The sequence below is a fragment of the Mustela nigripes genome, chromosome 1 (assembly GCF_022355385.1).
Source record: "Mustela nigripes isolate SB6536 chromosome 1, MUSNIG.SB6536, whole genome shotgun sequence".
In the NCBI taxonomy this organism is placed as follows: Eukaryota; Metazoa; Chordata; class Mammalia; order Carnivora; family Mustelidae; genus Mustela; species Mustela nigripes.
In genome coordinates this window covers 6,777,725-6,838,672 of record NC_081557.1, presented here as the reverse complement: position 1 = coordinate 6,838,672, position 60,948 = coordinate 6,777,725, and the positions used below count along the sequence as shown (strand labels likewise).

Here is a 60,948-nt window from a genome sequence, read left to right as displayed (position 1 = left end):
CAGCTCAGGTTTTGATCTCAGGGTTGTGAGTTCAAGCCCCATGTTGGGCTCCATGCCCAGGATGGAGCCTACTTGGAGAAGGAGAATGAGAGTTCATTTAAGAACTTGATTTTGAGGAAGTTTGTCAAAAATATCAAAAGTTTTTGGGGAGCCTAGATGACTCAGCTGGTTACGTGTCTGACTCTTGATTTTGGCTCACGTCGTGATCTCCGCCTTGTGAGATCGAGCCCTGCGTCAGATCGGTGCTGAGCTCGGAGCATTCTGGAGTTTCTCTCCCTCCCTCTCCTTCTGCCCCGCCACCCCCCACTCACACAGGTACTCTCTCTCTCTCTCTCTCTCTCTCTCTCTCTCTCTCATACACACACACACACACACACACACACTCTATCTCTCTTTCTCTCTCAAAAAAAAAAAAACAAACATCGAAAGTTTTAAAAACCTTTCGTTAAATGGGATTATGGGTCACTAAAACATGACTAAGTTATCTATTTAACCAAAGTGACAAAGACTTCACAGGCAAATATAGACAGTTGCGTAATTCTGAGAAAAACTTAGTACTGTTAATATTGAAAGTATTAGCTAAGTAGTCAAAGATCAGATAAAGACAGCAAACACAGGAAATAGTTTTGATTAAAAAGATCAAAGATAGAGTGCCTGTGTGGCTCAAAGGCATCCAACTCTTGATTTAGCTTCAGGTTAGGATCTTGGGATCCTGGTATCAAGCCCAACATTGGGCTAAGTGCTCAGTGGGGTGTCTGTTTCTCTTTTGCCTCTCCCCCTGCTCCCGCTCTCACTCTTAAATAAATAAGTAAAACCTTTTTAAAAAAAATCAAAGGTCCACAATAGCCAAATGATGAAAGGAGCCCAGATGTCCATCAACAGATGAATGGATAAAGAAGATGTGGTGTATATATATATGGTGGAATATTATGCAGCTATCAAAAATGAAATCTTTCCATTTGCAACAATGTGGATGGAACAGAGGGTATTATGCTAAGCAAAATAAGTCAACCAGAGAAAGACAATTACCATATGATCTCCCTGATATGTGGAATTTGAGAAATAAGACGGAGGATCACAGGGGAAGGGAGGGAAAAATGAAACAAGATGAAACCAGAGAGGAAGAAAAACCATAAGAGACTCGCTTAATCTCTGGGAAAAAACCGGGGGGTGGGGGGGGGGGGGGGGGGGGTAGTGCGGCTGGGTGATGGACACTGACGACTGTATGTGCTATGGTGAGCGCTGCAAATTGTGTAAGACTGATGATTCACAGACCTGTACCCCTGAAACAAATAATACATTATATGTTAATAATAAAAAAAAATCAAAAGTTGGTGCACCTGGGTGCTCAGTTAGTTAAGTGTCTGCCTTCAGCTTAGGTCATGATCCCAGAGTTCTGAGATCCAGCCCTGAACTGGGCTCTCTGCTCAGCGGGGAGCCTGCTTCCCCCCCCCTCTCTCTGCCTGCCTCTGCCTACTTGTGATCTCTCTGTCTCTGTCAAATAAATAAATAAAATCTTTTAAAACACCCTTTTTTATTTTTATTCATTTTATTTAATTTTTTAATTTTTATTTATTCATAAACATAGAATGTATTTTTATCCCCAGGGGTACAGGTCTGTGAATCTCCAGGTTTACACACTTCACAGCACTCACCATAGCACATACCCTCCCCAATGTCCATAACCACACCCCCCTATCCTGACCCCCCTCCCCCCAGCAACCCTCGTTTGTTTTGTGAAATTAAGAGTCAGTTATGGTTTGTCTCCCTCCCAATCCCAGCTTGTTTCATTTATTCTTTTCCTACTCCCAAACCCCCCATGTTGCATCTCTACTTCCTCATATCAGGGAGAGCATATGACAGCTGTCTTTCTCTGATTGACTTATTTCACTAAGCATGATACCCTCTAGTTCCATCCACGTCATCGCAAATGGCAAGATTTCATTTCTTTTGATGGCTGCATAGTATTCCATTGTGTATATATACCACCTCTTCTTTATCCATTCATCTGTTGATGGACATCTAGGTTATTTCCATAGTTTGGCTATTGTAGACATTGCTACTATAAACATTCAGGTGCACGTGCCCCTTCGGATCACTACATTTGTATCTTTAGGGTAAATACCCAGTAGTGAAATTGCTGGGTCATAAGGTAGGTCTATTTTCAACTTTTTGAGGAACCTCTATGCTATTTTCCAGAGTGGTTGCACCAGCTTGCATTCCCACCAACAGTGTAGGAGGGTTCCCCTTTCTCCCCATCCTCGCCAGCATCTGTCATTTCCTCACTTGTTAATTTTAGCCATTCTGACTGGTGTGAGGTGATATCTCATTGTGGTTTTGATTTGTATTTCCCTGATGCCGAGTGATGTGGAGCACTTTTTCATGTGTCTGTTGGCCATCTGGATGTCTTCTTTGCAGAAATGTCTGTTCACGTCCTCTGCCCATTTCTTGATTGGATTATTTGTTCTTTGGGTGTTGAGTTTGCTAAGTTCTTTATAGGTTTTGGACGCTAGCCCTTTATCTGATATGTCATTTGCCAATATCTTCTCCCATTCTGTCAGTTGTCTTTTGGTTTTGTTGACTGTTTCCTTTGCTGTGCAAAAGCTTTTGATCTTGATGAAATCCCAATAGTTCATTTTTGCCCTCGCTTCCCTTGCCTTTGGCGATGTTCCTAGGAAGAAGTTGCTGCAGCTGAGGTCAAAGAGGTTGCTGCCTGTGTTCTCCTCAAGGATTTTGATGGATTCCTTTCTCACATTGAGGTCTTTCATCCATTTTGAGTCTATTTTCGTGTGTGGTGTAAGCAAATGGTCCGATTTCATTTTTCTGCATGTGGCTGTCCAATTTTCCCAAAACCATTTATTGAAGAGGCTGTCATTTTTCCATTGGACATTCTTTCCTCTTTTGTCGAAGATTAGTTGACCATAGAGTTGAGGGTCTATTTCTGGGCTCTCTATTCTGTTCCATTGATCTATGTGTCTGTTTTTGTGCCAGTACCATAGTGTCTTGATGATGATGATGGCTTTGTAATAGAGCTTGAAGTCCAGAATTGTGATGCCACCAACTTTGGCTTTCTTTTTCAATATTCCTTTGGCTATTTGAGGTCTTTTCTGGTTCCATTTAAATTTTAGGATTGTTTGTTCCATTTCTTTGAGAAAAAAATGGGTGGGATTTTGATAGGGATTGCATTAAGTGTGTAGATTGCTTTAGGTAGCATAGACATTTTCACAATATTTGGTCTCCCAATCCAGGATCATGGAACATTTTTCCATTTCTTTGTGTCTTCCTCAATTTCTTTCATGAGTACTTTATAGTTTCCTGAGTATAGATTCTTTGCCTCTTTGGTTAGGTTTATTCCTAGGTATCTAATAGTTTTGGGTGCAATTGTAAATGGAATTGACTCCTTAATTTCTCTTCCTTCTGTCTTGTTGTTGATGTAGAGAAATGCAACTGATTTCTGTGCATTGATTTTATATCCTGACACTTTACTAAATTCCTGTACAAGTTCTAGCCGTTTTGGAGTGAAGTCTTTTGGGTTTTCCACAAATAGTATCATATCATCTGTGAAGAGTGATAGTTTGACTTCTACTGTGCCGATCTGGATGTCTTTTTTTTTTTTTTTAAGATTTTTAATTTTATTTATTTGACAGAGAGACATCACAAGTAGGCAGAGAAGCAGGCAGAGAGAGAGAGAGAGAGGAGGAAGCAGGCTCCCTGCTGAGCAGAGAGCCGGATGCGGAACTTGATCCCAGGACCCTGAGATCATGACCTGAGCCGAAGGCAGCGGCTTAACCCACTGAGCCACCCAGGCGCCCGATCTGGATGTCTTTAATTTCTTTTTGTTGTCTGATTGCTGAGGCTAGGACTTCTAGTACTATGTTGAATAGAAGTGGTGATAATGGACGTCCCTGCCGTATTCCTGACCTTAGCGGAAAAGCTTTCAGTTTTTCTCCATTGAGAATGATATTTGAGGTGGGTTTTTCATAGATGGCTTTGATAATATTGAAGTATGTGCCCTCTATCCCTACACTTTGACGAGTTTTGATCAAGAAGGGATGCTGTACTTTGTCAAATGCTTTTTCAGCATCTATTGAGAGTATCATATAGTTCTTGTTCTTTCTTTTATTAATGTATTGTATCACATTGATTGATTTGCAGATGTTGAACCAAACTTGCAACTCTGGAATAAATCCCCCTTGGTCATGGTGAATAATCCTTTTAATGTACTGTTGAATCCTATTGGCTAGTATTTTGGTGAGAATTTTCGCATCTGTGTTCATCAAGGATATTGGTCTATAATTCTCTCTCTTTTTTTAAAGATTTTATTTATTTATTTGGCAGAGAGAGATCACAAGTAGGCAGAGAGGCAGGCAGAGAGAGAGAGGAGGAAGCAGGCTCCCTGCTGAGCAGAGAGCCCGACACGGGGCTCGATCCCAGGACCCTGGGATCATGACCCGAGCCGAAGGCAGTGGCTTAACCCACTGAGCCACCCAGGCACCCCAATAATTCTCTTTTTTGATGGGATCCTTGTCTGGTTTTGGGATCAAGGTGATGCTGGCCTCATAAAATGAGTTTGGAAGTTTTCCTTCCATTTCTATTTTTTGGAACCGTTTCAGGAGAATAGGAATTAATTCTTTTTTAAATGTTTGGTTGAATTCCCCTGGGAAGCTGTCTGGCCCTAGGCTTTTGTTTGTTTGGAGATTTTTGATGGCTGTTTCAATCTCCTTACTGGTTATGGGTCTGTTCAGGTTTTCTATTTCTTCCTGGTTCAGTTGTGGTAGTTTATATGTCTTTAGAAATGCATCCATTTTGGGGCGCCTGGGTGGCTCAGTTGGTTAAAGCCTCTGCCTTCGGCTCAGGTCATGATCCCAAGGTTCCGGGATCGAGCCCCACATCAGGCTCTCTGCTCAGCAAGGAGCCTGCTTCCTCCTCTCTCTCTCTCTCTCTCTGCCTGCTTCTCTGCCTACTTGTGATCTCTGTCTGCCAAATAAATAAATAAAATCTTTTAAAAAAAATGCATCCGGGATGCCTAGGTGGCTCAGTTGGTTAAGCAGCTGCCTTCAGCTCAGGTCATGATCCTGGCGTCCTGGGATCGAGTCCCACACCGGGGTCCTTGCTCGGCAGGGAGCCTGCTTCTCCCTCTGCCTCTGCCTGCCATTCTGTCTGCCTGTGCTTGCTCTCTCCCCTTCTCTCTCTCTGATAAATAAATAAAATCTTTAAAAAAAAATGCATCCATTTCTTCCAGATTGTCAAATTTGTTGGCGTAGAGTTGCTCATAGTATGTTTTTATAATTGTTTGTATTTCTTTGTTGTTGGTTGTGATCTCTCTTCTTTCATTCATTATTTTATTTATTTGGGTCCTTTCTCTTTTCATTTTGATAAGTCTGGCCAGGGGTTTATCAATCTTATTAATTCTTTCAAAGAACCAGCTCCAAGTTTTGTTGATTTGTTCTATTGGTTTTTTTGTTTCTATTTCATTGATTTCTGCTCTGATCTTTACGATTTCTCTTCTCCTGCTGGGTTTAGGCTTTCTTTCTTGTTCTTTCTCCAGCTCCTTCAGGTGTAGGGTTAGGTTGTGTATTTGAGACCTTTCTTGTTTCTTGAGAAAGTCCTGTACCACTATATATTTTCCTCTCAGGACTGCCTTTGCTGTGTCCCACAGATTTTGAACTGTTATGTTTTCATTATCATTTTAAAACACCCTTTTTTAGAAAAATAAAGAAAACATGTCCTTTCAGCAGATAAAAGAAAAACCTAAAGTTTAGTTTTGCATAAGTATACTATTGATGTTAAAGCTTCTTTTAACCTTTAAATTCATTTAGCCTGACCACACTAAAATTCCTTTTCCCAGACTCCTTTTCACAAAACCTGCTTACTTTCAGATTTGTCCTATGTTTTTCCTCTTTGGACAACCAGCCTCAGATTGGAACAAAATTACTTCTCCCTCAACACAAAAACATGCCTCCATTCCCCATACCTTCTCACACTCTTAACTTTCCTCGCATGTGGATAATTTACCTTATTATTTCTAGTAGCTGGTATATTGGAATTCTTAACCCTTAAAAGAAGAAAAGTAAAACAAAGAAAAAGGAGCAAACAGTTGTGAAATGTTACTCTAGCATTCTACAGATTGGCCTCTCAATGAATACACTTAGATTCTACACAAAGTTGGGTGGCCCAGTCCACCAAGTGTCTGACTCTTGGTTTTGGCCCTGGTCATGATCTCCGGGTGATGCGATCCGGCCAGGCTCCATGCTCACTGTGGAGTCTGCTGGAGATTCCCTCTCTCGCTCTGCCCTTCGTCCCCAACTCACATGCTTGCACAACCTCCTCCCTCTGAAAATAAATAAATAAAATATATATTTTTTTAAAAGACAGTCAGCCGTTGTCTCGAGGTATTTTTCCTGCTGACGAATTCTGTAAGCAATAATATGAACTTACCAGGCCTTTAGTAAGCCTAGGGGGACTAAAAAGATTATATTCAATGCTGCTAACTCTAAAGATATTCCTGCCTTAATTAAATCCACAAACTGGGCGCCTGGATGGCTCAGTGGGTTAAGCCTTTGCCTTCGGCTCAGGTCAGATCTCAGGGTCCTGGGATCGAGCCCTGCATCCAGCTCTCTGCTCGGCGGGGAGCCCGCTTCCCTCCCTGCCCTCTGCCTGCCTCTGCCTACTTGTGATCTCTCTCTGTGTGTCAAGTAAATAAATAAAAAATAAAATAAAAATAAAAATAAATTCACAAACTGAAACTAGCTTTAATATCAAATATTTCCCCACATCACATGTCCTGGAAATTGATCTGGATTAAAATTCTTTTTTTTTTTTTTAATATTGATCTATTTCCCGTAGTGTGTGTGTGTGTGTGTGTGTGTGTGTGTGCTTATATGCACACATGTGGTAGGGAAGGGCAGAGGGCGAGTGTATCAAGCTGACTCCTTGCTAAGCTCAGAGCCTGACACAGGGCTTGATCCCACCAGCCGGAGATCACAACCAGAACCAAAACCAAAAGTTAGACACCCAACCGACTGTACCACCCAGGCACCCTCATCTGGATTAAGTTTCTATTATATTTTTGAGAATTTAATTTATGTAAACACTAAGCACTTGATTTTGTATGTAAGCACTTGATTTTCTTTAAGCCAGTTAAGGGGAGATCTTTAACAAATTAATTTTGGCAATACCATCTGCAGTTAGAAAATGCTACGAATTTACACACACACAGACTCACACAGACACACGTGGACATAGGACAGACACAGAAAGGCTGTGTTCCACTCTCAGATTCCTACCACGTGATAGGCATTTGTGGAGGAGACACTTAAAGTTGTTATTGTTTCTTATTTGTTTAAATTTCAAATAAGCTTTCCTACTTTTGTTTTTCTTCTGGTAAGAATGACTTCCCTGAAGTTGATATTTTATTTTATTTTAAAATTTTTAATTTTATTAATTTTTAAGTAAGCCTTATATCCAACTTGGGGCTTGAACTCACGACCCCAAGATCAAGGGTCACACACCCCACCCACTGAGCCAGCCAGGTGTCCCTGACATTGGCATGTTAAAGACATGACCTAGATAAAAGTTCCTGGAGAAGACCAGGTAGCACACGTACATCTCAGAGGCACAAGGAGGGGCCTTTGGCGATCAGTAGGAGAGGTTGAGGGATTGGTAAAAGAGACATTGAATATTCTAGAGCCTTACCTGGATTCTGTAAAGACTCAAGTTGTAAAACGAGGAGAGCTGTTTTTAATTCCTCAGGGAATTGGATTGCTGCCTAAAAGATATCAAAAGACTAACATAACCATCCAACTATATTGGAAAGTTTTTCTGTCCTTTTGGATGCATTTAGCACAGCGGTGAAGGCCAAAAAAAAAAAAAAAAAAAAGTTCTTATCCAAGATGATATCTTGGAATATCATCCAACCACCTGTCCAACTTCCAACCATAGAGCTACTTAAACATTCTTTTAAATATTTTGTCACTTTCAGCTGGGACGAACAGCAACTCTTTCTGGTGTTATTAACCCTGTGGGTCTGGGAGCCATCCACAGGGAGGGTGTACAAGACGCTATTGTCACAAGATCTGGAGTCACTCCTGAAGGTCAATGATCGTTGGCTTGGATTTGGAAAGGATGATGCGGTGCTGGGTCTCAGATGGGCCTTTGATCGAGGAGGGTAGGAGACTGGAAGAGGACCATCGGCAGCCTTGAGTGGTCTTATTTCAAAAGGTACCTGCTTAGCAGTCTCTCCCTAGGGGACAGGCAATGTACACGGCATTGCAGATGCTCCAGGGAGGACTGAGGGGAGCAGAAGGCTTGCTTTTCTCAGCCTTACAGTCTTTTGTTCTAGGTACAATTTTATCTTTAATTTTTCATTAGCTTTTTACCATAAATCTTAGCCTTTTTGAAAAAAAAATCTTAGCCTTTTGGAGGTTTCTGCATGCCAGCCAAAATAAGTATCCTGTTCTGCTTGTTTAATTTGAAAACCCTTACTTTCACATGCACTTAAAAAAAAAAAAAGATTTATTTATTTATTTGACAGACAGAGATTACAAGTAGGTAGAGAGGCAGGCAGAGAGAGAGAGGAGGAAGCAGGCTCCCTGCTAAGCAGAGAGCCCGATGCAGGGCTCGATCCCAGGACCCTGGGATCATGACCTGAGCCAAAGGCAGAGGCTTTAACCCACTGAGCCACCCAGGCGCCCCTCATGTTCACTTTTTAAATGAACAAGCTTACCTATAGGAACATTCCCTGTAATGACCATTGTAATGTCTGGTTGTTTTTATTTAGTTACTTATTTTTAAATTTAAAAAAAATTTTTTTTTAAGATTTTTATTTATTTACTTGAGAGAGACACAGTGAGAGAGAGCATGAGCGAGGAGAAGGTCAGAGGGAGAAGCAGACTCCCCATGGAGCTGGGAGTCCGATGCGGGACTCGATCCCGGGACTCCAGGATCATGACCTGAGCCGAAGGCAGTCGTCCAACCAACTGAGCCACCCAGGCGTCCCTAAATTTTTAAAATTTTTAAAGGTTTTTATTTATTTGTTTGACACAGATAAAGAGAGAGACAGACAGAGAGAGAGGAGATACAAGCAAGAAGAGTGGAAGAGGGAGAAGCAGGCTCCCCACTGAGCACTTTCAGCTGTGACTTTGGGTATCTTGGAGCCAAACTATTACCCAAAAAGATGTGCCATTGTGGGTTGGGAACTGTGTGATGTTATACAGTGTACGTTGGTGCACGGAAATTTTCTTGAGGTTCGTAGGTGACCTCGTGTTAATCTCACCTCTTCCGTGACCAGCTTATCCTAACATGGAGTCTCTGGGTGCGGTGGCAGTGTCATAGCAACTTTTAAATGCTTGAAATGAAATGACATGACATGACATGAAACAAAACAAAAATAAATATAAATAAATGCTTTAAATGCCCACCAATTTTGGTGGACTTTTTTGACTCCTGGAGTTCTCATGGGCAACTAGCCTTTACCTGTACAAGACAAGATGAAGAAACATATATGCACCTTAATAGATCAGCAATAACCGAGACATGTCACTCTGTCCTGGCCCAGCAAATGGTCCATGCACAGCACCAACAATTCCCTTGGAAGCTTGGACTAGGGAGAGAATTGAAGCAGCAGTCCCCAACAGCTGGGGACTGGGGACTGCCACTAACAGTTCTCACATGGATCTTCAAAAGCAATTAAGGGCTAGGTGCTTTCCATTCAAGAATCTGGCAGTCTAATAGCCTAGAGGCTTGCCTCTGGGCAGATGAGCACAGTTGGGCCCTGGACAGAATCGTCTGCTAGCTCAGCCTGACCCGTCCTGCATCCAAAGGCCAGTTAGACCAGGAGCTCAGAACCGAGAGGAACTTACAGGTAAAGAAAAAGAACTCAAAAAAGAGGTTTTAGGGTACCACACCTATGCTTCTTGCTGTCCCCAAATGCCATCAGAAACTTGGCTTTGGGACATCAGGCTGCCTCAGTTGGTAGTGTCCTATGTTCAAGCCCCATGTTGTGCGTGGAGCCTACTTTAAAAAAAAAAGAAAAAGAAAGAAAAAGGAGTTTGGCTTTGGATTCTGTTACTCCTGCCAAATTAAATTTGAAGATCTAATTGGCTTTATTCAATGATTCATGACTTGGGCAGCATCCCTCCTAGCAAACAGAAAAGAGCTCCAAGGAGCTGTACAAAATGGAAAACTTCTTAAGGCAAAAGGAAAACAGCTTTTTTAAGGCAGCAACATCGAAGTCACAAATGGAAGAAAGGATTAATACAGTCCCCTTCCTTTGGGCAGAAGGACAGAGGTCTCTCTAGCAGACGACCTCACTAGTGCGGATCAGGAAATGCTACACTAATTGGTTTAAAATTCCACTCCTAGGAGACGCTAAAACTGCAATTAGGCAATTAGGTAATAAGTCTTGCTTGGCTGGAGTGGGATTTAGCACAAGTGACTCTATCTGGGGAAAGCTGTTTTTTTCCCTTTTTTTATAGTTTTAAAAACAAATCTGTTGTAAACATCTGTAATTTTTATTTTTAAAGAAAATGTAAAATCTTGATTCTCAATCCTGGAATCACTTTCATGCTTTAAAAAACAAAACAAAACAACAACAAAAAAAAAAACCAGTGCAGGGGCACTTGGGTGGCTCAGTGGGTTAAGCATCTGCCTTCAGCTCAGATCATGATCTCAGGGTCCTGGGATCAAGCCCTGTGTCCAGCTCTCTGCTCAGCGGGGAGCCTGCTTCCCACCGCCCTTTCTGCCTGCCTCTCTGCCTACTTTCGATCTCTCTCTCCATCAAGTAAATAAATAAAATCTTTAAAAAAATAAAAATAAAATAAAAATACCAGTGCAAAAAAGAATTACCAGTACTAGGTTAAACCCACTCCTAGGGCTGCTGATGTCATTATTTGGCAGGTAAGACATGGAGAAGACTGGAGAGGGCGAATTGATTGTTGACGGAGTAGCCATGGGGCCCACAGGACTATGGGAAGAAGGGATCACCTTACACCTGGGAGATCAGGGCACGGGCAGGGACACTAATCTCTTTCTCACCTGTTCATGGGACATCCGGGCAGTTTAACCCAGCCATTCGCTGCCACCCTCAACTTGACCACTGACTAATAAAGAGTCTTTTGGGGATGGGGGAGGGGCAGAGAGAGAGCGAGCAGGGGAGAATCTCAAGCAGGTCCCAGTATGGAGCCCAACGCAGGGCTTGATCTCACCACCCTGAGATCATGACCAGAGCCGACATCAAGCTTAGACGCTCAACCAACCGAGCCACCCAGGTGCCCGTAATAAGGTCTTAATTAGACACCTGCCAAAAGCTACTGAACCCAAGAGGGAGCAACCTCCACTCTAGAAGACAGAACAAGATGAACATTCTGGACACTGGCTCAGTCCCTTTGCTTTCCTCTTGTTATTGTTGGATGGGTTTTTATGTTTCTCACAGACTGGTCGTCACTCTAAACTCTCCAGCACAGGTGGCCACCGGCAATCTTTTTTTTTTTTTTTTTAAAGATTTTATTTATTTATTTGTCAGAGAGAGAGCAAGAGCAAGCACAGGCAGACAGAGTGGAAGGCAGAGTCAGAGGGAGAGGGAGAAGCAGGCTCCCTGCGGAGCAAGGAGCCCGATGTGGGACTCGATCCCAGGACGCTGGGATCATGACCTGAGCCAAAGGCAGCTGCTTAACCAACTGAGCCACCCAGGCATCCCAAGCCACCGGCAATCTTATCGCCCTGAACTTCCTGCAAGCTTGGCAAGGTGAAGTGCGTGGCCGGTGGCCACTCTTGCTGTGTTATTTGTTCAATGACCTATTTGCTGGCTGGCTGCAGAGGGGGGCTGGGCGGTACAGCCCTGGGCAGCCCACAGAGGGGCAGCTGTGCTCAGTAGTCTGATGGTTTCTAAGGCACAGAAAGTGGAGTGGGTCCACGGTAACCCACAGAATGGGAGAAAATATTTGCAGTTTATATATCTGAGGAGGGGTGGATATCCAGAAATACACAGAGGACACCCAAAGCTCTCCGACCAAGATGATTCAAAAAGAGGCAAAGGGCTTGAATAAACATTTTCCAAAGACAGACAAATGGCCAGTAAGTAAGCACGTGAAAAGATGCTCCATGCCACTGATCAGTAGGGGAATGCAGATAGAAATTACAAGGAGAGACCCTCCCAGACACGCATTAGATGGCTACTAATGACAGGTGCTGGCGAGGATGTGGAGAAATTGCCACATTTGGGCACTGTTGATGGGAACCCAAATGGCGCTGCCCCCTTGGAAAGCGGTATGATGGTTCCTCCAAGCATTAAACATGGGATTACATTAATGATCCAACAACCCCACTTTGGAGTATATACCCCCAAGAACTGAATGCAGGACTTCCAAGAGATATCTGTATGTCCACAGTGATTGGCGGTATTACTCACAAGAGCTGAAATGTGGAAGCAAACCACGGGTCCACTGATGGATGAGTGGATAAACAAAATGTGGTGTAGACAGACAATGGGATATTATTATTCTGCCTTAAAAGGAAGGCATTCTGAACACACTACAGAACGGATGAACCACAAGGACATTATGCTAAGTGAAATACGCCGGTCACAAAAAAAACCTAATCTGTGTTACTCCATTTATATGAGGTGCTTAGTTTGGTGAAAATCGTAGAGATGGAGTAGAGGCTGGGGACTAGGGGCTTGGAGAGTGGGGGATGGGGAGTTAGTGTTTCATGGGGACAGAGTTTCAGCTCAACAAGATGAGTTATAGAGGTAGACGGTGGTGATGTTTGCATAACATTGTGAGTGTACTTAATACCACTGAACTGTGCCTTTCAACATGGTTAAGCTGACAACTTTTATGGGGCACCTGGGTGGCTCAGTCGTGAAGCATCTGTGTTTGGCTCAGGTCATGATCTCGGGGTCCTGGAATCGAACCCCGCATCAGACACCCTGCTCAGCAGGGAGCGTGCTTCTCCCTCTCCCGCTCCCCCTGCTTGTGTTCCCTCTCTCGCTGTGCCGCTTTCTGTCAAATAAATAAATAAAATATTTTTTAAAAGATGGCAAATTTTATGTGTATTTTACCACAATTTTTTAAATCACAATTTTAAAAATTGGAAAAAATACTTGGTTCAAGCCCCTAAGAGTACAATTAACACCAGTGTCTGGGGGAGTGGCCTCAGCTGCCAGTAAAGGGTTGGGGGTAGAGTTTTAGGGGAACGTGTGGGCCATGGCGCCCTGGAGACCCCACCCAGGCCACGCAGGCAGAGGCTGGAACCATGGCTTGTCTACTTCTGGGTGAGAAGCTGCTGTCTTCTGGGACACCAGAGAGTGGGACCAATGTGGGAGCCACCACAACGCCTCTGCCCCTTGCCCACCTGTGTACCCCGGAGCATCGTGAGACTTTCTTGTCACCCCTGTGTTCTGATGGGGTCAGAGGCCTCTGAGCGCCCGCTCTGGGAGAGAGCTGCAGGCTCTTGGCTGCGGTCTGGAGCCGGCTTCTCAGCTGCGGGCATCCCACAACTCATCTTGCCATCCCCTAACCCCTTTGGTTTCAAGGTCGTCCTTTTTTGGATGTATTGGACCAGAGCCTCAGGGAGCTGACGCCTTTGACTTACTTGTCTTCTCACTGTCTGTGTAAGTAATAAACCTTAAAACAGAAAACCAGCCAAATCAATCAGGCCTTGACCTTGGCCGGGCGCTGTCTCGTGTGCGGGTTTGATCGGAGCCTACAGTTCTGCCTCTCAGCTTAACCAAGGCTGACTCAGAGAATTTATCACTTTTTCTTAAAAAGGTGTTTTAAATTAATTAATTTATTTATTTGACACAGCGAGCGAGAGAGAGAGTGAGAGAGAGAGCGCACAAGCAAAGGGAGTGGCAAGCAGAAGGAGAGAGAGATAGCAGGCCCCAGCCGAGCAGGGAGTTCCCAAAGCGGAGCTCGATCCCAGAACTCTGGGGATCACGACCTGATCTGAAGGCAGATGCTTAATGGAGTGAGCCTCCCGGGCTCCCGAGAATTTATCACTTTTTGTTGCCACACGCACAGCTGTAATGATGCCCGTGAGCCTGGGGACGATAACCAGTCTGCAGGTCTTCAGTAAATATTGACAATGGACTTGTGCAATTAAGACACAGGGAACTTACCCGGAAGGACTCCGTTGAAATGGTCATGTGAAAAGTTTATTCTTTGAAGAAATATTTTCTTTCTTTCTTTTTTTTTTTTAAGATCTATTTGACAGAGAGACAACGAGAAAGGGAACATGAGCAGGGGGTGTGGGATAAGGAGAGAGAGAAGCAGGCTTCCTGCCGAGCAGAGAGCCTGATGTGAGGCTCGAACCCAGGACCCCAAGATCATGCATGACCTGAGCAGAAAGCAGACACTTAACGACTGAGCCACCCAGGCACCCCTTGAACAAATATTCTTAAGTGGAAACACCTTATTTCCTGATGCAGAGCAAATAAGATGTGATGATATCATGATTCTGGACAGATACCCAGAAGCTCTTTCCCAACAACCCACTAGAAGGAGGTGAGAGAGCCTATAAATTAGACCGCAGTGCATGTGGGCAAACACCTCCGTCAACAGCCACGGCAGAGAGCGCACCATGGGCTTCTCGGAGCTGCTCCACACCATCGGTGGCATGGGAAAGTTCCAGATCCTCCAGACTGCTCTCATGATGTTCCCCGCCCTCCTGATCGGCTGTCACAACTTTCTGCAGAACTTCACCGCCATAACCCCGGAGCATCACTGCCGGCCGGCCAACTGGACCAATGGGTCTCATGCCCCGGGTGGTGTGGGGGATGGGGACTTACTGAGGGTCTTCATCCCCCTGGACAAGGACCAGAGACCTGAGCGGTGCCTGCGGTTCTCTGAGCCCCATTGGCAGATCCTAAGCCTCAACGACACCTCCTCTTTAAGCTTGGACACCGAGGTCTGCCTGGATGGGTGGGTGTATGACCAGAGTGTTGCCTCCTCCATCGTTTCTGAGGTGAGACAAGGCTACAGCTGAACGCTGGGTCTTTAGATGCTTTTTTGTTTGTATTATTTTAATGGAGATGTAAATTGTTCCATGAAATGCTCAAAATTTAAGTGTGTGGCAGGATGACATTTACATAGGTAAACACCAGCTCAAGATACAGAATGCTTCTAAGGACCCCAGAAGGCTCCCTTGCACCTTTCTACGTCACTATGTCACTATGTCACTACATCACTGCGCACCCACCCCCTACACCCATGGGATCATAGTGTGTGTTCTTCAGTGTGCTCGGATTTTTTTCACTCAGTATGGATTTTTAAGAGTCAATCATCTTGATATATTATTTGGGAGCTGGTTCTTTCTCAGGGTCACGGAGCATCCCATGGCACGAATATACCACACAATCTATGTCCTTTCTACCGAGAAATGCACCTGCACTATTTCCGGTTTGGGGCTATTATGAATATCACGGTCATATGTGTTCTTGCACACGTATTGGGGTGGACACAGGTTTTCATTTCTGCTGGGTGTATGCCCAAGAGTGGGATTGTAGGATCATAGAGTGGCCCCAGATTCTGCTGAAGTTTTCGCTGTGCATAAGACATTCAGACACATCAGAGGGCTCCGTCCTACTGCGTCTCCCACCCCGACACTTGGTCTGATGATTTTATTTTGCCTTCACTTAGCTATTTGTAAAGCAGTCAGAAAATCGACATGACATACATTTTCCTGTGTGTGCGAGTGTGTGTTTTAAGATTTTATTTATTTGGCAGAGAGCAAGGGAGCACAAGCAGGGGAAACAGCAGAGAGAGAGGGAGAGGGAGAAGCAGTTTCCCTGCTCAGCATGTGGGGGTCAATCCAGGACCCTGCCATCATGACCTGAGCTGAAGGCAGAGGCTTAACCCACTGAGCCACCCAGGTGCCTTTGTTTTCCTGTTTTCTCCCAAATTTCTCAGACTGCTGAATGAAATGGGAACAAAAAGAAGGAAAGAAGAAAGCCTTTCCGGGCGCCTGGGTGGCTCAGTGGGTTGAGCCGCTGCCTTCGGCTCAGGTCATGATCTCAGGGTCTTGGGATCGAGTCCCGCATCGGGCTCTTTGCTCAGCAGGGAGCCTGCTTCCTCCTCTCTCTCTCTCTGCCTGCCTCTCTGTCTACTTGTGATCTCTCTCTGTCAAATAAATAAATAAAATCTTTAAAAAAAAAAAAAAAAAGAAGAAGAAGAAAGCCTTTCCAGTAAACTGGGTCTAGATTTGTGCTGGTCATCTTTCTTTTAGGGTAGAGGTTTCCTAAGACTCGGGACCAAGTGTTTCATAAAACATCTGGGATAACGTGCTTAATTCATCACGGTGATGCTGATATCGAGGTTTCCGCCATTTAATCTAAAAGGGCCAGTGCTCATGAAAGCAGGGTTATGGGCTGAAGGACAAGCTGTGGGACCGTATTAGCGTGTAAGAGGTGACAAGGCAGCTCTTACTATTCTACGGAAGCCACACGGTGAGGGTACATTGGGCCACCTGCTGACACTTGTCTCTTTCCGTCCAGTGGGACTTGGTGTGCAAGCACAAGTCACTGAAGTCCATTGCCCAGTCCATATACATGATGGGACAGCTGGTCGGAGCTACTGTCTTTGGCATCTTCTGTGACAGGTGAGGGGAGGAGGCCTGAGGAAGTCTCCAGAAACTTCCAACTAGGCTAGAGTTCATGCTATCCCCCCACTGTCCTCAACGGCTCAGGACCCCACAGGAGAAGACCCCCGTACCTCCTTACCCTGCCAGACGGCCAGGGCTACACCCGACACCTCAAACGGAGGGGTCAGGCTAGAGCTCTCGCCCCTCCCTGCCCAGGTCCCGGACACCCCAACTTTTCTAGAAGACAGTCCCTGTGCCTGCATCTGATGAGGGCTGGGGGTGGTGACACCTCCTTATTTTGTTCTGCAATGAATTGCAATCATGACTCTCGAATTACTCTCTGCTTGGGGATGAATTTGGAGTCACGCGGCAGAAGAACTTCATCATGGGAATGGTGATAAAGCTGCGTCCGTGGTCTTGTTTCTGCCAGCCATGATTTCCCTGCTGGGTTGCCTCCACGGGTCGCTTCCCCAGGAAGCAGGAGCCCCTGGCACAGTCACTGTTGCTGTGAGTGGCTGATTCTACGGAGCGCTCTCCCAGGTCCTCCCAATAGCCCTGGGTGGCTGCTCCCATTTCAGAGATGACGCGGGGCTCAGCACCACTGGTCCACGGAAAACTGATTCCAGCGTGGACATTTTGTCCATGTTCTTGGAAGTGAGGACAATGTTCTCATCAGGAAGCAGCTTTGCGGGACGCCTGGGTGGCTCAGTTGGTTAAGCAGCTGCCTTCGGCTCAGGTCATGATCCCAGTGTCCTGGGATCGAGCCCCATATCGGGATCCTTGCTCGGCAGGGAGTCTGCTTCTCCCTCTGCCTCTGCCTGCCATTCTGTCTGCCTGTGTTCACTCTCTCTCCCTCTCTCTCTCTCTGACCAATAAATAAGAAAATCTTAAAAAAAAAAAAAAAAAAAAAAAAAGGAAGCAGCTTTGCGCTCGATGCCGTATCTGGACTGATGATCCTTGTTCAAGCCGAACAGGCCAAGGCACATTTCTGAGAACTCCACTCCCGGGTACAGCGTCTTCTAATCTTTTGCCTCTCTTGATTTTTGCCAGCCTGTTGGATGCTTCCCCCCACCCCCACCCCGGTGCCGCAGAAAGAACATGGCAGGTGGACATTAGCGGAGCTGGGCTCTGCCCCTCTAGGAAACCTGGGAAAGTTCACTTAGCTCTTGGGATCATTTCTGTACAACTGAGGGGCCCTCCCAGTCACCCAGTGACCCCAGTCGCCTGTGTCTCCCCTGGCTGGGCTCCTGGAACACTCAACCACAGTCCCCTGTGCTGGTACACCCAGCCTTAAGCTCTGGGCAGGAGGGGCGCCTTGCTCATCGGATAGGAGGCCACCTGGAGGGCCCCAGACTCTGTCCCCCACCCCGCCACCTACTCAGAGGTGAAAGGAGGGAATCAAAGTCATCTCCATGGAGCCGGCAAGGATCTCTTGCCTTAAACGCCAGTCCCCAGTAACAAGGGGCCTGCAGCCTGGCCAGCTCGTCCTGTGCGTACAGATGGCTGAGAGCCGCAGCACATCCGAGTGGAGCTCCAAGTCAAGAGCTCTCGCCTCTGGGAAGAGCCCAGTAGGAGCTGGATGGACCTCCTGAGTCTGTGACCCCACCTCTTCTCCACTGTTTGCCTGATCCCTTTTGAGACCTCCCCTTGGCTCCCCCCCTCCTCCCCCCTACCTCGCCCACCATTTCCCTCCTCTCCCGTATCCCAGCAAACCCCGTCTGCTCTGTACAGCTCTGCGTCGGCACAGACCTGGACCTGCCTCCTCCGCTCGCCGCCTCCGAGGCCGCCACTCCGGGAGCAGCCCCCTTCCCCTGGCCCCGGGCCGGCTGCAACAGCCTTTGAAGGAGCCCCCCTGCTTCTTCCTATCCCTGACCCCTTCTGTTGCTCTCAGACCTATGGGAAGAGCGATCCTATCAGGTGCAGAACAGACCCTGCCTTTCCTCTGCTCGACCTCCCGCCAGCCCGCTGGTTCCTAGCCTGTGAAGCCTGGTGGGCGCGTGGGCTGCTGGCCCTGCCCGGGCTGGCCCCGGAGCCAGGGCTCTGAACCCAGCACCGGCCCCGCCCCTCCTACTCCTTCCTCCTGCCTTTGCACTGGCTATTCCCCCACCAGGGGCACTAGTCCCAGGACCCCTCTTCAGGCCACGTCTCACAGCCTCAGAGTACAATGATGGGGATTTCTCACTGGCTGCGGGTGTGGCGCAAGTCATTTCAACTTGAGCCTCTGTTTTCTCATCTGTAAAATGGGGAAAATGACGCTCTTGACCTTAGATGACACACCTCAGTGCTATGTCCGTGGCACTCTGTGGTGTCACCTGCCCAGAGGAGCCTTCTCTGGCCACCCTATTTACAAGGACAGCCCCTCTGACGTTCCCTGTTCTTCTCTGCTCCGCGCTGTTCTGTGGCCTCTGACGGTCTGTGTGTTTTACCTACGTTTCTTCCTTATTGTCTGATTCTCGCGCAGTGGCCAGGGCAGAGGGTGCGGGTAGGGGGTCCCATGGGAAGGGACAAGGGAGCTCCCGGTCGAGGCCTCAGCACTTGGCACCTGCCTGGCCCACGGGGGTCTGAGAGGGGGTAGAAGAGAATGAGTGTGGGGTCGAGGGTCCCTTGGAACACTGGAGGCGCTGCTCACACTCCCTCCCCCATGGGGCAGGGACCAGAAGCCACACGCAGATGCTCATCACAGCCCCATCTGGAAACAGCTGTACTTCAACAAGGAACGGAGCCAAGAGGCAAAGAATTAACCCTCCTCCCCTAGGGGAATCTAGGCCTCGGCAACTCGTGTGGGGAGGGGCGGGGGCAAGGCGGGAGTCCCTTCCCAAGGCCTTTCCTAAGGATGCGGGGGAGTGAGGGGCAGACTGGTGGAGGCCAGCAGGCTGGGGCGAAAGCGGGGGCAGAGAGGCCACTTGGCAGCCGGACCCCGGGGGCTTAGCCGGCGGCTCCGTCGGTCCCGGTGGCAGGTGTGGACGCAAGACGGCGCTGCGGAGCGGGATACTGCTGATGATGGCCGCGGGCACCAGCGCCGCTTTCTCGCCCAACTTCCTGGCCTACTGCATGCTCAGGTTCCTCAGCGGGATGGCCATGACCGGCATCATTATCACCAGCCTCTGCCTCAGTGAGTACCCCTGCGGAGCCCTGGCTGCTCCGCTCACCGCTGTGCCACCCGGGGGGCGGGGGTGGGGGTGGGCACTTCAGTTACCCTGTCTGGGCATCCGTTTCCCCATCTGTGATACGGGGTGTTAATGATTGAACCTCCCTCATCTCATACCTATTTATAGAATGATACCCGGCCCCCTCGAAGACCTTCAGGAAATGTCCGCTCTTTGAAGGTGGTGGCTTAAGCCCCAGGCTCGAATTCCCAGTCCCCGGGACATACTCCTTGCCTGTGTTGGGGGTGATGGATCCCAGATGGCCCTGTAGAGGGGTGTCACAAAGACCAAATGAGATGGCAAAGTTGCTTGGGATGCTCAGGACAGTGTGCCCTGCAAGGCACCAAGCGGGGTCAGAGCCCACCCATCAATAGGGTTCATCGGCGGCAAGTTCCACAGGGGCCTTGTCTGGGGTCCCTGCCCCTGATTCACCCAGGCTGACCCCTCTCCCTGGCCCTGGGAGCTCACTACCAGCACTGCCACACTTGTCATCCCCAGCCATGGAGTGGACCCCGACGCAGAGGCGGACGCTGGTGAATATCTACACCATGTACATGATCACGTTGGGCCAGGTGGTCCTCACAGGCCTGGCCTACCTCATCCGCCCCTGGCGCTGGCTCCAGGGCACCCTATCTGTCGCCTACGTGATCATTCTTCTGTACTCCTGGTATGTCAGCTCCCAGACGCCCCCTGGCCTACGTAGAGTTGCCTTGTCTGATCTGACTTCATGTCAGTGAGGTGTTTGCTGGCCTCAGAGCCGACCTTGGCTTGGCTCTGCTGAGATCTGATCTCCTTTTTTTTTTTAATATTCTTTTTTTTTAACGTTATGTTAATCACCATACAGTACTTCATTACTGTTTTTTAAAAGATTTTATTTATTTATCAGATAGATATCACACGTAGGCAGAGAGGCAGGCAGAGAGAGAGAGAAGCAGACTCCCTGCTGAGCAGAGAGCCCGATGTGGGGCTCAATCCCAGGACCCTGGGATCATGACCTGAGCCAATGGCAGAGGCTTCAACCCACTGAGCCACTCAGGAACCCCTTCATTAGTGTTTTGATGTAGTGTTCATGATTCCTTGTTTGAGTATAACACCCAGTGCTCCATGCAATCCGTGTCTGCCTTAACACCCATCACCGGGCCAACCTCCTTAAGGAGAGAAGAGAGGACCCTTGATATACAAGGTGTTTTCATTTGGTTTCTTTTTCTCCGTATCAACCTTGGCGAATCGTCTGGTGAATCGCGCCATCTGGGGTTCTAAGTGGCTGCACACTTGACCCCGCCGGCCACTGAGAAGAGGTTTAAATCCAGAGCCATGGGAAAGTAGGCAAAATTCTCAAAATGACAGGGGAGACCCAAACTAGCGCCATGAGAGGTATTGAGAGCGCAGCATGAAATGAGAAATGCAGGAGACAGAAAATGTGTGCAACGTGGTGACAGTTCTGCAAAAACAAACACGTGCCCGAATTCATATCTTGCGGTAGGACCAAAAGAAAAATGGCGGAAACAACCAAGGCCCCTTTCACTGACGCTCCTCCCATTTTGTTCTTTCCGATTTTTCTCTTGGATCTCCCTGTTTCCAAGTGGGCTAGCCCTTGACCTATGGTGATTGGGAGTGTGAGCCCCGTACCTGGGCAAGCACTGTGGATGGAGATCCCTTGGCCCTTCCAGCTGGTCAGGGATAGGGTTGGGCTCAAGGCTCTGCCTGTCTGATCGGTCCCTCCCTCCAGACCGGTCCCTCCCTTACCCCATGCCCTCTCACTGTTAGGGGTCTGCCAGAATCGGCTTGCTGGCTCATCACCCACAACAAACTTGACAAGGCTGTGAAAAATCTGCAGGCTGTGGCAACATTAAATGGCAGAAAGGAGCAGGGGAGGAAACTCACTCCAGAGGTAGGCACAAAGGGAACCCACACACTACCCGAACCCTTCCTCCTGAGTTGGCAGTAATTCTCAGTGGGGGCTTAAGTTGGCCTCCCGAGGGTGAACAAAGAGGTAAGTGTCTACATCCAGAAGCAGTTGCTGTCACCATCAGATAGGCAGAGGACCTTTGGGGAAAGTGTCTTGTTACACCCTTTCTCAGAAGCTACCACAGGGGACATTCCACCAAAACAAGGATGTAAGCCAGGGAATCCAGGAAATAGAAGATCCCAAATAGGAGAAAGGTAATAAAGAAGGGAAAGAGTTGGACAGAAAACCTAAAGAATGATCAGTCTGTACTGAAACACATAAATAGACATATACCAGAGGCCTTTCATGAAGGAAAAAAAATGATCTTGATAGATTGCTCATTGAACTTTATCCTCTTAATAAGAATTTTATCATTCTATCAAAGAATTTGGGGATAAATAAGTGCCAAGTACTTAAGAAACCAAGAATATTAGCAAGCAAATACACAAAAGAGGCAATTATTAACTTTAGGAAAATAAAAAGCTCACATCACAGAAAGAAATATAATCAGAGTACACGACATGGTTCAACTCTGAATGAGACTTACATTGGGAGAATTACAGAAGGGAAGGGTTAGGTCAGAGGTAGTAGAGTAAGAGGGTTAAGCCTTCATTCTTTCTTAGCATAAATCAATCTAAAGTTGGAAAATCAAGCCATAGCAGTGTAGCATTTTATCCGGAAATAGGAAATAAGTATGAGAAGAAACACCTAGAAGAGTAGAAGACAGTTCTGGAGAGGGGGAATTGAGAGTAGAGCTGGAGAAAGAGGAGGCAGGGACCTTTCTAACTACGAACATGAAGAAACAAAATAACAATGGCTAAGATCCCAGACTTGGGGCCATTCACCGGGGTTTGACTCCCAGCTCCCTACTTAGAGCTCTGTGACCTTGGGCAAATTATTTAACCTTCGGAGCTTCTGTTTCCTCTTCTGTAAAAAGGATTGCAGAATCTCCCTTACATTAAATAAGTTCGTTCACATCCAGTACTTAGACCCCCATCTGGCACATAACAAGTACTCAATAAATGGTGGTCATTGTTGACCATCAAGAAACACTAGTTAAAAGAAAAGGAGAAGTTGCTATATAAGAGAATACACGCCCATAATTTGAAGTCCTGTATTTCTCCTTGAGGGTGTGTGTGAAGGAATTGGCCAATGTGGGAGGAATCAAGTAATTGTAGGGCATCAGGAAGTGGAAGGACTAAGGGCCGGAGCCCTTTCTTCCGTCATCCCCACTCTGGTCTTTTCCTGCTAGGTAGTAAGGCTCCACATGCAGGAGGACACAGCTGCTATCAAGGAGACCCCATTCCTCCTCGATCTCTTCCGCACTCCGGGACTCCGCAGGACAACTTGCTGTATCGCCCTGGGATGGTGAGTGGTGCCCCAAAGAGTAACAACCCCCCACCCGAATCATTCACCGGACGGCTGCTCCTGAGTTGTCATTCCTTGGTACCCCACTGGCTTGAGACAGAGATGGAGGCAACAGATCATGGGCGAAGCAATCTGAGAAGATGGGAAAACCTGGCAAAGTCTGGAACCAGAGAGGATTGGGTTCTAGAATAGGATCGCATCCTATCCGTGGCCAGAATGTTGGAGACTCCTTCCATTTGAAAGAAAGGCAAACCATGGGTCACCTCTTGAGTAGGAAGTAAATTGCTGGCACTTTCTCTCCTCCAGGTTTTCCGCAGGCTTCTCCTTTTTTGGGCTGGGTTTGGATGTGCAGAAATTTGGGTTCAACATCTACTGGACACAACTGCTGTTTACAGTCGTGGATTTCCCCATGAAGCTGCTGACAGGCCTGAGCATGGGCTACTTTGGCCGCCGAATCACTGCCATCTCTTTGCAGCTGGCGGCCGGTTGCGTGATCCTTGTCACCTCATTTCTTCCTCGAGGTGAGGTTTTCTTCTGGGTCTCGTGAAAATTCTCTTCTGATATGATGGATGACACGGTCTGGTTTGATGATTCAGAGCAGACTAGAGAACCAGATGAACCTTTTTTCAACTGGTTTCCTGTGATCATGGACAAGTCGACCCACTTACCCTCCATTGACACTCACAGTTGTTTAGGAAGAATAATTAAGAAGCTCTTATTTGGGGTTAACTGCCTGCCAAGCACTGTGCTAGTCCTTCACATGTATCAACTCATCTGATCATCATAAGCTGCTTTTATAACTGAAGCATAAATAAATAAAGCACAGAGAGGTGAAGTGACTTGTCCAAGGTCACACAGCTAATAGGTGCTAACATCGGGGAAAACAACATGATGGTGACATGGGCATTTTGTCATAGCAATCTCTATAGTTTTCCATGTTTGCAATAATTTTTAAAAAATCATTAAAGATCCTGTGTAAAAAGTTCATATCCCAGTGTCCGGCTCATGGGAAACATTGAATAAATTTTAGCTATCATCATTAGGTAAGTTTATAAAGATATAAATTCAGCCCTCTGAGATCTAGTAGCAAGGGATACTAATCTGAAATGGTTGTAGGAATCACAAAAATCTAGAATCCTGCAAGTGGGGGATGTGTTGAAGACTGTCGCATCTATCATTTTACTGATGAAAACCCTATGTCTGTGGGACAGTCACCTCCCCAACTCCCCGGGACAGGGCTAAATCTCAGCATTCCTCACTCCCCAACTGCCCCTGCCTCATCTGAAAGTAGCAACTTGGGTTGGTTGTTAGTTATTCACTGCTCTTTCTCCAGCACCTGCCGGCCCCGGGGCTCAGACCAGACCCAGGTTCAGGGAACATAGAAGCCTTTAGGGAGACAGACTATAATTAATTGCAGTTGAGATCAGTGCCTCAGAGGAGATGTCCAAGGAGTAAGGGAATATATGGTGGGCTCTGCTCAGTGAAACAGATCAGGGAAGTCCTCCTCGCCAAAGTAGCATTTGAGTTGAGAAGGATGAGAAGAAGATGAGAAATAAGAAGGTGAGGGGCGCCTGGATGGCTCAGTGGGTTAAAGCCACTGCCTTCAGCTCAGGTCATGATCCCAGGGTCCTGGGATCGAGCCCCGCATCGGGCTCTCTGCTCAGCACGGAGCCTGCTTCCTCCTCTCTCTCTGCCTTCCTCTCTGCCTACTTATAATCTCTGTTTGTCAAATAAATAAATAAAATCTTTAAAAAAAAAAAAAAAGAAAGAAAGAAAGAAGAAGGTGAATAGTGGGGAGAAGAGCTCGCTGAGGAGGGAGTACGGCCAGTGCAAAGGCCATGGGGCCGGGAGGTGCTTGACACAATGAGATGTCAGAACAGGTGATTAGTGATTACATTGACATTTCATTAACTCCCTTTTGTCTACACCCCACCCACTGCCTTCTCTCAGACTTGAATACCTTTAAGATGATCCTCTGTTTGTTTGGGAAAAGGAGCCTGGCCGGCTGTTTCAGTTGTCTCTACCTATACACCATGGAGCTCTTCCCAACCGAAGTCAGGTAAGAAGATGGGTCATTGTCTCTGGGACCGAGACTGCAGCCCCTGTCGCTCAGAGCTGGGCCACTAAGGAAACCAGCCTTCTTTTGGAAATGGTTTTGTGGTTTCATGTCTCAAAAGAGCAGGTTCAAGTCCCTATTTTAACGTGATTTTGGGTATCGTAGGACATTGCTCTTGGAATAGTGACCGGAACTTGGCAGGCACTCCATAAACGGTATCATGTCTATAGCTTCGGAAAAATGTCAGTATCCCAGGTAGTGGTAGGAAATGAAGAGCTGAGGAGTTGAGTGTTGGAGCAGCGCCCAGCCCAGAGCACGTGCTCAGTAAGTATCAGCTGTCAGGCTTTCCGTCATTATCATGGCTCCCAGTAAGCATCCCCCTGGGCGCATCTGAGATCAAGGTTCCCTTCCCCATGATGTGCCCCCACATGACCCATCCCAGGATCAGGCCCTTTGCCACGCAGCCTTCTTATCTCTTGTGCACCAGCCCTGACACTCAGGGCCTGGTTCATTCATTCATTCACCAGATCCTCTCAGGCTTGGTGCAGGTGCTTGAATTCCGGCAGTGCACCTGCACGGTCCCAACCCCTTCCGTGTTCTCTGTCTCCTCAGGCAGACCGGGATGAGTGCTGGGATCTTCAGCACACGCCTGGGCTCCCTCTTGTCCTCCCTGGTCTACATCCTGGGCAACCATAGCCCAGTGCTACAGCCGGTGATGTTTGGCCTGGTCCCGATCCTGGCAGCCACAGCGGGCTCCTTCCTGATAGAGACCAACAACCAGCCGTTGCCGAACACCATCCAGGAGACAGAGAAGAGGTAAGAGACTTCCTGCTCGCATCTCTCCAGTGTCTCAGAAAGTCCTTGTAGCCTGTGGGGACCAGCAGTGGGAAAGGGTCCTCTGGGGTTCTTGCTGCCTTGGCAGGAGTGGGGGGCACCCCCCTGGGCCCATGTCAGGACCTCTGGGGCCACTCGCACTGCCCCTCCCCCTCCTTCTGTAAATGTCATAATGGCTTCAGGTGTCTTAAAATTGGTGGTGATCGCCCGGGAGCCTGAGGAAGCATTTGGAGGTGAATCCCACAGGAGGCCATATACAGTGCTGCCTAATTCTCCTTCTATTAAATACATCATCACTTTGTATGTGGAGGGGAGCTGTCGCATGGCTAAATCCCTCTTGTCACCTAACCTGTGGCTGCAAAACACGGGGTAGGGAACAAGTGAGTCAGTCTGTCCCTTCAAATGAAGTTCAGCCATGCTTTCTAGGTTAGAAGGAAGACGGTCATCTAATCTACCCACAAAGCACTTCTTTGCAAGTGGGTTCCTTATCTGTGGCTTGGAGGATCGGGGCTGGGCTTGGGTGTGTCTGCAGGTCAGATGGGCTGGGCTGGGCTGGCCTGGCCTGGGGGCACCTCTCAGGGGGCAGCTCTGCATCTCCATTTCACCCTTCTTCTGGGGCAGCAAGCACCCTCCTTCTCAGGGCGGTGGCAGAGACCCAGGAGCCCGTCCATTTCTGAAGCTCTCGCTTTTCCGCTCAGAGCATGTTGTTCTGTGTCTTTCCTTACCCAGAGTGAAGATGGCTCGTGACAAGCAAAGAAACGTCAGTGAAAATACCACAAAGAAAGGATTGGCCTCACTTCTCCCAGAAAAGACAAAAGTCAAATGTACGGTGTGATTTCTCTGGACCCACACCTATATTCTGAATGGCCCTTCCTCTCTCTTCACTTTCTCATGTTTTGGAAATGTGACACGTCTTGCCAAGGAAATGCGGTGGCACCCCGCTTGACCACCATGGAAAGCAACGATAGGGCTGTGCTCTGGAAATATTATAAGGCAGATGAGTCATTCGACTTAGAGACCAACGAGAAATGACACGTATTGGACAATCTGTGACACTTGAATATGAAGAATGAGCTTTAAGTAGATATGAAGGGATCCGTCGATTTTGTGAAGTGGCATCAGGTAACAGAAGCCAACGTCCCTTTTTAAAAAAGAAAAAAGATGTGAAGCTGAAGTATTTAGGAATGAAATGAAACATCGGGAATTTGCTTTAAAATTCTAGAAAAGTGGACAGAGTGAGTGCCAGGGTTGAAGCAGGGAGTTCCTTGATCTTCCTACTTTGGGACGTGTTTGGAAAAATTTTTTAAGACTTTATTTATTTATTTGGCAGACAGATCACAAGTAGGCAGAGAGACAGGTGCATGGGGGTCAGGGGGCAGGCTCCCTGCTGAGAGAGAGCCTGATGTGGGGCTTGATCCCAGGACGCTGAGATCATACCTGAGCAGAAGGCAGGGGCTTAACCCACTGAGCCACCCAGGCGCCCTGTTTGGAAATTTTTATGATTGAAATATTTTTCAAGTCCAACAGCTTTTTTCTATGATTAATCTAAAACAATGACATGATGGCTGAAAACGTCCCCCCAGGCTGCCTCCCCAAGGGTTTTGTCTCCTTGGTGGTGGCTCTTCTCAGACCCTGAAACCCTTAGTAGCTGCAGCTCAAGGTCATATCCTACATTGCCTGTGGATGACCCAACCAGCTCTCTGGCGAGCAGCCCAGGGAGGCAGCCCAGATCACAGGGTGAATGCCTGAGACTCCAAAAGGCCAAAAACCTAGCAGAGCTTCCAAAGAGAGGTGGTGAGGGGCGTGTCCAAGATGTTGATCAGAGCGCTGTTGACATAGTACCGCTTGCTAGTTACTGATATCGCTAAGCTTGGTAATGGTCATTTGATATACAAGGACATATGCTTGAGACCCACAGGGCTTCGGTATGGAGAAGAGCCTCCTGAATTTCTGAAAATCAGGGTGTCCGCTGGTTATCACTGAGCTTCTCTATCCAGCATGGGCATGTAAATGTATGTATTTTTTTTCCCTACACCTACGTTTTCTCTAACATAGAAGACAGAGGATTATTGCAGTGTTCATGTTTTTGTTACTAGCCTCTGATCTAATGATGTTAAATAGAATACAAAAAAATTCAGCTAAGTTTCTCAAATGCTAATTCATATTTTGTTATTTCTGTTTGTTGTTTACTTATTTATCTGCTTTAAGTATGAACGATTAACCAATATTCAATTCTCGTTTGAATTATGATTATGAATTATATCATGGTTTGTTTTTAGAAATAAAAATCCCTTTTTTGAAAACAGATAATGGTTGAACATAACTGAATTAAAGTAGTACATCAAAGCAGACTATAAAACTTGACTGCTTCAGAAAACCTAAGTTTAGGGGCTCCTGGGTGACTCAGTGGGTTAAGCCTCTGCCTTTGGCTCAGATCATGATCTCAGGCTCCTGGGATTGAGCCCCACATCCAGTTCCCTGCTCAGCAGAGTGCCTGCTTCTCCCTCTCTCTCTGCCTGCCTCTTTGCCTACTTGTGTTCTCTCTTTATCTCTCTAATAAATAAATAAAATCTTAAAAAAAAAAAAAAGAAAGAAAACCTAAGTTTACAAAGATTTAGATCGGGGCACCCGCTGGCTCAGTCAGTGAAGCAAATGCTCCTTCTTCTTCTTCTTTTTTTTTCTTCTTAAGATTTTATTTATTTGTTTGACAGACAGAGATCACAAGTTGGGGGAGAGGCAGACAGAGAGAGAGAGAGAGAGAGAGGAGGAAGCAGGCTCCCTGCTGAGCAGAGAGCCTGATGCAGGGCTCGTTCCCAGGACCCTGGGATCGCGACCTGAGCCGAAGGCAGAGGCCCTAACCCACTGAGCCACCCAGGCACCCTCTTTTTTTTTTTTTTAAGATTTATTTACTTGAGAGAGAGCGCGTGACTCCACACACACCGACACATACAGCAGGGAGGGCCAGAGGGGGAGCGAGAGAGAATCTCAAGCAGACTCCCTGTTGAGCATGGAGCCCAATACCGGGCTTGATCTCACAACCCTGAGATCATGACCTGAGCTGAAGTCAAGAGTCAGACACTCAACCAGCTGAGCCATCGGGGCGCCCCACGAGGGACTCTTGATCCCAGGGCTGTAAGTTTGAGTCCCACATTGGTTGTAGAGATGACTTAAAAATAAAAACCTTAGGGGCCCCTGCGTGGCTCAGTGGGTTAAGCCTCTGACTTCGGCTCAGGTCATGATCTCAGGGTCCTGGGATGGAGCCCCGAATGGGCTCTAGGCTCAGCAAGGAGCCTGCCCCCCCCCACCTGCCTCCCTGTCTACCTGTGATCTCTCCCTCTGTCAAATAAATAAATAAAATCTTAAAAAAAAAATAAATTTAAAAGTAAAATCTTTAAAAATAAATAAATAAATAAAATATTTTGATCATACCTGAGTTCAAGAATGATAAATCATATACAAATATGATTTCACATATCATATGAATTTTTCAGAATTTTAATGACTGACTTTAGTATTTCCTATTTTGCTTGACCAATGCCTTAAAAATCTGTATGATATTTGTTTTATTTTTATTTGTTTATTTATTTTTGGTGGGCAGCAAAACAAGGTTTATTGAGCGATAGTGAAGGGATAGTACAAAGCTCTCGAGGAGGGAGGGACCCCAAGGGGTTGCCACCGGGAGTTTCTAAGTCTAGGGATTTTTATGGGCTTGTTGGCCAGCTGTTTTCATCTGATTAACCGTCCCTGCACCTGTCATCCAATCAAGTTTCTGTCACCTATCTATCCTGTGGGAAGGGTGGAGGGCTCCTTCCAGGGCAGCATAAAATCCTTTAAAGGGTGGTTTCCTCTTAAGGTGTTGGGGGGTCCCTTGTTTCTGCCTGCCTGCCTTCCAATTATCCTTCATCATTCCCTCCTCTAAAGAGGTAACCCCAACTACTGTCAGGGAAAAAGGGTGACGACCGATCGTAGCTACTTCCTGCTGGTCAGGGGCATGGATGGGGCGGCAGTCAGGGCTCCTCTCATCAAGATCTGTCACGCGGTCCCCTGCAGGTGTCTGGTTTGACCTCCGTGCGAGGCTCCTTCTGAACCACCATCATTTGGAGTTTGATGATCTTTATTCTGGAAGATCTAAAGGAGGCAAGGCCCAATGCATAATGCAAGACCGAGTACAGCCGGGCGTCCGGCGAGAAATAGAGCATGTATTTGTGAGGCGATGGCCGGCAAAAGGAAAAAGACTTATCTGTTTCTTGTGCCTCCAAGACAAGTTGGAGGTCCTCTCTAGGTTCCCAGAAGGGTTTCGGGGACCCAGGCTTGAACTTCAGGCACATTGCTGTTGGGAGTTGTCCCTGGGTGCGGGTCTTCCCAGACTGGCTCTAACAAGACTTGGCCCCCAGGGTGAAGTAGGAGAGGTTGGTTATTTGGGGGCTGGGAGTTGGGAAGCTTCTTGCAAGAGGGATGAGATGATTTATTAAATCAAAGACTTCCTTGTCTGTCAGCAGGTCATTGACAAGGAAGGGTCTCCCATATAAGGCAATAGGGAGTAGAGACACCCAATTTTTACTTGTCTCTTGTGCCATTTCATTCTTCCAAGGATTGACGTCTTCAGACATGGTGTGATAGAGCCCCGAACCTTGGCTACTCCCTCTGCAGGGTCTGGGGGAGTCCAAGCCAAGGGATCTTCTGTGGCTTTTTTGGTTCTAGAGGGAAAGACCTTAACCCAGTAGGCAAGGGTGTCTACCCAAACCAGAGGATACCTGTCCCTTTGCCCGTCTTCCCCAGGGTAACTTCCTACTCACTGTTTGCCTCTGGGGACTTGTGAATGGGGGAACTGGTCATTCTTCACGTTTTTCCTGTCCCAGAATCAGTTTCATAGATTCGGGAATCAAGGGAGCCAGCAGCTATAGCTGCCCCTAAGGCATGCTGGCCAGCCGGGGATTAGGACGCCCGAGGTCATTCCCTTTCTGTCACATCCTTCACAGTGGAAAGACAGAGCTGGGCACTGAGAAAGGCCCTCTTGAGATTCTTAAAAGCTTTCTCTGACTCTGGATCCCACATTAATAGGTAGGTACTGGCTTGTCTGGGTGTCCTTGATCAACCAATATAGGGGACCTGCCCTTTCTCCGTGACTGTGTCCTATCATGTCCCAATAACCTTTCCATCAACGGAAAGCGGTGGGGTCCTTTAGGTATATGGGGACAGGCACTGCTTATGTTAAGTCCCAACCCACCTTGGCCTGGGATGCCCAGACCTGGGAATTAATATCAGCCTCCATTACAGGGAGGCCATTGCCAGCCTGACTAGGGGCCATCACTACGAGAGTTTCTCTTTACCTAAAAGAAGTGTGGAACTTCTGGACTTAAAGAGTGAGAGAGGCAGCTCTTCCTGCCCATAGGTCCTGTCCCTGTGCTTTAAAAAAACCCTTTTGGCACCAAAACTTCTCAAGAATTCTTTCTTGGCTGTTGGCTTCGAACCCGAACATCTTTCCTACATGCCTGTGATGGAAGAGCATTCGGGGATTTCACCCGCTGGACCCCAGGGCCTGACGCTCACTGCCCACCTGCTTGTACTCCCTGACCTTTGTCTTACATTTCTCCTTCAGCTCTTCTTTCCAGCTGACCTCAGCTGCAGCAAATGAAACCCGAAAACACCCCTCAGGTGTTTTGTGATGGGTGATGGGTGATGTGGGAAACAAAGACAGAAGAAAAATTATTAAATTTCCTCACTACCCCACTGACAGTCCTGGAAACAGGCAGGGGACCTTCTTCCTCTAAGGACTCTATTGCCTCAATGATGCTACTTTCCTAAGGGCAAAAGCCAATCTTAGCCCCACACCCCCACCCCCCAAGGTCCTGTAAGTCCACTTTAACATATAAAAATTCTTTAGAAGATTCCTTTATCTCTAAACCCCACCAAGATCCATGTTAGTGATCACCTCCCCCCCACCAAGCTTATGGCCCACCGATATACATCTGAAGGGTCTCATGACTAAGGTTTTATTAGACGGTAATAAATCACATTTTGGCCACAATGGCTAGCCTCCTCAAGGTCCTGGAAACCTTGCTTCCAAAATTCTTTAGAGACTTACACTCTCCCTAACCCCCACCCGACTTGAATGTATGTAATGGGCCACTTCTTCTGACCCCACTACAGCTCTTTCTGTCGATGGTCCTGTCCCCGTGCTTTAATAAAATCACTTTTTTGCACCAGAAAAAAAAGAGAGAGAGAGAGAGAGAGAGAGAGAAGAAAAGAAACAAGTGAAAGAAAGGAAGGAAGGAAGGAAGGAAGGAAGGAAGGAAGGAAGGAAATCAGATCCCCAGGTGCATCCCAGAAGATGAGGAAAAAATCTGGCTAATGGGTCGCCCAGTGATACCCTTAACGACAACATCGCAGTTGAATAGTTGGCCCAGGGCAGAGAGAACAGAAAGGGTGTCTCCTGTATCAAGAAGGAAATGGGCTGGTTTTCCTGGTGTTTCCAAAACGGCCTGGGGCTCTGGGTTCCCTAGGGTGAGCTGTTGGGGAGGAGCCCCATGGAGAGCCCCAGGACCCAGCAGTCCCAATCAGGGCTCTGGCCACCTGAGCCCTTGAGGATTAAGGTCCCCGAGGGCCTTCAGATTTCCAGTGTCCTCCTTAGTTTTTGTCACTGGGGGCATTCTCACTTCCAGTGTCCCAGGCAGCCATAGATAGGGCATTTGGTGCCAGAGCCTTCGGAACCTGGAAGCTGATTGGATCTTTAAGAATGACCTCAGCATGGGGAGCACCAGGAGAGCCGGCTGTGTATTCAATGAGAACCTCTCTCAATCTGAGAAAATTGTTGGGTTTTCTTCCCGAGTTTGGGTTGACACTTAACTTACCTATAGACCCAGATACCCTTACCAGAGACTTTGAAAGCCACCTCCTTAAAAATTTCCCTAGAAAACTTCGAGACAAGATTAACCACCAATTTTTTACCAACAGACCCAGATATCCTTTAAAAGCACAAACCTAAGTCCGGTAATCAATGCTTTATTAGCACTTTATCCTATTTGGAAAAGACCTAGATGTAATCTCATTTAACATCCAAGCAGAACTTCCTTAAAAATTACCCAGGAAGACTCTGAGACAAGATTAGCAGCCATTTTAACGTGAGCTTATTTGACCTTCAGCAAACCTAGATGGAATCCCTCCTGGTTCTAAACCTTACCAGCTTGGACAGATGAGTAGATGGCATGTTTTTTTCCACCAAAGTGGAAATATGCCATCCATGTCAGGCCAGAGAAGACAGTGAATTTCCCAAAACAAACAGAGTTTCTACAGGGACTTGGGAATAGTCCTTAAAAGTCTCCATCCTGAGACAGACGAATCACAGTTGGCTCCAATTATAGCCATTAACGCGGGAAATGAATGAGGGAGAGAAACCTCTAGGTTTCAATCCCTCTATGATGCAGGCTTGGAAGGGCCGGTGATACCAATTTCCAAAGGGATCATTCATATCCTCACTGAGGTCTTGAGAGGGTCCCCAGTTGGGGTCTTGAGGAGGAATAACAAGCGCTCCAGTTGGAAAGCAAGACCATCCATGGGCTCACCCATCTCTTGATCCCCGTATTCTTAAGCAGTGGCCAGGACGCCCCATTTTTCTGCTTCAGAGAGGGTCTGATTTAACAGAAGCCTTACATCCGAGTTTGGAAAACTTTGAGGTCCCCCCTCATCTCAGGTCTTGTCGCAGCCCCTCCCTTTGGTCCGCCTTGGAGCACTACCTGTTCTCGAAGAGGGTCAAGCCCTCGAGCACCAGCAGGGGTTCCAAGATAGGGAGGGACAGGTTAGGGGACCTGATCTTACCCCAGGAAGGGTGAAGCCAGGCAGGATTCCCCTGCAGACTCCGTGTGCCAATCAACTTTTGATGTGGATGTGATGTTCCTTGATTCCTCCCTACCCCACTGGGGGTTGGGGGTCCAAATGAAAGCAGTAGGAGGCTGGATCAATCCTACATGGTGAAAATCAGAACAAAAGAAAATGAGCCACCTTTTTCCCAGTTAGCACCCAGAAGGCAAAGTCACTCAGGTGGCCAAGTCTCATCCTCCAACTTGTATTGTGGCCGTGCCCCAGACAAAAGCAAATGAGTTGCCTTCGTCAGTTAAAACCAGGAAGGCATTCGAGTGAATGATATTGAGTGATTTACAGGTCTGATACCCTTCCTGTAACCTATAATGCCAGGGAGAGATTCTGAAGGAAGAAGGGTGTTGGTCGGGGAGTTAATTACTCATCCACAAGGAGAGAGGAAAAGGCATCCCTTACTTCAATTTCTTAAAGCTGATTAGGGAGACTTGGGAAGAGGGACAAGGCATTCCCCACCTCAGTTCTCCTCATCTTTTCCTGATGTGTGGCCCTACTCTCGCCTCTGACAGCCAGAGCCCTGCCAATCCCCCCATCCCCACCCCCGACCCCATCCTCTCTGAAAGGTGCTGGGAGAAGTCGCACTTACCCAAGCTTGGCCCTACCTCCAGAGAGCAACCCTGGCTTCCCCACCCTTAAGACTCCTTTAGAACTCAGTGGATACTCCAGACTTCTTTAAGTAGAGTTGTTCTTTCTGGCACAGCCACCGGGAGGGGCAAGATGGGGCACCCAGGGAGGGGAAATCCACCTGGGATAAGCCCTGATGGGACCGAAAAGTTGGGAGATCCCTTAGATCTTAGTTTTTTTGCCCTGCTTGGCCATTCCTTCACATAAGTGGTGTAACCAGTTCAAAGGACATCCCAGTAATGCTCAGAAGAGGAGGAGTCAGAAACAGGAGACTGTTCCTTACCAGAACAGGGAACTGCGAGTGAGGTCCCTTGAAGGCCACCCAAGCTACTCACAAGAGAATGTCCAGAGGCCCATCCTGGACTTTCCCCTCATTCTCCTATGGGAGGAATCAGCTAAGAAAAAAGTAGTAGAGGGGTTCTTTCTGGATGCGCAGATGGGCAAGTAAGGAACCAGGTCCCCTGAAGAGCTTTCAGGGGCCCAAAAGGTAGCCTTGGCCAGGCCCCTTAGTGGCTGCTTGCTTTTCTCTAGCTCCCTCTCATCCAGTGATCTGTCCCGAAAGGAGTTCTGAGTCCTCGCCAAACTGACACTCCCAACTTCTTTTGTGGGGATCAGTCGGAAAGGAGCCCAGAGAGCCTGTCACCCAAGACAAGAATGGCGTCCAGGCTAATCGCTCTTACATGGCTGATGGGTGCCTATTTTATGTTATGTCTATTTCACCACAATGTTTAGAATAAATAATTAAAAACAAAACAAAGCTAAAGGACAAAGTAGGTCTTTCGTACTCAGTAGCTTCGTGTGGTTGTTTTAATAACAGTTTTATTGAGCTATAATGCACATACCATAACATTTAACCTTCTAAAGTTCATAATTCTGTGGTTCATAGTATATTCACGAATTTGTGCAACTGTCACCACTGGGTAATTTTAGAGCATATTCGACACCCTGTACAGAACCTCCGTATCTATCAGCAATCACTGTTCATACCTCTTTTCCCCCAATACCTGGCGTGCGCAGATCTACTTCCTGACTCTACAGACTTGCCTATTTTGGATATTTCATATGAATGAGAACGTATAATATGTGGTCGTTTGTGTCTGCTTTCCTCAACGCAGCGTAATGCTATCAAGGGTCAACCACACCATAGCACGTGTCAGTGATTCGTTCCTTTTTATGCCCAATAACATTCCATGTCAGGGATCTACCGACCTGTTCATCCATTCGTCAACTCTTGGTCATACGAGTTGTTTCCACTTTGGGGCGACTGTGATTTGTGTTGCTATGAACGTTGGTGTACAAGTAGTTGTTTGAACGCCTGTTTTTAGTTCTTTGGGTTGTATATCTACACAAGGAATCATTAGGCCATATGGTAACTTTTGGAGGGATGGCCAGACTGTTTTGCCCTGAGATGGCACCGCTTTACGTTCCCCCCTGCAAGGCAATATCTGAGGGCTCCAATTTCTCCACATCCTTGCCAAAACCTGTTATTTTCCTTTTTTTTTTTTTTTTTTCATTAGAGTCAGTGGGTGTAGTGTCATCTCATTGTGGTTTTGATGGGCATTTTGCTTATGACTAATCTGTGGAGCATCTGTTACAAGCCTCTTGATTAATTTTGATTCGTTTTCAGAGTTCTGAATAAAGTTGATTTTTATATCTTTTTTAAGTGTTCACATTGTTTTGGGGGGCAGAGATATTTGAAGGTCCTTACTCCACCATTTCAGAAGTTCCACAGTCCCAGGGACTCATGGGTGGCTCATTGGGTGTCGGCTGGGTGTCGGCCTTCGGCTGGGGTCATGATCTTGGGGCTGGATGGGGTCCTGGGATGGAGCCCCATGTGGGGCTCCCTGCTCAGCAGGAAGCCTGCTTCTCCCTCTCCCACTCTCCCACTCACACTCCCCCTGCTTGTATTCCCTCTCTTGCTGTCTCTCAGACTGTGTCAAGTAAATAAATACAATCTTTAAAAAAAGAAAAGTGCCACGGTCCTGGGTAACTTCCCAGTGGAAAACTCTCATCACATCACCATCAGCATCCCATCCTAGGGGCATTTCTACAACAGACAGAGTCTAACAACATCACCAGAAAAGGACAAAGTAAGCTTGAGTTCTCATCAGCTTGTAGATTCTCTAATTCTTAGTTATTGTTCCCCATCTTGTCTCCTACAAGAGTCCAGCAGCAGGAAGGGTGGGAGGCTCGGCGGCCCTCCCTATGGTTCCCTGCACTGTGCTTTGCCTGCCCTAGAAGATTAAAAGTTGTTTGAAGATACGGTGTCTCCATCTGGGCTGGGGCTTTAGTCTGTGCTGTCCAGTGTGGTTGCTATCGGCCACAGGTGGTTACCGAGATTGAAACCAAAACTGATTAAAATTAAATGAAATTTAAAATTCATTTCCTCGGTTTCACTAGCCACAATTCAAGCGCTCAGCAACCATATGCGGCTGCTGTAGAGGACGGCACAGATCCAGAACATTTCCACCGTCGCACTGCTCCTGATACTTCCTCTCCAGATGTCTTTGAGCACGTGACCAGTGCTGGAGTCCAATGGCTGAAGAGGACCTGAGCATGAAGTCTCCTTCATATGCAAACAGGAACCATCCCTGATGGGTGCTGATTTCTTTTTTTAAAAGATTTATTTATTTGGTGGGGAGGAGGGGCAGAAAGACAATCTTCAAGCAGACTCCCTCCTGAGCACAGAGCCCAATGTGGGGCTCGATCTCATGACCCATAAGATCTAGACCTGAGCTGAAATTAAGAGTCAGATGTTCAACCAACTGAGCCACCCAGGCACCCTGGCTGCAGATTACTTTGAATAGACAAGGTAATGTATGAAAAATGTGACTTTTCTGGGTCATTTCTTACTATTTGCTTTGTTCCAGCATAGTTCTGTGCCAGAGAGAAAGAATGTCTAAAGAAAATACCCTCAGTGCTACTATTGTGATTGGCTCCCAGGCCCCAGGGCCATTTCTCTCTTTAGCAAGCACTCACTCGAGGGCAACCTAAAATCATTTGTCTTATAATCCTCTCCAGATCTCCTGGTTCCTCAGCCAAGGCTGTTACTAGCATTCCCTCTTCCTCTCCTAGACCAGCAGCTGGTCTCAGGAAGATTTAGTAAGGATTATAATATAGACCCTTTGCGCAGAAAGAGAGCAAATGAGAAGCCCAAGTCGAGAGAAGGGCCGCCAACCACTCAGTCGTGGCCCAGTGCTGGCTGCAAGCAAAGGGATCCTCTGGTATTAGCTGAGAATTACTGAACACCAACTTCAAGCCAACGTCAAGCCAACATCAACAACAACTGTCCCCACACTCGGGAGTGTCCCACATTTGGTTTAATGCTCTGCGGCCACCATCTTGATATTCATAATCATTTCTGAGCATTTTCATTTCTGCCTAAGCCCTTTAAATTATGTCGCTGGTCCCATCTGCATAAAGCCAGGCCTTTTCCATGGAAGGTGTTCATCTGTGAGCAAGAGACAGAACAGGCGAGAGAAGGGACATGGGGAGAAGCTGAGTGGGCACTGAGTGAAGGAAGCCATGCATGACAGGCGGGAGCCACAGAGTCTCCTGGGGAAGGCCGGGGGGGGGGGGGCACTGGAATTCAGGCATTAAAGGGGTAAATGCTTGCTTGCTGCAAGAATGTGGCTCTTCAGGGAAACTCTGGGGACATATGACAAGGGTCTCTGTGTTATAACTTTGTTTTACCATAATATGGACAGTTTATTCTCTTCCCCAACTTTTGCCTAACTTCATGTAAGCAGGTAAAAACGAAGAATTGACAAGTCTCCTTAATGTCCATTTGAAGCAAAATTTTCAATGTTTGAAAGTAAATTCAATCAGCAAACTTGAAATGATCACTTTTCATTCAATATACCTAACAAGATACTGTCACTTATCAGCAAGCCATCCAATATATTTCTGATGTGGCTCACTTAAGCAACTGCCTTTGGCTCAGATCATGATTGCAGGGTCCTGGGATGGCCTGCTTGGCTCCCTGCTCAGCGGGGAGTCTGCTTCTCCCTCTGCCTCTCCCCCTGCTCTTGGCGTGCTCTCCTTCTCTCTCAAATAAATAAAATCTTTAAAATATATACAGAGAGATAGATAGATGCTTAAAAGAGCGACCGAGTGACATTAGAACATAAAGGGACACTTAAGTCTTACACACAGAAGTGGAAATAGCTAAACATCACCTTTTATTTAAAAAGGGCTCAAGGGGCACCTGGGTGGCTCAGTGGGTTAAGCCTCTGCCTTCAGCTCAGGTCATGATCTCAGGATCCTGGGATCGAGCCCCACATCAGGCTCTTTGGTCGGCAGGGAGCCTGCTTCCCTCTCTCTCTCTGCCTGCCTCTCTCTCTGATCTCTCTCTCTGTCAAATAAATAAATAAATAAAATATTTTTTAAAAAGGGGGAGGCTCAAAATTCTAGACTTTTTTGGGTTTGGTTAGGAAAGGAGGTATAACTGTTGAAATACTTTCATGAGAAGAAAACAAGATAAAGAATTGTGGGAGAACAGAGTGCCAGAGTCAGCCTGATAATTATGAACAATAAGACGTTGTAGTAAGCTCATTTCAACTGCAGGAACAAATTGAACATTTGGTGTTTAGCAAGATAAGGTGATGCACAAAACTTGTTGCTTTAATTCCATGTAAATGGAGCTGAAAATGCACTTGGCTTTCTGGCCACTTGCTAGCTATCTGCGTAAGTTCAAGGTATTTGCTTTTTTCAGTACTAAAAAAAATCAGCTAATTTTACAAAACAAAATAAAACCAAAAAATGGGCATCCTTCATAGCTCCTTCTTTAGGGCCCACCTGACACACCACCTCGTCTCCCAGGACAAGCCAGAAGAATATTTAGAATATTTGAATTTATTAAACTGGCCAGTCCGTTCAGCCTGAGGAAGCTAGAGTGTCTGAGCCAACAGCACTCCTCTGACGGGGTTTTAAGGGGGAGCACCTCAGATGGGGAAAGGCCCTCACCAGGCTTGAGGGAGATGAGCCCCGGAGAAGTCGTTCTTCTTTGAAGGTGGGGAGGGGAGAACATGGTGAAAACACTCACCTCGGATGTCTGGGTGGTGCAGTCAGTTAAGCATCTGCCTTTGGCTCCGGTCATGATCCTAGAGTCCTGAGATCGAGTCCCATATGGGGCTCCCTGCTCAGCACGGAGCTTGCTTTCTTCCTCTGCCTGTTGCTCCCCCTGCTTGTGCTCTCTCTCTGACAAATAAAAAAAAAATAAAGCCTTGGAGCACGTGATTGGCTCAGTGGGTTAAAGCCTCTGCCTTCAGCTTGGGTCATGATCTCGGGGTTCTAGGATCGAGCCCCGCGTCAGGCTCTCGGCTGGGCGAGGAGCCTGCTTCCCTCCCCGCCCCTCTGTCTGCCTCTCTGCCTACTTGTGATCTCTCTGTCAAATAAATAAATAAATAAAATCTTGAAAAATAAAATAAAATAAAACCTTAAAAAAACAAAACACGAGGCGCCTGGGTGGCTCAGTGGGTTAAGCCTCTGCCTTCGGCTCAGGTCATGATCTCAGGGTCCTGGGATCGAACCCCGCATCAGGCTCTCTGCGTAGCAGGGAGCCTGCTTCCCCCCACCCTCTCTGCCTACTTGTGATCTCTCCCTCTCTGTCAAATAAATAAATAAAATATTTAAAACAAAACCAGTGTCCTCAAGCTGCCCTTCAAGTGAGTGTTTGCTACAGAGAAGCGAAGTTCATCTTGCCCGGTCACATGATCATTGGAGACCCAGGCCAGCTCCCACAACGTTACCTGCAAGGACAAGAGAGAAAAACTGGGGCCCAGTTCAGTCTAGCCCTGGTTCTAGGACAGTTAACATTGTGCCCTATGGAAGAATGTCCAGGAGATGAGCCACCAGACCTGAAAGTGGGGCTGGGACAGAGAATGGCTAATGTCATTCCCACCTTTTCCTGTTCATACACGATAGTCCCCAAATACACAAGGCCCCTTTTCTTCCAAAATTGCTACAGCAGAGAAAGCTCGATTCAATTAAAATGTGCAAATGGGCTGACCATAAACCCCAGGCCACCTAGCCCATATACTACCCTTGAGTGAACTTGAGAAAGGCACTCCCCTCCGGGCAGAGGCGGCTTCCTGAGCCCCTAGCTCGGGGAGTGAGGGGTGCCTTTGCACATGCTGGAAAGAGTCCCAACCCCCACCACACCCTGGGGAGATACAGCTTCACAGCGCAGCTTGGCCAGCAAAATGTGGGCTCAATTTCACCATCACTTTCCCACCCATTTGGTTGGGCACCCTTGCTCAGTGAACAGCCTGCACAGCTGCACTCAGCGGTTCTGCTTAATCACCAAACATTAAGCTGTTCTACAGCAGGAGGAAAGCAATTCACCTGGCCTGATTCTTATCATGTGTCATTTACTACAATTCTTAAAACATCATGGCAATAACAGTTTTTTAAGAGGAGGGCTATTGACTCAAGAGCTTCTCAGGAAATTTTCAGGTTATATAAAAGTGAAAAAAACTTAGATAAAACTCAGAAAGACATCTGGGCCTTGGCCCAGCAGCAGAGAAACAGATGATGTGGTCTGTACACTCAGCTGGAGGTGAGTTCAGCTTCTGCCTGCATGGCCTTGGGCAGGTCATTTAACCTCAGTCTCCCCATCTGGAAAATGAAGATAAACATGTGTACCTCAGGGTACACCCAGGGTACCGGGGTGGCTTAGTCAGTTAAGCATCCGACTCTTGATTTCGACTCAGGTCATGATCTCAGGTTCAGGAGATCGAGCCCTACATGAGGTTCCACACACAGCAGGGTGTGTGTGTGGGGGGGGTCTGCTCAAGAGTCTCTGTCCCTCTCCCCCTCCTCTCTAAATAAGTAAATAAATAGATAAATAATTTTTATTAAAAATAGTGACCTCACAGGGCTATTCTGAAGATAACAGAAAGTAACATTCATTCAGCTAATACTTACTGAACATTTCTCACATCCAGGCACTGAAACAAAACCATGAGTTTATAGCCAGGTTCCCTACCATTTGGTATGGGGTCAAAAATAATATAACATTTCCATTAGGATAAGAGTTATGAGAGGGTATGATGGGGGGTGTGGACTGACCTGGTCAGGTGGGTTGGGGATAGTTCCTACTTAGTCTGTGATGTGAAAAAAGAATGGAGAGTATGAAGCAATGAGAGGGGTAAAGACAGACCCAATCAGAGGAGAAGGGCATGCGCAAGAGTCCTGTGGCAGGAAGAAGTTTGGCTCCATCATGGAAGCAAGGCCCCTGGGACTGGAACGCAGTAATATCAAAGGAGGCTGGAGGGAGGTAGCTGAAGCCAAACTGGGCAGAGTCTTGAGGCCACGGTAAGGATATGGCTCATCATCCTATGAGCAACAGGAAGTGAAGGTTGACTCTTAATGCAAGAGGGGGCAAGAGGCGAGAGGAGGCAAGTGTGATAGGATTACATTGCTTTTTGAAAAAAACCACGCTGGTTGTGGAGTAGAAAACAGATGAGAAGGGAGCCAGAGTGGTGTGAAGACCAATTGGTAGGTCACTGCAGATGTGCAGGGGAGATGGGGTGTGGCCTGGACTTGAATGGTGGTGATGGGGTGAGGAAAAGGGGTTTCACTGGGGAAGAAGAGGGAAGCAATGTGGTGGGAGGGGCCGAGAGCTTCATCCAGGCTTCATCCAGGCGACTCCCAGACTTGAGACGCATGGTTCTAGATGGACGTTGGTGTCATTCGCTAGGACAGGCAATGCCAGAAGAGGACCATGTTGAAGGGGAAGGTCCTAATTTAGTTTAGGGAATCCTGAACTTAAGATGTTTTCCCTCCAAAAGAAAGCAGTTGTGCCTGCACCTCTGACCTCAAAGGAAAAATCCACAACGATCCACTACAGGTAAAAATCCATGAGCCATCTGGGTAGGGGTGGGCCCTGAAGCCACAGCTGTGGAGGGAGCCACCTCAACGCTGCTTGGATCATTTGCAAACTTAATTAAATTGCTTATTCTTGTATTGTGTATTCTCGTTCTGCATTCAAGTCAACAAATAAATATTTTATTTTATTTAAAGTCATCTCTACACCCAATGTGGGTCTTGAACTCACGATCCCGAGATCAAGAGCCACACACTCTTCTGACTGAGCCAGCCAGGCACCCCCTCAACAAATATTTTAAAATTTTTATGCTGTTCCTGAAGATTTTATATCTCTGAAAATATGGCAAGAAGTCATCTGGGCACGGAGGGCAAGTGTCCAAGAGAAGCTTCCACCCAGAGAAATCTCTGGAAACCTGAATGTATTAGCTATACATGGCTGTGTGACAAATTAGTCAGAAAGTTAGCAGCTCAGAATAACAAATGTCTTACCCCACAGTCTCTGCAGGTGAGGAATTCGGGAGCCACTGAGTCCGGTGCTTCTGGGTTTGCGTTCCTCGTGAGGTGATAGTCAGGAGGCTGGCTGGGGCTATGTCGCCTGAAGGAGCTGTTGCCAAAAGATGCTCATTGACAGGTGGTGGCGGGAGGCCTTGTTCTCTGCCACGTCGACCTGTCCACAGAGCTGCTGGAGTGTCCCCACAGCATGGCACCTGGCTTCCTCAGAGCGAGGGATCCGAGAGAGACTGGAGCCACAATGGCTTTTCTGTCCCAATTTCAGATGTCACACACGGGCTTTTCCCACCACATTCTAGTCACAAAAAAAAATGAGGCCCTAAGTCCAAGCCGTGCATGACAGGAGGGGAATTAGGCTTCACCTATGGGAGGGAAGAACATCAAAGACCTTGTGGAGATTTTTTTTAAACCTCTTGCTGAAATTACCTAGTTAAGGTCTTTGACCCCAAACAGCTCCCTCCCTCTGGGCTTCTCCAGGGTCTTTCACATTCAGAGGGAGTGGGCACTGGACCCACGTCAGCTGATTTCCCCGGCTTTTACACCCACCTGTTGTTAAGCCCAGAGCTCTCACTGCATCCTTCTGAGAAGACAAAGGGTGAGGTTCAAGTTGAGAAGTGAGGCCAGTGAGGAGCTGGTTGTCTACACTGGATCTCCATGGCTTCCTTCACCTTCCTCCTCCTCAGAGAGGCCCAGGTGATGTCGTCCCCACTGAACTCATTTTTGAAAGTCTAGCTTATAAACACCTAGACTAGTTTTTAAACCAGGATACCGATGCGCTTGTGGCTGCACCAGGAATCCTCAGGCCTGAGGAATGCAGGTCCATTCAGAGCTCTACACTCTGGGCAACTCCAAGGGGTGAGTTGCACACAAATACCCAAGGGCTCCTTCTTTGGGAAACAGGACCAAGGAGTAGAGGTGAAGACCTTTGGAGAAGCAAGGATGTCCACTCCTGGCTTCCTCCAGCTACACTGAGGGCCTCAACACACAAGGTCAGTCCTACCTGGTCCTGGACCAATCTGGACCAAGGCAAGTAGAATATTTATACCCTTCAGGGTCTGGAACTCAGCTACTCATGGGAATCTTGGTATCCCAGGTGCTAGCTTGGACAGTCTCTCCACACCAGAGCTGTACTCATTAGAGCGCACAGACAAAAGAATAGTGGTTTTTATATTGGTTCTATGCCCAGCGTGGAGCCCAGTGTGGGGCTTGAACTCACAACCTTGAGATCAAGACCTGAGCTGAGATCAAGAGTCAGACGCTTAACCGCCTGAGTCATCCAGGTGCCCCAACGGTGGTTTTTAAAAAATCAATTTCACTCTCCTGTTATAGGTCAGACATAAGGCATCCAGGCTGGAAGGAATGTGTCTCCACAGCATCAGAGACCTAAGAACATTGGTCTTTGGGCTTTCCTTTTGTCCTCACAATCCAAGATCGCTGCCGTCATGCCCCATTCCAACCATTGGGAGATGGGGGCCTGTTGCTTCTTTCCCTTAAGGACACAGCCCAGAGGGTACCCACTTCTCTATGACTCACATCCTATTCGCCAGAACCTGGTAGATGGCCACACGAGGCTACAAGGGAGGCTAGGAGATGTAGGTTTGATTCTGGGTAGCCACTGGGCCAGCTAAGAAGCTGGTGTGTCTTGGTAGAAGAAATGAAACACGGGTATAGGACGGCCAGCAGTTTCCACCATCGGAATGTAGTCTACTCCTTGCCACGATCACAATTAGGATAATTAAAGTTTATCAAGGACATTCCAGATACCAGGCACTGTGCAAGGGGCTGACCAGCATTATACCCCAGTATAAAAAGGCACCACACGTCTGTGACTTTTCCTGCTTACACAGGAGGAAACTGAGATTCAGAGATATCAGCTACTCTTTCCAGTTCACCCAACAGGGCAGGTCAAAGCCTGCTTTTAGACCACCCAGCTAATTCCACATTGAAACCGCGACCTAGAGCAGCGGTTGTCTGCTAGAAACAGAACCCAAGTCACATACGTAATTTTAAATTTCCTAGTGGCCACATTTTTTAGAAGTTTCAAAAAACTAATTTATAGTATACATTATGATAAAAGATATTTTATTTAACCCCAAGGTATTTCAGATATTATCATTTCAACATGTAATCAATATAGAACATTATTAATGAGGAACGCCTGGGTGGCTCAGTCAGTTGAGTGTCTGCCTTTGGCTTGGGTCCTGGGATTGAACCCTGCATCAAGCTCCCTGCTCAGTGGGGAGCCTGCTTCTCTCTCTCTCTGCCCCTCCCCTCAGCTCATGCTCTCTTTTTCTCTCTCTCTCTCAAATAAATAAAGATCTTTACATAGCAATAATAATAAAATAATAAATAAATAAAATAATAATAAAGGCATTATTAATGAGATCATTTATGTTCTCCTGTGGGTCTCTGCCCCATACCCTAGTACCTAAATGCTTTGGATGTATCAACTCATTTCACTGTCACAGCTGACCTGGGGTCCAACAGTCCTTCTGCATGGTTTTCTTCCTTTTTTTTATTTTTTTAAGAGTATTTATTTGAGAGAGAGAGGGAGAGAGAGAGAGAGAGAGTGCAAGCAAGCTGAGGCAGAAGCAGAGGTTGAGAAACTCAAGCAGACCCCCCCCCCAAACGCTGAGCTCAATGCAACCTGGGCTCAGGACCCTGAGATCACAACCTGAGCTGAAATTGAGGGTCAGACACTCAACAGACTGAGCCAAGCCATCCAGGGACCCCGGCAGGGTTTTATGCTCATTTGACAAATTAGGAAACTGAAGTGCAGAAATAGATAACCTCCCCAAGGTCACAAAGGGCTCAAAGCCAACCTGAGAGGACAGAGTGCAAATCTGCAGCCCCTCTAGGTTGGGATCTCTACTGGCTGTGGGACCCTAAGCAAATACCTTGTTTCCTTTGTTCCTTCAGTATGCAGTGGGCTTGAGAGCCTACCATGTGTCAGGCACCAGGGTCTAAAAACACACATGCCGCCTGCCCAGTGGAGCTTAGGGTAAAATGGGCTGGAGAGATATTGACTAACCCAAGATATTAACTAACACAAGAAATAAACATGAAATTAAAGTTGTAATTAGGGGCGCCTGGGTGGCTCAGTGGGTTGAAGCCTCTGCCTTCAGCTCAGGTCATGATCCCAGGGTCCTGAGATCGAGCCCCGCATGGGGCTCTCTCCTCAGCAGGGAGCCTGCTTCGCCCTCTCTCTCTCTCTCTCTCTGCCTGCCTCTCTGCCTACTTGTGATCTCTGTCTGTCAAATAAATAAATAAAATCTTTTTTTTAAAAGTTAAAAAAATAAAGTTGTAATTAGGATCCCAAAAGAGAGGTCCTGGAGGTCAGAGAAGACAGCCCCAAGATGAAAACAGGAAAGAATTGGAGTTAGCTCTGGGAAGAGGGGACAGGTCCGGGTGGGGGCCCCAGTGGCGATGAAAAGCCTGGTGACAAAGGACCAGTGTGGCCGCAGAAAGGAGGCGGGGAGCAATAATGCCACACCAGGTTGCTTTAAGGAGTGAGGATAAGACAGAAGAAGCCCCAGCATGGTGCCCAACCCCTTTGGTGTGGATCCAGCTGCTCTCATTATGCTCTTATTATTAGACTGTCCTTGTAACGTGATGGTTACTCAGTAAACAGTAGTTAATTGGCTCAAGGTTCATGGCTTTGTTTTAATTCTGTCCCCTACCCCCACCCCACCATCCAAAGAGCCCTGGTTTCGCTAGCAACCGACCGGGGATCCGGAAAGGCCCGCTGGAGTAACAGTTCTGGACTGCGACACTCTGCCGCCACCTGGTGGCAACATGCCTACAGGGTAGAGCAATGGCTCCCAGCAGCAAGAGTGCCAAAGATAAATGAGGAGATCACACTAGCAGTACACTGAAAGATGGCTAAGGTGGTAAATTTTATGTTGTGTCTTTACCATGATAAGCAAATAATTAAGGTGTAAAATGAATTTAAAGAGTAAAATTAGGGGCGCCTGGGTGGCTCAGTGAGTTAAGCCTCTGCCTTTGGCTCAGGTCATGATCTCAGGGTCCTGGGGTGGGACTGCTTCTCCCTCTGTCTCTGCCTGCCTCTCTGCCTACTTGTGATCTCGCTCTGTGTGTCAAATAAATAAATAAAATCTTTTTTTTTTAAAGAGTAAAATTAGTCCTTTCTCACTTAGGATATCGCATTGCTTGTCTTGGGATTCTGTTGTAACGCTCTCAAATTTTCTTTCTCACTTCATACAAATGACATTATCATATGACAGTTCAAAGTATTTCCATCCTATCTCTGCACTTCCCTCAAGTCCTTTAAAATTTCTCTTTGGTGTCCTTGGGCCGGGGATGGATGTGATGGTTTACTCTTATGGTATATGTTATTAATTACGTTATGGATTATAAATATTATATAATAAATTTATATACTGCTGCTGCAGTTTGACTCAATTCTCTCAAAGCCACACTTTGCAGTTTCCAAACACAACTCTCTCAACCCCACGCTCCATCTGATTTGAGTCCACCCCTGCGAGGGAACGAACAGAGACATGTGACCTACCCGCCCGGTGTGTTGCTAGCGGCAGTGTACGTACGACGGGCCCGGACCTTCACCCTTTCCAACATTTCTAATAAATGTGAGATCCTCGAGGTCCCCCGTTTGCAATCCGAGTCCTGGAAATCAATGACGGGAGCTGGTTTGAAGTCTCCCCTCACTGTTTCCTGAGGGCTCCCACAGTGGTTTCTCTACACCCCCTCAAGGCTACAGCAAAAAAGACCCAGTCCTCAGTCTGCTCCGCTCTTAGCAGCTGTGTGACCTCCAGCCACTTACCTAACCTCGCTGCATTTATGGGATCCCTATCAGGAAGCCGGGATTAACAAGGTCTTCCTCACAAGAAGATGCTAAAAACCAAAAGACAAAAGATAGAAAAAGCATTGTCGCTTGTACGACACTTTGCAAATATTGCATGGCCACATCGAGACGATGGTTGTGTGTCTGTTTCAGCCGCAATTAAAGCATGGACATGGGGTGGAGACCTGGGCTAGGCTGGGATCCATCATTGCCTTTAAGCTGAGAACCTTCTCTGGACACCTCACCTCCCTTTCAGAGCTTCTGTATTCACATTTGGGAAGTAGAAGTAACTATTTCATGAACTCGGGGATCATACCATCATCACACGACATAGCAAAGGTCAAAGAAACGGCTGTCCCAGAGCAAGGGTGCAGTGAGTGGGACCCAAGAGGTCGCTCAGAACACAGGCTGTTCTGGAACCTCCCTGGGAGCAGCCCTTTCCTGACTGACCCTGGCCACATGCACCAGGATGTGCCCTTCCTCACCACAAGCAGCCCGGGTTTTTACCCACAGATTTTAGGATGTTGCTGCTTGGGACTCTGCATTTTATTCCCTGACTATACAGTTCCTTAGAGATGACAAGTCACTCAAAAAATTAGTGACACGCACTCACACCCCCCACCCCCCGCCAAGCCCTTCAGGATAATAAGGTTTATTTCACAGCTTAACAGGAATTATATTAATTATATAGTATCTCAAAGTAAAGAAAATTTTAGACATTTACAGTAGACTATATTGCTTAGAACACACATAACCTTGTTTAAAATAAAAGTTTTATTGGGATAACTCACCCTATAAAATGGTACAATTCAGCGGTTTTTATTATATTCACAATGTCATATATTTACACATTGGGCAACCATCACCACTATCGAATTTTAGAACATTCTCTTTACTCCAAAAAGAAACCCTATACCCATTAGCAGTCACTCCCCATTTCTTCCCTCCCCCAGCTCCTGGCAACCACTAATCCATTCTCCATCTCTATGGATTTGTCTCTTTCAGACATATTATATAAATGGAATTATATATTATGTGGCCTTCTATTCCTATGCTTGTTCGTTCTTTCTTTCATTCAATATTTTATTTATTTGTCAGAAAGACGGAGAGAGCACAAGCAGGGGAAACAGCAGGCTCCCTGCTAAGCAAGGAGCCTGATGCAGGACTCGATCCCAGAACCCTGGGAAACTTAAATGACTGAGCCCTCTTTCTTTCCTTTTTTGAGAGAGAAGGAGAGCACACGCAGGAGCGTGCGAGTGGTGGGGGCTGGGAGGGAAGGGGCCGAGAGAGAATCCCAAGCAGAGAATCCCAAGAGCTCTATGCAGGGCTTGGGCTCAATCTCACAACTCTGAGATCATGACCGGAGCCAAAACCAAGAGTCAAGACAGTCAACCGCCTGAGCCACCCAGGCGCCCCGCTGATCTCTTTTATTATAGCCTTCTTAGTGGGTGCGAAGTGACAAGATTTGCTTTATTACATTTGTGAGTTAAAAGAGAAAATCGTTGTCTTGTGGTTGTGTACAATTCAGCAGCCATTCCTAATAAACTCTGAGTAAAAGAGAATTGGAAGAAAACAACCAACCCCTGATTATGTATTCTTAACAAAACCAGTAGCAATCACCAAACCATACGAGGCCATGCCAAAGCCACTACTCTTAGAAACAGCCAAAGGGCAAGATGCCCGTTCTGTTTCAACTGTGAGCTTTTTTTCTAAGATTTATTTTATTATCTGAGAGAGAGTGAAAGCAAGAGAGATCACAGAAGAAGAGGGAGACACAGACTCGCCGCTGAGCAGGAAACCTGATGCAGGACTTGATCCCAGGACCCTGAGATTACAACCTGAGCCGAAGGCAGACGCTTCACCAACTGAGCCACCCAGGCACCCTCGACTGTGATTTCAAGGTTTGAATCAATGTGCTGATGCAGGAAAATAGAAGGACTAGCATCAATATTGGAAAAGAAGGGGAAACAGATACCTTTATTTATAGCAATATAATCTAGAAAATCTGAGGCTCTTCTAAAACATTAAAATGAAGGGATTTGGCAAAAATGACTGGCTTCAAGAAATATGTACCAAAAACCAATAGCTGGGGCGCCTGGGTGTTTCAGTCGGTTGAGAGTCTGGCTCTTGGTTTCAACTCAGGTCATGATCTCAAGGTCGTGAGATCGAGTCCCACGTTGGGCTCTGTGCTCAGCAGGGAGTCTGCTTCAGATTCTCTCTCTCTCTCTCTCCCTCTGCTCCTTCCCACCCTCAAATAAATTTAAAACAAAAACCAAAAAACACCCAATAGCTTTTCTTCGAATTGTCAATAACCAAGTAGAAATCAGTGTGGAAAAAATATTCCATTCACAAGACCAAGAAAAAAATATTGCATCAATAATTTGAACAAAATCAGGATCTATATGGAAAAAGCTGCAAAGTTGTATTTAAGGACATAAACACAAGGCCTAGAAAAATGAAGAGATATCAAGATCCTGCTTGATATCATTTAAGTATCAATTCTTGAGGCACCTGGCTGGCTGGGTCAGTGGAGCATGCGGCTCTTGACCTCAGGGTTGTGAGTTTAAGCTCCATGCTGAGTGTGATTCCTTAAAAATAAAATCTTAAAAAAAAATCTTTTTATAAAAAACGTATCAATTCTTCCCAAGTAAATAAAAACTTTAAATACCTCCAATCAGAATGGCCTGGGATGGGCTGGAAAACATAAAAGGATTTTAAAGTTTAAAATCATCTCTTAGGGGCGCCTGGGTGGCTCAGTGGGTTAAAGCCTCTGCCTTCAGCTCAGGTTATGATCCCAGAGTCCTGGGATCGAGCCCCACATCGGGCTCTCTGCTCAGCAGGGAGCCTGCTTCCCTTCCTCTCTATCTCTGCCCACCTCTCTGCCTACTTGTGATCTCTGCCTGTCAAATAAATAAATAAAATCTTTAAAAAAAAAAAACTTATAAACTTGCATATCCTGGCCTCCTTTAAAGATATGGCTTGATGACTAAAATCTAAAAGTTGTCAGAAGGGTTTACAGAATGACTCCTTCAGAGAGGAACAGATGAAGGTTTGGAAGGTTTGGAAAAGTCTCACCCCTACCCCGCTTGGAAAGTGATGTGATGGCTGGCATTCCAGAAGCCATCTTGGACTCTGAGCTGACCTTAAGTATGGATGCTAACACAAGCATAGTTGAAGAGAAAGGTGGAAGGAATTCAGCCCGTGATGAACATGAAGCCATCACATCAGTCCCAGGCTGCCCATTTCTGGATTCTTTTATCTGACAGAGAAATAAACTTCTGTTTTTGCCCAAGTCACTGTTATTTTAGGACTTGACGATACGTTCCTGATCCAAAACCTATTTGACCCACTACTGTAATCAAAAAAATTATTATCATGACACAGAAAAGGCAATAAATAAATCAACAGAATGGGGGGAAAACATCCAAGAAGTAGATTCAATTATTTATGGGGACTTGATACATGAAAAGATCACAGTTCGGTTCACTTGGAGAACAATGTTTCATTTACTAAGTTTACCTGACATACTGGCTGTTTGCCTGGAAGAAAACAAAGATAAATCATTCCTCACAATATAAATAAAACAAGTAGAGAGAGAGAGTAGATAGAGGTCAAAAGATGAAATGTAAAACAATTAAATTAATCAAAGAGAAGTTAGAAGGAAATTGGCATAAACAAGCTTTGTTTAGGGAGACTTTATTAAGCAGAACAGGAAACCAAAAAGCCACAAAGGAAACAGCGGACATAAAAATGGGAGGGGCACCTGGCTGGCTCAGTTGGTGGAGTCATTGACTCCTGATCTCAGGGTTGTGAGTTCAAACCCCACATTGCCTGTAGAGATTACTTAAAAATAAAATCTTTAAACAAAATTCTAAAACTTTGGTAGAAGAAACGACAAAGTTAAAATACAGATTGGAAAGAGTCTGGGTGCAACACACTTGCTAGACAGTGGTTATCGTCTTTGACAGGTCTGCAGACATTTTCTGTAAATGACAGAGGGTAGATATTTGAGGTTTGAGGGTCATATGGTCTCTGTCACAACTATTCAAGTCTGTCTCTGTAGCACAGACTCAGCCATAGACTGTAAACAAATGAACACCGCTTCATTCCAATAAAATTTTATGCATATTGAAATTTGGATTTCATATCATTTCCATGCATCTTAAAATACTCTTTTTTTAATTTTTTCCAACCACTTAAAAATGTAAAAAATACTCTTAACTAGAAGGCCTTACAGAAACAGGCAGCTGGCCAGTTTTGGTCTAAGGGCCATAATTTGCGACCTTTGGTCGATGATATACAAAGAGCTCCTGCTACTTGGTCATAAAAGGCAAATGACAAAGGATGTAGACATGCCAGCTGCAGAAAAGGAAATCCAAATGACCACTAAGCATTTGTAACAGGATGTGGAATGAGATTTTTCCTGTTATCTGAGTATAACATACGACAAATAATCGCACATTCTAGAGAAAGAGTATTGACAAGCTCTTGAAAGCTTTCTATAAAACACGAGCATCAGTCTTTTGACAACTGGCCCCCATCACCTACCTCCAAACAGTAACAGGCAACTAATTCACGAAAGGATTGACAGGGAGGACAGCTGGGGTAAGACCTAGTCTATTTGACACTGAGAGCAGATGATTTAAATCTTCCTCTTCTCTACTACATTATTTTTAGCATTTATTTTTATCATGAAAGGAAACTATACCCAACATGGAAGGCCTTACCTATTTCAGAATAGTTCCAGACATTCAATGACTTCCTCTTTCGCCTTTAATTTTTCTTTTTCACGCTCTTCTGAGTCTGTCTTTTTATGGAAGAACAGTGCCCTCTTCACACTAAGCAAACACTATGTAAAGGTATTTTACATAGTGGATGTAATTTATAGTCCCAAATCATTTGGCCTTAATAAAGGGCAATGATCTGGGTGGACTTGACCTAATAACAAGAGCCTTTTAAAAACAGAGTTCCTGGACGCCTGGGTGGCTCAGTTGGTTAAGCAGCTGCCTTCGGCTCGGGTCATGATCCCAGCGTCCTGGGATGGAGTCCCACATCGGGCTCCTTGCTCGGCAGGGAGCCTGCTTCTCCCTCTGCCTCTGCCTGCCATCTGTCTGCCTGTGCTTGCTCTCTCCCCCTCTCTCTCTCTGATAAATAAATAAAAAATCTTTAAAAATAAATAAAAATAAAAACAGAGTTCCTCTGGCAGGTTGAAGAAACCCTTGGAAAGGAATCCAGCTTGGCAACACCTTGGTTTCAGCCTCACTGAGCAGAGAATGGAGACATGAAGACATGATTTGCCCAGACAGCTGACCTACAGAACGTTGCTTGGGGTACTGCGTGGATGTTGTTTTAAGCCACTAAGTTCGTGATAAATCATTACATAACAATAGAAAATGATTACACCCTTTATTGCTTGCACCCAGGAGAACCACTCCTACCCTCTGCCCTCTGTACCTACCAGTAGAGGCCTTAGGGGAGAGTGAAGATTTTCCCTCTCCACCCACCCTTGAATGGGGAAGCAGACTAAGGTCGGCTCCACCTTGTCTGGCTGAAGCTAAGACAGGGTGCTCTGGCTCTGCCTGGCCAGTCCCTCATCTCATTCCTTGAGGTGTCCCCTAGAAGTCTTTGATCTCTGGTGCAGTCTTGGGAATCACCGCTTTGGTAAAACCCCATACTTTCCTTAGTTAGCCCCTATCTTTGTTGGACCAGTGTGCATTTTTAATGTTGTCAATGAAGCTACCGCAAACATCTTTGTACCCAAAACTTTGCCTGGATTTTGGCGGGTTTTCTTAGGATAAGAAATGCTGAGTCGAGAGCAAATGAACATCTTCCAGGCTCCTCATATATACTCGCAAACTTTTCTAGAAAGATCCTACCAGTATACCAGGGGAACACGATGTCTAAGATTACTTTTCCAAGCTGAGCCAACAGCTCAAAGACTTAAGAGAAACTTCAAGGGGAAGGCCACCTTTTCATTTTACTTCCACTCTCTCCCTCTTAGTGAACCATTTTCACTCCCAAGTTTTCAGTCGCCCACCGGGAACTGGGATTTCCACCGGGAAATCCCAAAGGCATCCAAACCTAACGTACGTATGCCGAACAAAGGCATAACCTCACCTTTCCACCAAAGTGCCCCAGGTTTAGAAAACAGACCTATCCCTGTGGCCGGGCCCAAGCTGATAACCATTGAAGATAATCAACTGGATTCCCTAACAAAACCACTTTTTTAAGATACGTGCGGGCAGGCCGAGTGCAGACCAGGACAGAGACGGAAACACACGCGCTGGGCACAGCGGCTCTGGGAGGTTGCGGGTGTGTGCACAGCAGCGCCTGCGCACCAAACCACAGGACAAAAAGGTGACGAGCCTGGGTCACGGAGCTTGGCCCAGCAGGCGGTGCCAAAATACAGGCAACCACGGCTGGCAGCCAGACGCGATTTAAGGGATGCGGGCCAAGGACAACGCGCGCCAGAGCCCAACTTTGGCGCCCTATGAGACACAACTGTGCAGCCGCCATGAGGTAGGCGGACCGCCGGGCGCACGAGCGGGCGTGTCGGCGTTTGTGCGCACGCGCCCTTGGACGCGCGGGGGCGCGCGACGTTTGGGAACAGGAAGGAAGCAGAAGGGAAGGGGCGGGGTTTAACCCGTCTCGCGCATGCGCGCGCCGTGCAAACCATTTGGCGGGTTTTCGCTGCTTGAGCTGTTCTGTCCCAATCCTGGAGGTGCTCCGCGGTAGCTTTTAGGGAGCAGGACGTTCTCCCCAGGAGTGCGAGTTAACGAGCTTTCGGCTTCCTCCCTTCGGGCGCTTGGGGGCTCCTCCCACATTAAAAAGAAGTGTTTCTCCGTGGCTGAGGCCGGGGCCTTCCGACCGCCGGAGGGCTTGGGCCATTTGGTCCTCTTCCGTCTCGCTCTCTGTGAGGGTGCCCAGGATCCGAGGAACCTCGTCCTGCCCATCAGTCTCCACGCCGTGGGTTCCCGGAACTCAGGTCGGAGCTCGGTGGGCCGGGCCCCCGGCTTCCCTGCGGGGTCACCATGAGCGTGTGCGCCCAGCGCCTGGTGGAAGAGTTGCAGATCTTCGACGTAGAATGCGAGGCGGCTCTGACCGAGAAATGTGAGTGCCTCGGCCCCGCGCCGCCCCCAGCCGGGATCCGCGCTCCCGCTGGGTGTTCCCAGTCGCCTAGAACCCCAAAGGGAACGCAGCCAAGTTTCTCCCCTCCCCTAGATCAGACCTCTTGGTGTTTGGGAGACGAAAAATTAAACCAAGTCTTGCGATATGGGATGTAGGGACTCGGCAGCGTTTGCAGTGTCCTGCTTGGATCCCAACTCAAGAGTAAGAATATGAAGCACGACTTTAAACCCGCGCAGTTTCGGAAAGGTGGAATTGGGCGGTGCCAGGATCAGACTAGGCCTGGTGGCGCGAGTTGTGAAATTCTTTAAGCCTCCAAAACAGAACAAGAGCCGTGGGGGTTTTGAAATGTAACTTTTTATTCGTGGCTCCTCCCTTTCCAGCCTGGCTGTAAACTTCTGATCCATCACTTCTCATCAAAGCTGTTGGTGGTCTGTGCAAATATGATCCCTTGAGGTGGGTTCCCCAAATTGAATTTTAGCTCTGATAAAAACGCTGGGGAGCTTGTCAGCTGTTTACAGAGGCTGAAACAGACCAGGAGACGGCTTGTCGGAACCCCAGTCTCCTCTCATCGAGTGTGGGTGCTCCCTCTTACTGGTCAGGCTCTGGGGCAGGAGATGTCAGAAGCAGTGTCTTGGGAGGTGTAGAGTTCTCAGTTTCAGAATCGTGATGAACGTGCCCCTGCCCTAACCATTCGTCAACATTTAGAACTTCTTTTTTAATGTGTAAAACCGAAATGCAAACATGTTAACTTTCGGTGAGATACCAGAATTCTCCAAGGTCTTATGCCCAGTGCATTCTTTTCCAAAATGCTGTTGCTTTTATCTCACAGAACTACTTTGGCAGTGGTGTTAGAATTCTAGTCTTTGAATTCATAATTACTAACCTCAGTGGGACTTTTAAGTTTGTCACCTTCTCCTTTAAGGTCCTTCTGTCCCACTCAAAGCTGATGAACTGGGACGCCTGGGTGGCTCAGTTGGTTAAGCAGCTGCCTTCGGCTCAGGTCATGATCCTAGCGTCCTGGGATCGAGTCCCACATCGGGCTCCTTGCTCGGCAGGGAGCCTGCTTCTCCCTCTGCCTCTGCCTGCCATTCTGTCTGCCTGTACTTGCTCTCTGCCCCCCTCTCTCTCTGATAAATAAATAAAATCTTTAAAAAAAAAAAAAAAAAAGCTGATGAACTTCTTGTCTCACCAAAAAAGTAGAAACAGAAAACTTCCACCATTACTTCTTCACACCTACCTCTTCTGCTGCCTTATTCCAATGAATAAATTCTCCCTATTCCTAGTAAAATCCAGACCCCCCCCCAACTAGAGTCCTAAATCCCATTCCTTCTCGAACCTTCTTACGAACATTGCTCCAGTAATTCTAACCTCTTACATGTTTTCTATTTTTCTCACTATGAGAGTTTTTCTCCTGATAGCACAGTAGTGTGGTTCTTGCTCCACTTTTAAAATACTCTGTTGAAGGACACCTGGGTGGCTCAGTGGGTTAAAGCCTCTGCCTTCAGCTCAGGTCATGATCTCAGGGTTCTGGGATCCAGCCCTGCACTGGGCTCTCTGCTCGGCAGGGAGCCTGCTAACCCCCCCCCACCCCCCCTGCCTGTCTCTCTGCCTACTTGTGATCTCTCTCTCTGTCAAATAAATAAATAAAATCTTTAAAAAATAAAAATAAAATACTCTGTTGAACCCATTCCCTCTTCCAGTTCTTTCCTCCCCAATTACAGCAAACCTCTTCAAAAGGGTTGTCTGTTGTCTGTATTTGTCTGTATTTGCTGTCTTCAGATTTGTCCTCCTTAAGCCCGTTTCAGTAATCTTTTTCATCCCCACAGCTTCTCTGAAATTGCTTCTCTCAGGGTCACCAGTGACCTTAACCTAGCTAAACTCGGGGTGACTTTTCAGTTCCCATCCGGAATTAGCATTTGACACCGTTTGTCGTGTCTTCTTTGAAACACTTCTCTTAGCTTCTCAGACACTACACCTACTTGTTCTCTTATCTTGCTTGTCACCGCTTCTCAGGCTCATCCTGAGTCCCAGATGCACACACTTCCTTAGGGAATCTCATGTGGTCTCTCGGCCTTTCATCCCATGTGTTGCTGATGATTTCCAGGTGCCTATCTTAGCCTGGACCACTTGCTAAATGGCCAGCTCACTTGTCCAGCTGCTAGCTGGGTGTGTAATGGGCACCTCGAACTCCATGCATCTAAAAACCTGTGTGTCTTCCCTTTCCTCGTAGGACTTCCTGCTGCTCTCTTCCCCACCCTTCCAGGTGCTCAGCCTGAAACCCACATCATCTTTGATTCTGTTTTTTCTTCACCATCAGCAAATCCCATTGGCTTTACCCTCACAATGCTTCCTGTGTGAGGTCCAACCACTTCTCGCCACACCTCACTGCCCCCACCTTGGTCCAAGCCACCGGCATTGCTCGCTTGCACTTTGCCACGGTTCTCTTCACTGGTTCCCCTGATGCTACCCTTGCCCCCTTCGCTCGCTCTCTGCTTAACACGGCATCCAGAGTGACCCTGTTCACCGGAAGCTGGGCCATGTTACCGCCCTGTCCGAACCCTCTGGTGATTTTCTAAGTTGCTCGGGGTACTAACCAGGGTACTAACCCTCTGGTGATTTTCTAAGTTGCTCGGGGTACTAACCACTAACTAGTGGCCAACAATCGGCTCCCCCTTGAACTCCTCGTCTGTCTCCTTCCTCACTGTGTTCTAGCCGCAGTGGTGATCTCGCTTCTGCCTCCGGATCTTTGCATGAAATCTCTTTCCCTAAATACTGCATGGCTCGCTCTCCACCTTCTCAGCGAAGCCTTCCCTAATCCCTGTATTGAAAATGACCAATCCCTGCTCCCAAACCTCTGATCCCTTCCCCAGCTTTCTTTTTCTTTTTAATCTTATCTATTTTTTTAAGATTTTATTTATTTGAAAGGGGAAGAGGGAGAGAGAGCAAGAGCAAGGGAGGGAGGGGCACTGGGTGGCTCAGTGGGTTAAGCGTCTGCCTTAGGCTTGGGTCATGATCCCAGCGTCCTGGGGTCAAGCCCACATCGGGCTCCCTGCTCAGCGGGGACTCTGCTTCTCCCTCTGACCCTTCCCCCTTTCGTGCTCTCTCTCTCTCACAGTCTCTCTCAAATAAATAAATAAAATCTTAGAAAAGAGAGAGTGCACAGGAGGAGGGAGAATTAGACTCCCCGCTGAGCAAGGAGCCCGACCTGGGGTTCCGTCCCAGGACACTGGGATCATGACCTGAGCTAAAGGCAGCTGCTTACCGGACCGAGCCACCTGGGTGCACCCAGCTTTCTTCTACGCAGCACATTGAACCATCTAACATAGCACAGATTTTATTTCCTTGTTTTCTGTCTCCAAGACTAAGCTTTGTGGAGATAAGGATTCTTCTCTGTTGTTCCCTGCTCTATTCTCATGCCTGGAACCGGGCCTGGCACCAGAGGGTGCTGAGGAAACACTGACTGAAGAAATCAAAGACTGTTTTCACTTTTCCCGGGCGGAAGCTGCGAGAAACCATCTGTGGTCTCACCTGCACTCTTTCCCTTCCCGCAGTGGTGGAGCTGTGCCTCCTGTACGGACAGAACGAGGAGGACATGGTAGCCGAGCTGATAGCCTTCTGCACCAGAACGGGGAAAGTTGGCCTCACCCCAGACATCCTGAACTCTTTTGAGCATGAGGTAAGAACAAAATGTAAGGAAACTAATAATGAAATTCTCCATTCCTCCTCTTCAGGGGGAGGTGGTGTGAGACGAGTGTGGGCTTCAGAAACACAGCTGAACTCTGGCCCAGTGTGCACAGGGGCAGCCAACATAACGTCTGTCCCTCAGCGTCCGTTTCCTCTTCGGTTACTGGTTCTAATAACCCGTATTTTTTTATGGTTATTGTAAGAATTAGACGAGAGTGGGTCAGAATCACCTGAAACAGTATGTTGGGTGGTATGTAGGCCTTCAGCAAATCATTGGTGGTGGTGTTAGCTTTGAGCGGTTGCAAACAGTCCCAGGAGAACTCTTCTTTGCTAGCCTGCCGTGCATTGTCTTGACTTAACTCTTTCTTGGAGGAATTTTATATATTAGATTGTATTTTGAATGCCTGTTATTACCTCACAGCTCTGGAGCACACCTCCTCTGTTACTTGACTATGGAATAATACATTCATTATCTTTTATTCCTCAGTGTCTGAGCAAAAAATCGTCCAGAGCGCCCAGGGATGGTGGGCACGCTGGAGCCAGAGACATTGTTTCCATCCAAGAGCTGTATCCTTTCCTGCTGCTGGTCTTTATAGAAAGCTGGGTGCTGTATCTTGTAATTTGCGTAATTTAAAAGCAAGTAATAATAAGAGTACCTACTAATCGGCTTTCTTGTTTAATCGACCCTTGCCTTCAATTTCGGATGGAAGTCTGTTTTTCCTGAGCACTGTTTGTAGAATCGAAGTGGAGAAAGAAGAAGAGAGCCTCTTGGACTCCTACACCACGCCCTCTAAGGTCAGTCTAGGTTGGAGATCGCTTCCCACGAGTAGCCTTTTTTCTTTATTCTAAAAACAGTGTCACGACATTCGAAGTTCTGAGGGAGAAAAGGAGCCACCCATACAGTTCCTGCCGTGCTGCCACTGACACGGCCTCCTTTCCGTCACAGGCATAGCCGTGTTTACGTAATGGCAGTCCTTGGAACCATAGAGCTATCCTGCCTTTTTTCAACTAGCATAAGCATCATAAAATGTTCATAAATACAGTTTCTCCATTATTACTCTTCGTAAAAGTTGCAGAGCATTGTATCCGGTGGAGGTGCTGTAACTGAATGATTCAGTTCCAATGTTGGATCCTAGCATGAGGGGTAGGCTAGGGTAGTGGGATAGTGTTGACGTCAGAGCCTGTGTCAGAAGACCTAGAGGACCTCGGGTGAGTTATTTTATCCCTCTGAGCTGCAGCTTCCTTATCTCTAAGATCCCGATGCTTCCATTCATTTACTGAGCAGCTGCTGTGTGCCAGGCTCAGTACCAGATGCTGGGAGAGCAGTGGTGGAGAGAACAGGCAGGGCTGGGCTCTGCCCTCAAGAAGCTCAAAATAGGGGCGCCTGGGAGGCTCAGTGAGTTAAAGCCTCTGCTTTTGGCTCAGGGCATGATCTCAGGATCCTGGGATAGAGCCCCGAGTCACGCTTTCTGCTCAGCAGGGAGCCTGCTTCCCCCTCTCTCTCTGCCTGCCTCTCTGCCTACTTGTGATCCCTGGCAAATAAATAAATAAAATCTTTAAAAAAAAAAAAGAAGAAAAGAAGCTCAAAATAAATTTGTAGAAATCCATAAACATGGAGGAAGCCTTAATTTTTCAAAGTCTAGTTGCATCATGAGGAAGAAGGCAAGTAGTTTAGGTGTGCCTGCAGAGAGCAAGAAAGCTGAAAACATGCCCTGTGAAGTTGCTGACACAAAACAACTCATTCACCAGCCCTCTCCCCTTGTGCACCGGGACCTGTTGCCACCAGGTCCTTGGTACTGTCCTCTCCTGGATGAGCAGGACAGTTCCCTGTCCTGGCTGCTTTCTGCTGTGTCCGTCTCTGAGCCGTTCACACAGTAGCCACCGTGTGCCATCTCCTTTCAAACACAAGGCCAGGATTCGCTGCTCCCCGCCCTCCACCGTCTCCCCCATCTTCCCCGATCACATTCAGGAAGTGTGTGAGGGTCTGAGTTGGCCCCACTCCCTGTCCACTTCCCTCTCCTCCTCACTCTGGCGGTCTCTCTGCTCTTCAGACACCCCAGACATGAGTCCGCCTCCTCTGTCCCCTGTCTGAGGGAACAGACCCACCGCCGAGAGCAAGCCCCTCCTCTTTCGCGCCTTGGTTTCCTTCTCTTGCTTTCCTTTTCTCCGTGGCACTTACTAACATGAGGCAGGTTGTGTATTTACTGCTCTGTGTCAGTCTGCCTCCCTGTGTTAGAACAGAAGCTCCCTGAGGGCAGAAACATGGCTGTGTTTGCTGCTGTTTTCCCAGAGCCTGGCGTGTTAATAGTTGAAGGACAGACCTTCTGAGTAAGGACGGTTGCTTGGCTCCCTCAGGAGCACCACCAGCTGGGATTGCGGGCCCTGGTGAGGCTGCTTCCTGTGACGGCCTCACAGGTCCAGCAGGTGCGATCTGTCTGTATGTCCAGAGCTGAGCGTGTTCTTGGGGACTGACTCCTGGTCACCCAGCGCTCTGTGGACTGACGCGTAGGTCAAATACAAATTTACTTGGTTTCCCAGGGGAGTATATGCC

At 47.1% G+C, this 60,948-nt stretch overlaps 2 protein-coding genes and 1 long non-coding RNA gene across 4 annotated transcripts in view; all 3 read left to right on the top strand.

Moving 5' to 3' along the window:
* Positions 1-14,577: 14,577 nt before the first annotated feature.
* On the top strand, positions 14,578-23,584 carry LOC132008420 (solute carrier family 22 member 20-like). Its single transcript, XM_059386977.1, has 7 exons — positions 14,578-14,961; positions 16,490-16,593; positions 19,533-19,687; positions 20,220-20,388; positions 21,489-21,612; positions 22,922-23,037; positions 23,344-23,584. The coding sequence occupies exons 1-7, from the start codon at positions 14,578-14,580 to the stop codon at positions 23,582-23,584; spliced, it is 1,293 nt and encodes a 430-aa protein (XP_059242960.1).
* A 2,039-nt stretch (positions 23,585-25,623) lies between these two features.
* On the top strand, positions 25,624-28,230 carry LOC132005895 (uncharacterized). Its single transcript, XR_009400936.1, has 2 exons — positions 25,624-25,909; positions 26,657-28,230. It is a non-coding gene; the product is annotated as an uncharacterized LOC132005895 (long non-coding RNA).
* A 26,013-nt stretch (positions 28,231-54,243) lies between these two features.
* The window catches only part of POLA2 (DNA polymerase alpha 2, accessory subunit), a 27,416-nt gene continuing 20,711 nt past the window's right edge, over positions 54,244-60,948 (top strand). For both annotated transcript variants that reach the window (XM_059401665.1, XM_059401656.1), the window contains exons 1-4: positions 54,244-54,695; positions 58,265-58,389; positions 58,885-58,964; positions 59,135-59,192. In XM_059401665.1, the coding sequence (XP_059257648.1) occupies positions 54,617-54,695; positions 58,265-58,389; positions 58,885-58,964; positions 59,135-59,192 (342 nt within the window). In that variant the 5' untranslated portion in view covers positions 54,244-54,616. The remainder of the gene's footprint in view (positions 54,696-58,264; positions 58,390-58,884; positions 58,965-59,134; positions 59,193-60,948) is intronic.

Bases quoted from the DNA above. Each gene is read 5' to 3' on its own strand.
- LOC132008420 (XM_059386977.1), top strand. From the start codon at position 14,578: ATGGGCTTCTCGGAGCTGCTCCACACCATCGGTGGCATGGGAAAGTTC. The intron at 16,594-19,532 runs GTGAGGGGAGGA...TCCCGGTGGCAG, and splicing joins TTTGGCATCTTCTGTGACAG to GTGTGGACGCAAGACGGCGC. The intron at 21,613-22,921 runs GTAGGCACAAAG...TTTTCCTGCTAG, and splicing joins GGAGGAAACTCACTCCAGAG to GTAGTAAGGCTCCACATGCA.